General features: G+C 41.0%; 2 protein-coding genes across 4 annotated transcripts in view; both read left to right on the plus strand.

The window, feature by feature from the left end:
- LOC111159099 (zinc finger protein 197) overlaps positions 1–8,003 on the plus strand; it is a 14,295-nt gene extending 6,292 nt beyond the window's left edge. The window contains exon 5 of the mRNA XM_022521498.1: positions 5,686–8,003. Coding sequence (XP_022377206.1) covers positions 5,686–8,003 — 2,318 coding nt within the window. The remainder of the gene's footprint in view (positions 1–5,685) is intronic.
- Positions 8,004–12,375: 4,372 nt separating this feature from the next.
- On the plus strand, positions 12,376–27,356 carry LOC111159100 (zinc finger protein 35). 3 transcript variants are annotated; one of them, XR_002641397.1, is made up of 5 exons: positions 12,376–12,436; positions 14,382–14,700; positions 15,676–15,820; positions 20,903–24,235; positions 27,328–27,356. XR_002641397.1 is itself a non-coding variant. In XM_022521499.1 (4 exons), the coding sequence occupies exons 2-4, from the start codon at positions 14,509–14,511 to the stop codon at positions 22,147–22,149; spliced, it is 1,584 nt and encodes a 527-aa protein (XP_022377207.1). In that variant the 5' UTR covers positions 12,376–12,436; positions 14,382–14,508; the 3' UTR covers positions 22,150–24,480. The 3 variants fall into 3 exon arrangements, 2 of the variants coding, with proteins under 2 accessions (XP_022377207.1, XP_022377208.1); XM_022521499.1 differs by lacking the exon at positions 27,328–27,356 and having other exon boundaries at positions 20,903–24,480; XM_022521500.1 differs by lacking the exons at positions 12,376–12,436; positions 27,328–27,356 and adding an exon at positions 12,555–12,666 and having other exon boundaries at positions 14,385–14,700; positions 20,903–24,480.
- The last annotated feature ends 44,733 nt before the right edge of the window (positions 27,357–72,089 follow it).

Consider the following 72,089-nt stretch of genomic DNA (forward strand, 5'->3'; position numbering starts at 1 on the left):
AGCAGTAGTAAGCAGTAAGTGAGAAATAAGATAAAGCTACATTAAGTCGGGTACACAACCTCCAACCTCATTAGCTGGGGAAGCCTGGTGGAGACAGCCTGGCTGGAATCCAGATTGAGAGGCTTGGGTGGAGCATCATCCCTTCAGGCGAGACTTCCAACTGATCATCCCCATAAGGGCCATACTTAAAGAGCAGATATGATGGGGTCTGAAGTTAAAACATCTGTACCCCTATGTGCGGTTTGGAGTGAGCTACGTTTCTATGTTACCATGTTTTTCTATTTTCAAGAAGCCAGGGCTGTTCGTGTTTGCTTCCCCTCCCAGGTTACATACTTGGGAAGTTAGCCCCGCCTGTAGGAGGAGGGGATGTGAGGCTAGATTTATAATTCTTGGCATCCAGAAGGGCTAGTTCTGACCTGGCGGCCAGATAATATATTTTAAATAATGAGGCTTCCAAGGTTCTTCACGTAACCTGAGTCTCACAAACAAGGTTCTGTAGCTTGCCTGCATACATGCAGTCTAAGTGGTTGGTTATGCAAGACAAATTGTAGAAACATCCATCAATATAAAACACTGGGTCATAAGGTAACTACGTTTAATCATATGAGGAGCTGACAGACTGTTCCAAAGTTACTGCACCATTTTACACTTTCACTGGTAGTATGTAAATGTTCCAGTTTCTCCAGATCCTTTTTTTTTAAAGATTCTACTTGAGAGAGAGAGAGCGAGAGCACAAGAAGTGGAAGGGTCAGAGGGAGAAGCAGGCTCCCTGCTGAGCGGGGAGCATTATGCAGGGCTCCATCCTCGGACTCCAGGATCATGACCTGAGCTGAAGGCAGATACTTAACTGACAGAGCCACCCAGGCACCACAGAGTTTCTCCAAATCTTCCCCAGCATTTACAGTCTTTAATAGTTTATGATCTTTCTGATTATAGCTATCCTAGTGGATAACTCATTGTGGTTTTCATTTGCATTTCCCTGATGACTAAAGATGTTGTGCAACTTTTCATGTGTTTATTGGCTGTATGTCTTTGAAGAAATGTCTTTTCAGATTCTTGCCTATATTTTAATTGGGTTGTCTTTTTATTCTTGAGTTGTAGGATTTTATGTATTTTAGATACAAATACCTTATCAGATATGGGACTTTCAAGTATTTTCTCCCATTCTGTGTCTTTTCACTTTCTCAGTGATAATCCTTTGAAGCACAAAAGTTACTAATTTTGATGAATTTCAATTTATCTTTTCTTTTGTTGCTTGTGGTTTGCTGTCCTGTATCCAAGAAACTATTGCCTAATTCAAGGTCATGGAGATTTGTATATGTGTTTTCTTCTAAGAGTTTTATAGTTTCAGTCTTGTGTTTAGTTCTTTGATCCCTTTTGAGTTAATTTTTGTGTGTGATGTAAGAGTCCAACTTCATTCTTTCCATGTCTCAGCCCTAATCCATTATCTCAGCAGCATTTCTCCCCCCGCCCCCCGCCGCCCCATTGAATTGTTTTGGTACCCTTTTGAAAATCAGTTAGCCATAAATGTGGAGGCTTGTTTCTGGACTCTCAGTTCTGTTCCTTTGATTATATGTCTATCCTTATGTCAGTGAAACCCTGTCTTCTTCTTGTTGCTTCGAAGTACATTTTAAAATCAGGAAGTGTGAGCCTTTCAGTTCTGTTATTCTTTTTCAGTGTTGTTTTAGCTCTTCTAGGCTTGTTGAGTTTCCATATCAATTTTAGGATTAGCTTGTCAATTTTTACGATAGGGATGATTGTACTGAATTTGTATATCCGTGTGGGGATTATTGCTGTTTTAACAGTATTAAATCTTCCAAATACGAACAACGGATTTGTTTTCATTTATTTAGTCTTTAACTTCGTGCAACAATGTTTTGTAGTTTTCAGAGTATAAGTTTTGTACTTCTTTTTAAAATTTATTCCTAGGTCTTTTATTCTTTTTTATGCTGTTATTTCTTAATTTCCTTTTAGGATTGTTCAGTGCTATTGTGTAGAAATCCCATTGTTTTTTGTTTATTGATCTTGTATCCTGCAACCTTGCTGTATTTACTTAGTTTTAACAGTTTTTTTGGTAGATTCTTTAGGATTTTCTCCATATAAGGTCTTGTCATCTGCAAATAGAGGTAGTTTTACTTCTCTGTTTTCAATCTGGATGATTTCTTTCTTTCTGTTGCCTAACTACCCTCGCCGAATCCTGCAGTCTATGTTGCATAGTGGCAAGAACAGAAATCTTTTTCTTGTTAAGGGTTCTTAGAGAGAAAGCATCAATTGTTCACCATTAAGTTTGATGTTAGCTTTGGATTTTTTGGTAGATCTTCTTTATCACACTGAAGAAGTTCTCCTATTCCTACTTGATGTCAAGTGCTTTATTCATGAAGGGGTACTGGATTTTACCAGATGCTTTTTCTGTATCTGTTGAGATGATTATGTGATTTTTGTCTTTTATTACATTGATATGGTATATTACATTAATTGATTTTTCAGTATTATACCATATTGCATTCCTGTAATAAATCTCACTTGATCATGGTGCATAATTTTTTTTTTCATGTGTTGGCCGTATTATGTGGGCTAGTATCTTGTTGAGGATTTTTATATCTATATTCATAAGATCTATTTGTCTGTAGATTTCTTTCTTTTTTAAAAAAATTTTTATTGATGTCTTTGGTTTTGGTATCAGAGAAATACTGGTCTCACAGAGTGAGTTGTAAAGTGTTCCTAAGTGTTCTCTTGAAGAGTTTTTGAAAAATTGGTATTCTTTTAATGTTTGGTAAAATTCATCAGTGAAGTACTTTGGGCCTGGGCTCTTCTTTGCAGGGGGTTTTTTGATTACTGACTCAGTTTAGAGATCTATTCAGATTTTCTGTTTCTTCTTGAGTCAGTTTTAGTAATTTGTGTCCTTCAAGGAATTGCCCATTTCATCTTAAATTGTGCAGTTTATTTGCACAGAATCATTTCTAGCATTCCCTTAGAATCCTTTTTATTTCTGTAGTATTTGGTAATGTCTAGAGGGGGTGACTTTTGGGCTTATTTTTAAGGGTGTAGGGTATTGGGCTTGTAGTGAATTGGGAAGAGGAAGAACAATTGAGGAAAAGAAGAAAGCATGGACAGTGATAGAGAAGCAAGCAGAAACATGACATGTATGGGTATCCACGTGTAGTTCTCTTTGGCTAGAGTCTAGGGCATAAAGAGTAATGGCAAGAAGTGAAACCAGAAGGATAGGCAGAGAGCAGCTGAGGGCATCTCTTAGGCTGTGCTGGTTACTTGTGCTTTATCCTCTAGGCAATGAAGAATTGTGTATTTTGAGCAGGTGAGTGACATGATCAAATTTACCTATTGGAAAGATAATTGGCAGCGGAATGGACATGGATTAAAGAAAAAGGGAAGGTTGGAAGTAGGGAAGCCTCTTTGTTTCTTGCAGGCTTCATCAAAGATTGAAGAAAGTAACCAGCTTCCTCTTATCAGTCTGACATTTTCCCACCAAGTCTGCTAAAGCTCACTGGGCCTACACATTGTCTGATTTCTATGCAAAAATTTCTGTACCAAAATTGGTTAAAATAGTTTAACCAGCTAATGACTGTGTGTCCAAGAGCTGCTGATTTCTCTATTTTTAAGAATTTTATTTTATTTATTTATTTATTTATTTATTTATTTGACAGAGAGATCACAAGCAGGCAGAGAGGCAGGCAGAGAGAGAGGAGGAAGCAGGCTCCCTGCTGAGCAGAGAGCCCGATGCGGTGCTCGATCCCAGGACTCTGAGATCATGACCTGAGCCAAAGGCAGTGGCCTAACCCACTGAGCCACCCAGGCGCCCCTATTTAATTTTTTTAAAGATTTATTTATTTGAGAGAGACAGGAAAAGGGAAAGAGAGCACAAGCAGGGAGAAGGAGCTGAGGGAGAGGGAGAAGCAGACTCCCCACTGAGCAGGGAGACCAATGTGGGACTTGGTCCCAGAACCCTGGGATCATGACCTGAGCCAAAGGCAGACATTTAAACTGAGCCACCCAGGCATTTTTTTTCCTTTCAAGGCATTTAGAATATGTATTTTAAGGTAGTTCTTTCTGTTTTTGTTTTTTGTTTTAAGTAAACTCTGTGCCCAATGTGAGTCTCGAACTCACAACCCTAAGATCAAGAGTTGCATGCTCTATGACTGAGCCAGCCAGGTGCCCCAAGAATTGCTAATTTTTTAACCATTTTTCATCTCAATTAACCACTTGGAGCACTTCCACTTCTTAAAAGCATTTCTACTTCTTTAAAACACTTCTACTTGCTTAAACAGAACTTTCCTGAAACCAGCATCCAGGTTAAACTGTGAAGCCACTCCTTCATCCAATCACTGTGAATGAGGAAACTGGAATACCAATATTGAATAGGACACATGCCTATCCCTATAGTCAGGTGAAGCAGTGTGATTGGCAGTCTTGCCTGAATCCTGGAGAAAGGGACATCCTGGAGAACCTGACCTAAGAATGTAGTTCAAGTTGACATTTATTAGGTTTTTTCTATCCTCACCCTCTCATAAATTAAATTTATAATAGAATAAAATAGCTATTTCTTTCCTATGTGTTTTCTTTCTATTTGTCTAGAAGAACAGTGTTGTTATCCACTAATAGAAGATAATACCATTATTATTCACATTATTTTACTTACTGGATAATTTGGGGAACAAGTACATAATTTCTCCTTATATTTGAATGGTGAAAGTAAGTTGCCAAAACATTTCAAAAAGATTAACTTTTCATTTTACAATATTTGAGAATGTGGAGTAGAAAGGGACTGGCAGTTTACTAGTTCAGCCACATCATTTTATAGATGTATTATGTTTTTAAAATGTCTCTTTCAATTTTTTTTACATTCTGTATTTCTTTATGTATATTTTAAGATTTCATTTATTTATTAGAGAACAAGCAGGGGAATGGAGAGGGACAAGCAGACTCCATCCTGAGTGCAGAGCCCATTGTGGGGCTTAATCTCATGAACCTGAGATCATGAGCTGAGCTGAAATCAAGAGTCAGATGCTTAACCAACTGAGCCACCCAGGCAGCCCTCTTCCTTTTTGTATTTAATTGAATCTAACCCAGTCCTGATGTTTTCCATTTCTCAATTTTAAAAGGAATAGTGGGAGTATAGATGAATTCTAAGCATTAAGTTGCTTTTTAGTGGATTTTTTCCCTATAGGTTACTTGCTTTCAAGTAATTAAAAAATGTTTGTGCACTTGACTCTTCAAAAATTAAAGATTGTTTTAGGGTCCTGAGGTATATTTTCTCTCCATTAGAGTTTCCACCATCATAGCAGGAAGAAAATAAAGAGACAGTCCTTTATAAGCCAGATGATTCTCCCTGTTCCATCCAGCTTCCTGAGCTTCATGGTCTGAACAACCTACACATGATCCCGTGTTCTCTCTCTGGTTCTTCCTTACATCTGTTTACTCAATATCATTTATATTTTTCCATCTGCTCCATGATGACAGAGAGCTTAGAAGTGTCTGAGTGAGTTCTGTGTTAAAACACAATCTTGTCAGTGTAGTATTCTGCTTTGTGGTTTCATTTAATGAAAAGTATCTTCTTTTTGTATTCATATAAAAATGTACCCTACTGGCTTGTTTTAAAGTCATTTGAAGATCTTGTTCTCACTAACACAGGGACATGGTAACATTTGCATTTTTAATTCCTTTTACCAGAATGGGAGACCATGACTGAGAATGAGGAGGTGACACCAAAGCCAAGCATTTCTCAAAGAGCTGATTCTCAGAAAGGAACATCCAAAAGACTTCAGGGAGGTGTTCCTCAGACCCTTGATTTTGAGGAAGCTTGTGAATGGCAAGTTTTGGCAAGTCATTGGGGAACTAAAACAGGGGAAAGAGATACCCTAAAGAAAGTTTCCATCTGTGAAAGAGATAAGAAGAAAAGGACTCTACCAGAAAAACAAGGCCAGAAGTGGAAGGAATTTGGAGAAAGCTTGACTTCAGGTTCTGCTCTTTCTGAAAATTTAATAGGTACTGAAGGAAAGAAGTTTTATAAATGTGATATATGTTGTAAACATTTTAGTAAAATCTCCCATCTCATAAACCATCGGAGAATCCACACTGGTGAAAAACCTCATAAATGTAAGGAGTGTGGAAAAGGCTTTATTCAGCGTTCAAGCCTTCTAATGCATTTACGGAACCATTCTGGGGAGAAACCTTATAAATGTAATGAATGTGGGAAAGCCTTCTCTCAGAGTGCTTACCTTCTAAACCATCAGAGAATCCACACTGGGGAGAAGCCTTATAAATGCAAGGAGTGTGGAAAGGGCTTCTATAGGCATTCAGGCCTTATTATACATCTAAGGCGCCATTCTGGGGAGAGACCTTATAAATGTAATGAGTGTGGGAAAGTTTTCTCTCAGAATGCTTACCTCATTGACCATCAGAGGCTCCACAAAGGGGAAGAACCTTATAAATGTAACAAGTGTCAGAAAGCTTTCATTCTGAAGAAGAGCCTCATTCTGCACCAGAGAATCCACTCTGGGGAAAAACCCTATAAATGCGATGAATGTGGAAAAACCTTTGCTCAGACCACTTACCTTGTTGACCATCAGCGGCTCCACAGTGCAGAGAACCCATACAAGTGTAAAGAATGTGGAAAAGTTTTCATTCGAAGCAAAAGCCTCCTCTTACACCAGAGAGTTCACACAGAAAAGAAGACTTTTGGTTGCAGAAAATGTGGGAAAATTTTCAATTCAAAATCAAACCTCATTGACCATAAGAGGATGCATAGCAGAGAGAAGCCATATAAATGTACTGAATGTGGGAAAGCCTTTACTCAGAGTGCTTACCTTTTTGACCATCAGAGACTCCACAATGGAGAGAAACCTTACGAATGTAATGAGTGTGGGAAAGTTTTTATTCTAAAGAAGAGCCTCATTTTACATCAGAGGTTCCATACTGGAGAGAATCTCTATGAATGTAAAGACTGTGGGAAGGTCTTTGGTTCTAACAGAAACCTGATTGACCATGAGAGACTACACAATGGGGAAAAGCCCTATGAATGTCGAGAGTGTGGGAAGACTTTTATCATGAGCAAAAGCTTCATGGTCCATCAGAAACTACATACACAGGAGAAATCCTACAAATGTGAGGATTGTGGGAAGGCTTTTAGTTATAATTCAAGCCTGCTTGTACATCGGAGAATCCACACTGGAGAAAAGCCCTTTGAATGCAGTGAATGTGGAAGAGCTTTCAGTTCTAACAGAAACCTCATTGAACATAAGAGAATCCACAGTGGTGAAAAACCCTATGAGTGTAATGAGTGTGGTAAATGCTTCATTTTGAAGAAAAGCCTCATTGGACATCAGCGGATTCATACAAGGGAAAACTCTTATAAATGCAGTGACTGTGGGAAAGTCTTCAGTTACCGCTCAAACCTTATAGCGCATCAGAGAATCCACACTGGTGAGAAGCCCTATGCATGTAATGAGTGCGGGAAAGGCTTTACTTACAACAGAAACCTTATTGAACATCAGAGAATTCACAGTGGGGAAAAAACCTATGAATGTCATATATGTAGAAAAGTTCTTACCTCTAGTAGAAATCTTATGGTTCATCAAAGAATCCATACTGGAGAGAAGCCTTATAAATGTAATGAGTGTGGAAAAGACTTCAGTCAGAATAAAAACCTTGTTGTACATCAGAGGATGCACACTGGGGAAAAACCATATGAATGTGAGAAGTGTAGAAAATCTTTTACTTCTAAGAGGAATTTAGTTGGCCACCAGAGAATCCATACAGGAGAGAAACCATATGGGTGTAATGATTGTAGTAAAGTTTTTAGGCAGAGAAAAAACCTTACTGTACATCAGAAAATTCATACAGATGGAAAACTTTGTGAATGTGATGATTCTGAAAAAGAATTCTCTCAGACTTCAAACCTTTATCTTCAACAAGAAATCCATACTGTGAAGGAATTCTCTTGGTTCCAAAATGCCAATGAGTCAAAGAGAGAGATTCAGAAAATCTAATGTCATTTGTAAAATAGGATAGAATCCCTGCCTACTTACGTAACTGTTAGACAAATGCCAGTATATGGTCCTTGCAAGGAAAAAATTCATGATTGACCCTTTTATAGACAAGCAGTTTTCATGTGAAAGAAAGTTAATCTAGACTTTCAAGACTACAAAAAACATAAACCAAATTCTAGTTAAAGAATGCTATGTCTTAGACCATTTGTTATGACTCTGGAAAGGGACCTTAGAGCACTTGAAGACTGAAGAAGCTTATGAGATGTAATGATGTAGTTGTAAATGATAACAAAAATATCTTTGTATTAAAAAGTGGACATTGTTTCTGAAACGGTGTATATTGTACATTTTAAAAATATCATCACTGCTACAAAAAGTCTCTGTTGACTATATGACCAAGGCATGTCAGACATGGAGTTGAGTGGGCAAGAGTCTGCAGTTTGAGGACAACTTAAGAGTATTAGATTTGGAATTAGAAGACTGAGGTTTAGGTCCTGGCTCTTTCTCTTACTAGCTATGTAATGTTAAGTCAGCCTCTAGGCCTCAGTATCTCTGTCAGTCAAATGTTGACCTACCTCAGTGGGTTTGAGGATTAAGTGAAAAGCTATTTGTGAACAAACTTTGTGAAATAATTTAGTTGTCAATGAAGTTGAGTAAAAGAGGTATGGTCAAAATCTAGAACATGGCACAATGTAATGTTTGCTCATCATGTCAATATTAGGGCTCTGGGAACTTCAAAAATATTCATATTTATAGTAAGAGGAAGTATGGTAAATAGCCAACTTTAGTATAAGAAGACTTTTTTTAAAAAATAGTTTTCAGAATTTTGATGGGATTAATGGATAATATGCCTAGTTTGTTTTGATGGTGAAATATTGGCTTTTATGGAAAAACATTATTATGTCCAGCTGTTAACACTGATGCCAAGGAATACTATTTTTCAACCTTCAAATTTGAAGCCTGGCAGATATAGAATGTCAAAATGGAAGGACAGTCCTATGTTGCTTTCTTTGTTTATAGGGAAAAATCCTCAACTCCAACCCCTGAGTTAATGATTCCTGCCATTTCATTCTCAATTTTAATGTACATTTCACCATTGCTGACATATGAAAGCTTGTTACTCAAAGATTCTGTTCCAGTACTCAACTTACTACATAAGTTTCACACAGAACCAATTCCTTAAAGCACTGATTAGATCAATTCAGAATCCATCCTCTGGTCAGGCCCATTACTGCCTGTGAACAAATCATTCATTCAGTCTTTTCTCTTTTGTACATTTGTAGATTTAATTCATCTTATATTCTTGAGTAGCTAGTTTTTATTGTAATTCTCAAAACTCCCAGTTCTGTAGCTGGACTATAAATACCTTAATATCCAGATTGTGTTTCTAATAGTTGCATTGAGCTGATGTGTTGATAAGTGTTACTAATTCAGGCGGAGTTCCTTGAGGGCTTCCTTGAAGCATTCCTTAATGAATGCTTCTTCATTAGACTCAAAGGTAAACAAGAGTGAAAAATGGAAGGGCCCAAGATTTAAAGTCTTAAAACCTAGGTAAAAGTGAGCTTCTGCCACTTTCCTTGGGCAGATGTCTTTATTATTTGGAGCCTTGATTTCCTCATCTGTATAACAGGGAGGAGAGTATCTACCTCACAAGGTTCTTACGAGGTAATATATATGGAGATGCTTTGTATCACTGCTACAGAAGAATCACTACAGATTATGTAATTATAAAGGGAAAGATGTACTCTAACAGGGAAACTGGCATTCACCTCTTATCCATCACTAAGAACAAGACCACATTATGTGCCTCCTCATGTGATGCAATAAGCCAAAAGTGTAACCTGAATTTATTAAGCTTCTTAGACCTAATTGCTAGTTAACAGGAAATACAGGAAGCAGACAAACAAGATAAATGACACCACAAGAAACAAATTTAGAACAGGGTACATTGTATAAGAAAACTGTACTGGATTCTTCAAAAATATGAAAAAGGAAGAGGTGATAATTGTCGAAGCTGGATGAATATTGGGAGTTTATTGTACTGATCTCTGCTTTTATATATGTAATAAAATTTCCAGAATGAAATGTATAAGAAGTGGGGGTGAGAGGTTATTTTTAAAAAGATGTTAAAGAACCATAAGACGCTAAGTGCCAGAGAGAGACTCACACAAATGCCCAGTTGATTTTTGACAAAGGCACAATAGTAATTCGGTAGAAGAGGGATATCTTTTCCAACAAAGGCTACTGGTGGAATTTGATATCCATAGACATATATCATCCATCCATTTATCCATCCATAGTCAGGATCTAGGACTAATCAAAGAACTCTTAGACTGACATCAAAAGCAGGCTCCATAAAAGGAAAAATGGTAAGTTGGACCTCATCACAATTAAAATAATTTGCTCTGAAAAAGAAAAAAACTTTTAAGAGTGATAAGACATTACAGATTTGGGGAAATATTTGTAAATCATATATATATCCAACAGGACTTGTATCTAGACTATATAAAGAAATCTCAAAACTCAACAATGATAGATTCATTCAATTAAATAATGGGCAAGATACATGTAAAAACATTTATCCAAAATATAGATAGGAAATAACCAAATGAAAAGATATTTACCATCATTAGCCAGTAGAGAAATACAAGTTAAAAATGACTGCACCCCAACAGAATAGTTTTAAAAAAGAAAAACATACATAGCATTATTAAATCTTGGCAAGGACGCAGAGAAACTGGGTCTTGTCTGTTGCTGAGGATGTTAAATGATACACTCTGGGAAACAGTTTGGCAGTTGCTTGCAAAACCGAATATGCACTATGATATGACCCAGTTTGTGTACTCTTGAGCATTTACCCCCCAGAGAAATGAAAACTTAACTCAGATGTAACACATGTACATCACTGTTCACAGCAGTTTTATTTCTAATAGTCAAAATCTGTAAGATCTAAAATCTGTAAGATCTAATAGAATCTGTAAGTAACACAAATAGCTTCAACAAGTGGCCAAAACTTCGTGTTTTTTTGAGGTTTTATTTATTTATTTGACAGAGACACCGAGAGAGGGAGCACAAGCAGGAGAGTGGGAGAGGGATAACCAGGCTTCCAGCTGAGCAGGCGGCTGGATGCGAGGCTCCATCCCAGGACCCCAGGATCATGACCTGAGCTGAAGGCAGCCACTTAACAATTGAGCCACCTAGGCGCCCCTTCAGAACAGTATTCTATTTATACCATGAATACTTACTACTCTGTAATAAAATGGAATGACCCATTGCTGCAATGACAAGTGAATTTAAAGAAAATTATGCTGAGTTTGAAAAAATCCCATCTCTAAAGGTTGTATTCTGTATGGTTCTATTTATATAATATTATAAAATGACAAAACTATATAGAGGTGAAAGATTAATGGTTGCCAGAGGTTGGGGATGGTGGGAGGGAATAGGAGGGAGAGAGAGGGGTAGCACTTAGGAAGGTCTTTGTAATGTTGGAACAGTAGTGTATCTTGATTCTGGTAGTGGTTACACAAATACACGTGGTAAAATGATGTAGAAGTCTACACAAACATTGTACCAGTGTCAATTTCCTGATTTTATATTAATAATTATTTAAGTTGTACTTGTTGAGGGAAACTGGGGGAAGGGTATTATCTTTCTAACTTCCTGGGTGTCTTTAAAAATAAAAGGTAAAACAAGACCTTAAAAAAGCCATAACCAAACGCACTGTGTGAAACCGATTTGAAAGCATAATGATGAAATATACATTTTAGGATAGTTGGGGAGATTTGAATATGATTGGATATTAGATAATATTAGGAAATTGTTCATTTTCTTACCATTATGTAATGGTGGTATTATAACGTTTGGAGAATATTATTATTAAAGGATGCATTTTGGTGTTTGGAATGAAGTGGTTTGATGCTTACAACTTTCAAAATATTTTTCAGTATATATATAGAGAGAAGGAAAACGTAGCCACATGTTGAGTCCAGATGCAGGATACAGGTATTCATGGTACCATTCTTTCAACTTTTCTGTACCGTTTGTATTTCAAAATAAAACGTTTGAGGCAAAATTATCAGAGTTTTCTAGAGACAAATGCTTTCTGGCTTCAGGCTCCTGCGTATGCGCCTCGCGTAAGCACTGCCGAGTCAGGGGATGTACCCTCCGCTGAAGCTCAGGGTCACAATACACCTGCACCCTCCTAAACACTTGCTCCCATCCCTGGTCCGAGGCCGTATTGGACACCCACAGAGAAGACAGCACCTCCGAGATTCCTAGAGAGGCCGGCCTGGCGACTTGGGAAGCCGGAAGCCCGTCTCGAGGCACTTCCTGTCCGGTCATTGTTCTCGCGCCGCCAGGCGCAGCTGGTCGGATCCTGCCGGACTTTTGCTACAAAGCCTGTGAGCTCTGGCCGGCTCTCTTCCGTGAACACGGTCAGTGGGGTTGGCCAGGGTGGGCACGGACGTCGCAGGTGCGGGAGGGGCCATCCCGGGGGCGGACTGCCGCGACCTCACTTTGGGGGCCCAGGGTTGTCTGTCCCTAGGGCGGCTCCGCGTCCCAACACTTTAGAAACACGGCTGCCGCCTGCTGGGGGTCTGGACACGGACCTTGGACACGGACAGCACCAGGGGCCAGGCTCACCACGGAAACAGGGCTGTTTGAGGTATGAAGGGGGGAGGAGGTGGGTTGCCACATCTGGAAATAGGGAAAAGACACTGAAAGGGAAGCCCTTGATAGGGTACTGCTATCTGGTGTGGAGGTAAGAGTGCTCGAAGGAGGCAGTCCGACTGTAAGCCGGTGAGATGAGTGAAGGGCCTCGTACATGGTAGAATTTACTAGTCATGGAAAGAATAAGCCTCCAGGATTGAGAATTGTTCCAGAAGTGAAAGTATTATTTCCTTATGTAAGAAATTCCGTGTGTCCGGTAAATTTCCAGTAAGTTGACATAGGAGAAAGCATGGGATTACTTCAATAATAGCAAAAGTGGACTTAATAAAATTTGGCACCCCCCCCCCCCCCCATAAAACTGAAGGGGAATAGAAAAATTTTAATTTCTTCATTGTAAAGTAAACTAGTAAGCTCGTTTTATTCACCGGTTAAACAACAAAAACAACAACAAAGATCTGCTGGCTTGGCTCTGATACAAGGGTGTTGGTGGTGTGATTTGTTGTGATCTTTTTAGAAAGCAATTTAGCACTGGATATCAACCATGAAATCCTTAAACCAGTAATCTCTCTATCCTGAAGGTATAATTCAGCAGAAGAAAAAAGTTTGCACAGAAAAAAATTTTACATTTTTAAGACTATAAACTGGAAACAAAACTTCTTTCACTAAAGTAATGGCTCATAAATAGGGTTGGTTAAGTTATAATATAGCTATAATTGGGAATACTATGCCAGAATGAGGTAGTTCTGCATGTAATTATACTGAAAAATCTATCTAAGACTGTGGAATAGTATGCGAAATATAGAAATTGAGTTTAAATGCAGAAAAATGCACAAGTGTGATCTAATCTCTGGGGGAAAATAGGCAGTATATGTAAAGGTATACATTATCTGAATGGAAATGGAGAGAAAACATTGATGACTGATAACTACAGTTTGTATGTGTGTAGGGCATGTATTTACTTGCACATATTTCTTGATACTTTTTGGATGAGAATGACAGATTAGGAGAATTAATACTATAGGTTATTGTATAGCTACTGAAAATAACCATGAAGAATGATAATATAAAGCTCCTTTTTTTTTTTTAATCTTAAGAGTAATATGAGGCATTTGGAAGAAATGGAAAAAGTAAACATCAAACAAGAAGAAGCTCAAACTACCTGTAAATACAGTCACCTAGAGATGACCACCCTTAAATGGTGTCTAGACTCTCAGTCTTTTTCTTGAGATTCTTTAGTTTATGCTATTGTGTATTTTAAAAAAACAAAAGAAAACAAAAAAACCATGTGATAATTGTGAAAATATATATCCCCATAGTTAAAAACAAAAAGTTTAATAATTCATAGTTGTCAGTGGTTTAAAGTTTTCTCTTAAAAGAAATATCTTAGATTCAGTGCTCCAGCTTTTTGAGGGTGGAGTAGGGCTGATATTTCTTAGTCATTTCCTGTATTTTTCAGGTTTTACAATAAAAATACATTAACTGTATAATCAGGAAAAAAATCAACAAACATTATATAAAGCTGTTTGTAATGTGACTACTGTGGGAATAAATTGCGTGTTTGCAGTTGAACTCTCGCCATCCTATGAAGGAGGACTAGAGCTGACTCTTGCTGTAGTGGCTGCTGCCTAAGCACTGGTGAATTGGCCAATAGGCTTAACGGTATCCAGACAAATCTCTGCTTGATACTAACAATGTTTTCTGGTTTTTCAGTAGACAGCCTTCATCTTGGCCCTGGGAAGAAATTCAGAAAGAAGTTTTTGAAACTTAAAGATTAGATGGGGCTTGACCTCTGCTGGGCAGCCCCCAGCTATAAGAGTTCCTGTCCTGAGCAAAGAAGATGAGTGCACAACCAAGAGAGGCCATGGCCTTAGCTCCCTGGGGCTCATTGACAGTGAAAAAGGAGGAGGAAGAGGAAGAAAACTTCATGGGTCAGGCATCCAGCCAACAAGTACACTCTGAGAACATAAAAATCTGGGCTTCTGGGGAAAGTCCTCAGACAGGCCTTGATATATCAGAACAGGAAAAAAAGGTAAATAGTGGTCTGGGAGGAGAGACCTGAAGACCTCAAGTGGTTTCAGAGGGGACTACGTCCCTCTGCTTCCACATCTAGAGTATTATTTCCTGGCTAGGTCTCTGGCCTTTAGCCTTTGGAATATAATAGAAACAGTTTCTTCTGATTGATGGGACATTTAGTGCTTCCTGTAAACCAGTGGTTCTCAAACCTTGCTATACAGAATTAATTGGGGAGCTTTTCAGAAAATTGTGATGCTCATGCCATACTTGGTTCCAATTAAATGAGAATCTTGCTGTGTGACTCAGACATCTGTGTTTTTTAAAAACTCTTCAGGTGACTCCAGTCAGAATCTGATAGCTCTAACTTATGCTTCTCAAAATTTAATATGATTTAATATCTCAAAGTTTAATCACCAGGAGGTCTTGTTAAAATGCAGGTTCTGATTCAGAAGGTCTGGGTTAAGATTCTGTACTTTTCACAAATTCCCAGGTGATGGTGATCTGTGGGTTGCATTTCATGTATTTCATGTAGCGAGGCTATACACTGTACTGTGTTCTGTAATGTTTTCAAACTTTGCTCCTTAACATCACTAGCCGGAAATCTCTTTCCCAAAGATCATAATCTTGCTTCTCTGATCTTTAGCCCTCAGAAAACTCTACCCTGGAAAATCTCCTCATATGCTCTTTTCATGCACTTTCTGGCAAGCTAGTTTTGGATGCAAGAGTGGGCAATGCAGTGAAATCAAAGTGATAGAGAAGAACATTGCAGGCTTGATTCTCTGACTCATGCTGGGGATCAGAGAAGACCCTGACTTTATTTTCCTTTGTTTTTGTTCGTTTGTTTGTTTTTGTTTTCAAGTTAAAAATCTTTTTAAAAATGTGTTTTTTATGGTCTCCAGGAATAGGTACTTATGTTTCATTTTCAGAACTAATCAGATCACCTCCCACTGACAATCCCCTCATAAACTGACCTATGCTTTCTTGTCTTTAGGGTCCAAACATGTACTGGGACATGGCTGTCATCCTGAAAGCAACACAGGAGGCACCTGCTACCTCAGCCATTGGCAGCTACTCATTACCAGGGACTCTGGCCAAGAGTGAGATACTGGAGACTCATGGGATCATGACCTCTCTAGGTAAGGTTCAACCCCCGGATTCGGAATCTGACCACTGGGGTTTCTCAAAAATCTATTAAGAGACTGGTGGTCTGGTCTCCTAACTTGAGAAGCATGGAGTATTGAGGTATCAGAACTATCAGGGAGAGCTGGATAGAGGAATGCCAAAAGATGCATATGCATTTGTCACAGGAGATGGCTTATTTTGCACACAGTCTTAACACATCAGACAAACTCAGGTGGACTCCCAAATTCTCCTTTAATCACATTTACTGATTAGCAAGTTTTATATCTATTTACACACGGAGACACATCCTCTTCATATGCTTTGTGTTTATCATTGGTTGGTGCTAACTAAGATAGGAATTGTCCGTTTTTGTGGTGATTTTGAGGAAATGTCCTGGAAATGTTCTGTTTTTATAAATCTTTATGCAGATTCCAGAGGATTTTGAGCAGGTGTGTCAGCTATGCTGATGTTCAAAGCTCGGTCTTCATGGATGGTACAGATGGCTGGCTTATCACCTGGTTCTGTCTCTAAGCTGGGATTCAGGCTATGTCTGACTGGCAATGGCAGAAGCTTACCTGTGGAGGAGTGATGTGTAACTGTGGGTCAAGAATATGGTATCCATGGGCCCTGTGTTGTAGAAGTAATCTCTGGATGACTGCCAAGGCCCTTCTGGCACTCACATTCAATAAATCTACCTGGTGCAGAGCTACACCTGAATATTTTGAACCCACTCTGCTCTCTAACCCATTCCTCAGACTGACCACTTTCTTAAATCAGTATTGTGCAGAAGGTTAGGATTATTACCTTTCATTTTCTTGTCTCCTCTTTAATCATTCCCCCTAACTGTCAGCAGCTTCTGTTGCCTACTTTCTGCTCTCTATTCCATTCTCTCTGGTACATTTTGTGTATTATCACTTCTTTTCTGTTTGCTTGCTTTGGTGGTCATTCACTGTGTTAACTCTAGCACTGACACCCATCCCCCAGTCACTGTTTTCCTTCTTTGCCTTCTACCTCAAGACCCTGTTCCAAGCCCAAATTTACCTTTCTGTGTGCTGCCAGCTGCTTGCATAGCAGCAGGTAACAGCAGTGACAAGAGCTCTAGGAATTAAGAGAAAGATCTGAATGCAGTTGCTGCCCTGCATTTGATAATTCTGTGACCTTGAACAAATCGTTTCTCTCTCGACCTCCATTTTCTGTTCTGTCAGCTGGAGTGTATTCATTCAGTAAAACAGGATTTTGTGGGGGCCTGCTTACTATGTGCTGGGTAGTGTGATAGGTGAATAAGGGTGAATAAAACAGTCTTGTCCTTTTTTTTTTTTTTTAAGCTCCCACACAGGTGAAGGAGAATAGTTTCATCTTGATGATAAAATGTATAATACACATGAATACGTTTTGGAAATTTTGATGTGTTACTGGTGGTTAACATTTGAAAGAGTTTTATCTGCAGTTTCCTATGTATTAATTACTATTGAATTTATTAAAGTTTTGCATTTAAAACCAAGTTTTTAAACATTTAAACATAATTTATTTTTATTCTACATATATACCTAGAAAAATTTTTATAAAAATGAGAATATTTGTACTTTTTCTTTGATTCATGTTTCGTTAACCTGAGGTTTTACAGTTTTTTAAAACTTTTTAAAGCATTTTGTTCTACCTACGTATCAATTTCTTTATATAAAAATTTCCTCATTTTCATTCTCAAATAAAAATATATAAAATGTATTAAGTTTCAAATTTAATATACAATTCTTTAAACATTTCAAACACCTAAGTAGGCAGACTTTCTAATCTTATGTATAAAATCTTGATAAACACATGGCTTTTGTAAATCTAATTAATGACTTACAAATTTAGTAAATTAAATTACCTTTCCTACTGTATAATACATTCACCAGGTAAGATGGCAGACTTGTATGGCATTTCAGATCTCTTTTTAAAAAAATGAAAGGAAAGAATTGATTTCAAAAGTTACTACTTTGCCTATCCTCTAGTTGATTATAAGTACATTTTTAGTTTATTTCTTTACTAGGGTTACAATAATCCTTCAAGATCCAAAAAAGGAAAAATACCATCTCAAATAAGCGAGAGGTGTAGATTCTACACTATTGGCTAATTAATAACCCAAGGGGATATGAGCTTGAGTACACAGAATGAGCCTTCTTTCCTTTTCTTATACCCTGGGCATTGTCCAAGATCCTCGCTCTTCATCCCTGTGATGCAACTGTTAAATAACCACTACATGGAGACCTTTGTAGGCCACAGTTGTACCTGCTTCTGTAATAATTTTGACAGCATGATGCAAATAAAAGGAATTGTTTCTGTTATTGGTTCTAATTAGTCCATAATTCCCACCAGTCTTCTCTTTCATGTCTTTCTAGTGTTCTCAATCTCATGGTAAAACAGGTAGGAATGAGGTCAGGGGATGGAACTGAGGTCATAGACTAAAGAATTCTTGGACTTTGCTCTTGTTGGAGAGAAGCTTGATGGGGGATGGGTTAAGTGATGATACGGGCCTAAAGGAAAGAAGAAGGAAATGGAAAAGAAGGGGGGGGAAATGTTAGAAACGAGAAAAATTAGGTGAGATGTATGGGAAAAAGAAAAGTAGAGAACATAAAAGAGAAGAAAGTAATGAGCAAAAGAAAAGCAGAAGACACATGAAACCATTACAAGGAAAAAATCAGAATATTTCACACACACTAATTTTTAAAATAAAAACCAAGAGAGGAGAAATGAAGAGGCAGTAAGGGAAAGAGTGGGGAAAAAAATAAGATAAGAAAGAAGATACGGAGACAGATGGTGACTATACTTAGGGTGGTGAGCATGGAATGTATGTATGGAGTTGTTGAATTAATATGTTGTACACTTGAAACTAACATAAGACTGTATGTTAATTATACTTAAGTTAAAAAAATAAAGGAAAAAATGAGGTGAGGGCAGTTAAACTACAGGGAGAAAAATAGAATAGATGTGAGAAAGATACCAGAAGAGTAGGAATAGAAATAACTGGAAAAATAGTAGCATTTTAGTATTTGTTGTCGGCACATTCAGTGCTCTGCTGTATGCAGCCCTCACGTATTGCCTTTTTCCAGCATCACCCATCTTTATCTGAATGATTGTGATGGGAGTGTCATGTAACTGTTGTCATAACCAGGCATAGTGGGCTGTTTCCCTGCCCGCCCTTGATGCTTTGTATCCCGATATCCCTCTCACTCATCTCCTAAGTTGGAGAATTGCCTGGTCTGTGCTGGTGGATGTTTTGTAGATGTTAGATTCTCCCCTCTACAGCTGCTGCATGACCTGCAGCTCACAGCTTTCCTGCTTACTTTTAAGCTGACACCAGTAGGAATATCTCCCCTCTGGAGGCTTGCCTCCCACTGCTGATTGCCCTTGTTTCTTCTTATCTGGGTAGTGCTCTTGAGCTTGGTATAATTCAAATACTGTTGAAAGGTTCATTCTTCCAACACTAAGCTCCATGGGTGCACATTCTTAGATCAAGGGTAGTAGGGGTAGAGAGGAGACAAATGTAAAGAATTATGATGTTACTGACTGCAGGCCCCCTTTTCTGACACCATTAGGGTTCTGAGGCAACTAGAGCAGTCCTGGTCAAGAGTTTTAAAACTTAGGATGTTTTGGTGTTTTCGTGATATTGGCATAATGGAACAGGCTGTATAATGTCTCCAACTTAACTCAGAAAGATTAGCTTTTCTTGACACAAAGCGAAGCTGTTAGCTCAACACAAGGGTTCAGCTGTTTACTCTGTTCACATTCTTTAGTCCCTTCTAGGGTTGCCATCTATCACCATAACAACTCCTATGCCCTAAGGTTCATCTTTGCTCCTGGGCCCTGACATATGGACCCATAGCACAGCTCAGAGTCACTGCAGACCCTCACAGAGCCACATTCTATGCTCCAAGGCTATTCTCAGGCATTGCTATAGACTAACTAAGTTAATGTTTTCAGGGTTTATGGGATAGATATTGTCCCTACTTTGGAGATGAGGAAACGGGCACAGAGAAGTTAAATTACTAACCCAAAGTCATGCAGCTGGTAAGTGGCAGAGCAGGTATTTGAAACCAAGCAGTCTGGTTCCACAATCCATGTTCTTTTTTTTTTTTTTTAAAGATTTTATTTATTTATTTGAGAGAGAGGCAGTGAGAGAGATCATGAGAGGGGAGAAGGTCAGAGGGAGAAGCAGACTCTCTGTGGAGTTGGGAGCCTGGTGCGGGACTCGATTCCAGGACCCTGGGATCATGACCTGAGCCAAAGGCAGTTGCTTAACCAACTGAGCCACCCAGGCACCCCACAATCCCCATTCTTAACCTCTGTGCTGCATAGCCTTTCAATGTTTCAGGTCTCTTAGCTGTTCTGGTCCTTCTGGCATGCAGTGTGACCCTTGTGTCCATTCTTATTCTTTCTTTGATATCCAGCTTCCTCATTCACAAAAGTTTAGGTTGCATAGATCTTCATTTCCAGGGATGGAATGTCCCTAATTAACTGGTTGGTTGTAAGCAAATCCACATTAAGTGGCTAAGGTAAGGAAGCAAGCCTGGGTAGAGATTGGTGTCCTTCATATCTGGTCTTACTTGTAAGATCCTTCATCATACAGGGGCACCTTGGTGGCTCCGTGGGTTAAAGCCTCTGCCTTCGGCTCAGGTCATGATCCCAGGGTCCTGGGATCAACTCCCGCGTCAGGCTCTCTGCTTGGCAGGGAGCCTGCTTCTTCCTCTCCCTCTGCCTGCCTCTCTGCCTACTTGTGACCTCTCTCTCTCTCTCTCTGTGTCAAATAAATAAAAAATATCTTTAAAAAAAAAAAAATCCTTCATCATACAATCAGGAGAGCTGTCTGAAGATGGCTTTCCTGGCATGAGGCAGTAGGTTGGATGTCGACCGGAAGTGCTGGAAAGACCATGAATCAGTGGATTCTGCTGTGGGTGTGGGAGGGAGAGGTGATGTGGGGGGAATTCTTTCCTTTGATGAAGACATTTTATGTACACTGAAGTCACGTACTTCCTACTATTTATCACTTGATGATGCTGTTCTTTTTCTTGGCCAGAATGTCAGCTGACATTTGTACTTTCTATTTATTGTTTCAGGTGCTGAAACCAAGAACCCACAGTTATTGGTTCCAAAAACTGAGATATGTGATGAAGCAGAAAAACCATTCATAAAGTCAGGAAGAATCCAGAAAGTTAATCCTCAAGGATCTGAGTTAGGAGAAGCCTGTGAAAAAGGGAACCTGTTAAAGAGGCAGAGAATTAAGAGGGAAAAGAAAGATTTCAGACATGTGACAGTGAAGGACTGTCATGTACCTGAAAGCTTCAAAGTAGATGAAGATCAGAAATGTCAGAAATCTGGGGAAAGATACAGCCTTAGTTGTAGCTCTTTAAAAAATCAGAAGAGCCAGCCTGGACAGAAACCTTTTACATGTAGTGTGTGTGGGAAAGGCTTTAGTCAGAGTGCAAACCTCGTAGTGCATCAGCGTATCCACACAGGGGAGAAGCCCTTCGAATGTCATGAGTGTGGGAAAGCCTTCATTCAGAGTGCAAACCTTGTTGTGCATCAGCGAATCCACACTGGACAGAAACCGTATGTTTGTTCAAAATGTGGGAAAGCCTTCACTCAGAGTTCAAATCTGACCGTACATCAAAAAATCCACTCCTTAGAAAAAACCTTTAAGTGCAGTGAATGTGAAAAAGCCTTCAGTTATAGCTCACAACTTGCTCGGCACCAGAAAGTTCACATTACAGAAAAATGCTATGAATGTAATGAGTGTGGGAAAACATTTACTCGGAGCTCAAACCTCATTGTCCACCAGAGGATCCACACTGGGGAGAAGCCCTTTGCCTGTAATGATTGTGGCAAAGCCTTCACCCAGAGTGCAAATCTTATTGTACATCAACGAAGCCATACTGGTGAAAAGCCATATGAGTGTAAAGAGTGTGGAAAAGCCTTTAGTTGTTTTTCACACCTTATTGTGCACCAGAGAATTCACACTGCGGAGAAACCTTATGATTGCAGTGAGTGTGGGAAAGCCTTCAGTCAGCTGTCTTGCCTTATTGTGCATCAGAGGATTCACAGTGGAGATCTTCCTTATGTGTGTAATGAGTGTGGGAAGGCCTTCACGTGTAGCTCATACCTGCTTATTCATCAGAGAATTCATAATGGGGAAAAACCTTACACATGCAATGAGTGTGGCAAGGCCTTCCGGCAGAGGTCAAGCCTCACTGTGCACCAGAGAACCCACACTGGGGAGAAGCCTTATGAGTGTGCCAAGTGTGGTGCAGCTTTCATTTCTAACTCACACCTCATGCGACACCACAGAACCCATCTTGTTGAGTAATAAGTACTTGTTACTCCAGGCATTGATCATAATCCACTACACCCTGATTGGACACGTCTTTGCTGTTTTGTTCCTCTGTAAAAATGAGACCCACCATGTTCTTAAAAGTAACAGTTTTCAAGAATGTATCACAGAAGCATTTCAGAGGCTGACTTAAAAAACATGGAAGCTAAGCACCTAAAGGCAAGGACTCTTTAACTGTACCAGCATTGGTCATGTTTGAAACGGAACATGGCTTTCTTAGAAATGGGTCATACAAACTTAAGTGATAAAGATCCTATTTGAGGAAAGGTATTTTAACTTAATCTTGTTTTTTAAAACTCTTAGTTTCTTGAGCAATGGGCAGGTTATTGCTATAAGGCTGCGTGGTGGGATTCTGAACTTTGAGTCTTGTATTTTAGTATTTTGGGTTAGGAAGCAGTGATTAGTTAAGGAGACTGCATGGGGTAGCAATTCACCAACAACTCACCTGTGAACATTTATAAGCTTTCCATTCCTTAGGCAATTTAAACATTAAAAGAAAGAAAACCAAAACATTAACTATCTGTTGCTCCTAAAATGGATAGAAGTAGGAAAACAGCTATTTCTCTTAATTGTGTATACCTCATGAACCTTATGGTAAAGCTCTAGGGACATCTCATGAGTCTTCCATTCTGCCGTCTGTGTGGCCAAGCACTTGAGGATTGATGGAGACAAAACACCGGGGCCACAAATACTGCCAGGCAGTATTCATTTGCTAACATCAACAACTCTCCCAAGTGACCCTGACTTCATTGCATTCTATCATAGTGAGATACCTCTAATATCTAATAGTCCCCTTCCCAGATAGAGTCAAAGAATAAAGCTTGCAGAGAGGCATGCCCATATTACCTATGCTTGTTCTGCTCAGACCCAGCCAGGGGTCTCAGTTTGAGTGTCATTCTCACTTTTTGGCTGGTCTTCGGAAGAAATAATGGAGTCCTCCTAATTTTGAGAGGACCAAAGAGGGAAATACAGGAAGAGGGAGGAGGCAGAGTGGGACTCCTAAGGTCTTTACTTTTTTGAGAAGTTCAAAGGTATTGGAATATGAAAACTTAGAAAGATGAAGAAACTGGCTAAGGTAAGATAAACTTTTGTTACCATTGAGCCTTTATTCCTGGAAAAAATGATTTATAAAACTATGCAATAGGTAGAGCTATATAATATTGCCTTGTATTTAATATAGAACTTAATTCTTTGTTTATATACCTTCATGTATAGAATCAAAATCCCCCAATTCTTCTCTTATTCTTTCACATAGATCCTTAGAACACTGAAGGAAGTGTTTGCCCCATTTAGCTGAAAGTGGTCAAACAACAAACAGCTTACATTCAAATCCAGGATTTAAATCGGGTTCTCTGTTCTGTGCTGTGTCTAACCACCTGTAATTCCCACTCAGATCTGCCGAGAGCCTGAGAAGGAGGTATATGGTCTCTTTCAGGTGAGGAAGCTGAGGTGACAGGTTTTCGGATGTGCCTTAGGCAGTGTGACTAGTAAGCAGCAAATCTGAAACCGGAATTTGAGTTTTCCCAAGTTCTGGGTCTGCCTCTTCACCCTGCTGGGCAAGAGCATATAAAAAAGCCCTACCTGGTGATAAGCTATCTGGTGCAACTCTCATGTAGAAGTCCCACCATTGGGACTCTTGCTGGCGCATTTGTTTTATATTTTACAGAGCACTTTCATGTACAGAAGGCATAAACAAGAAAGCTTATTTCCTCTTTCTCCCCTTCAACCGTGGTCTTTCATTCAAGCATGTGCACCACCTTTTCCAAGTTTGCACTCTAAAATCGTACACAATTCTAAGAAATTAATAGGATTCAAAAGTGAGAATCAAAAAGGCTCATGCACTCACTGACCTTGAAAGTAACTGTTCCTGTCCCCGACCTGGGAGTGGAGAGATCCAAAGATAATACCATGTATCTGCTGAGGAACGAGCTTGGGTTTTTTCCCCCCTGCAGGATTAGGAAGCCCAGAAGAGAGGGAGAGCAGGTCTGAAGATTGGGAATAAATCTGTGACATGGAGCTGTCAAAAGACCAAAAGTGCACTTTCCTGAAAGATAACAACCAGGTTAGGATCCTTAGGACAGTTAAATTGTTTTAGCTTCACATTGTATGTTCATCCTCCTATTTGAATGCTTGTCATGGATGATTGTGATTTCCTGAAAGATTGTTGTTCATAGGCAGTTCAAAAAGGCCATGCAGGTGATTGTGATGTAAAGCTAGATTTGGGCATCACTGACCCAGCCTTGTAGTGTTAACAGTGGTATTTGCTTGGCTGCATGTTAGAATCACCTAGTGTACTTAAAATTATTTTTTCATTCTCAGGATCAAGTTTTTGTTTTGTTGTCCCCCCCCCCCCCAATTCTGGAGGGGAACCCAGTGTGTAACCAAGATAAGGGACACTTCAGTCAAATAAATTCTGCAGGCCACAAATGCATGTGATCAAAGGTGGAGTGGGGAAGTTCTAGTATAAAGATGTAGATGTGCAGAGTGCTTTGTGTGGTTTCAGCAAAACAGGATGCTAACGATCTTGGCTGCATTGGATGTCCTGTACCTTGGCTGTAAGGATTGTGTGCCCTAACTTTATTTGTATTTGGTGAATATACCAAATATATATATGAGCAAACCAAGTTTTACACAACATACTTTCATATTCCCCATTCAACAAAATTACTTTTTACATTTCTACTGTATTTCATTTCCAGGTCTTTATTTCCACAAACCTGCACCCAGGTTCAGGACCTCCAATCCTACACAAATCATGTGAGCCTAGTGGATTACCAGGCCAGATCCTTACTCAGCTAACAAATCGTACTTCCAATTCATTTCTAGCCCTCAAAATAAATTACTGCCCTCCTCTTTTGGTATGGTTTTGGGTAGATGAGAAGTGACTACTCTTAGTTGTCACTGTTGGCTTAGGTTTTTCTTTTCCTAGAGGTCAACTCCTTTCTCCCTTGGCTGTTATTTCTAGAAGCGAGTGGGAACTCAAGCCCTGTTTCTTAAGTTGCTGAGAGCTATCAGAACGAGGACAATTGATGGGTATTAAGAGTAGAGCCAAGAAGTCTCAAGTGGGTGCAACAGTTATGTATTAAGGGGAGCACAGTGATGTGAAAGTGATAATAAAATCTTGTACTTTGGGGGGCATGGGAGAGGATCATCATTGACATACATACACTCACACCCCTCAATTGCCCATGGATTCCTCCAAGCTCAGGACGAAGTTTTTGGGCAAAGCTAATCTATGTTCTGGGTCCCTTCCCTCCCTTGCCGCGGCAGTTTGGTGTCCTTTCACATCTGTCACTTTGCTTGCTCCATCCAGTGTTCTCAATCTTTCTGGGCTCACAGTCCCTTTGAGGATCTAATGGAAGTTGTAAAGCCTCTTCCAAAGAAATGCGGATAGCACATTCAGTTTTTTGCTCATTTGTGGGAGCATATAGTTTCACTGAGGCCAGTTCTTGAATCCTCTAGGGCCTAAAGTCACACCTGGGGATTGTACTACATAATTGCCAGTGGCATTAAAAAAAAAAAAAGTCTAGAAGCTCTGACTGTTGCCCCAAAACAACCTTCTATATCTTGCTTTTCCTGGATTCCTTCCTTAAGCAAATTACAGCATTATCCAGCACCCAAACTGGAAATCCAGGACATATTTCTGGCTTTCTGTGTATCATTCTTTTGCTACAACAGTACTTTTCACTCTGTGGCAAACATGGTGCTAGTTCCTGGAGTCCAAAGGCAAATAAGGCCTACCAAATCCTTCTGATGTTTCATAGGAAGCCTCTCTGGACCTTTTAACATGATTTACTAAGGTCTTCACAGTTTCTTTCCAACCTTATCTTTCCAGTTTCCATGTACTTTTTACTGTAGACTGGAGGCATGGGCTTGCTTTTTTCTCTGTGCCTTTGATCACACTGTTTCCGGTGCTTATTACCACCACCTCTTATCCACCCCCCTATCTACTGAGCCTAGCTTTAGATTTCTTTTAAGATTTGATTCCAATCTCATCTTTGGGAGCCCTCTGACTGCCATTTAGCAAGTATATATTTAGAAGTATGGAAGAGCATATGGTATGTATCTACTTTATGCTTTAAAGTGAAAAAAATGGATTAATAATTGTGTATATAGTACAGTTCTCATATAATGTTTCATATACTCTGTACTGTTAAAACATAGCAGATAAGTTATATGAAGGAAATATAAGAAAATGTAAGTGGTTAAATGATATTTACAGCCATACAGATAGATGGTAAACTGCAGAATTTAGGCTCAAACCCAATCGTATAGATTATAGAATTATGGGTGATTAAAAGTCATTTTTTTAAGTAATTTCCACATTTTCTATAAGGAACAAGAATTTTATAATCAGGAAGAGAATAAATTATTATATTTACATATTTGGTTTTATTGTATTAACTATAAACAGTATTTTAAATCTGTATTTTAAGATGTGGGCTATACCCTGCCATTTCTTTCTCCTTCCCTTTCCACCTCTCTGCCTCTGACAATGTCAAGTCTGATTCTTGAACTCTATTCTGTAACCATAGTTAGTCCTTTATGCATTGTTTATTGACGTGTTCTAAAAATTGAAAATAAACAGCATGGATGTTATTATGACCATATAAATATTGCATATCTAAGTAGCTTGCTATGACTACACACACACACACACACACACACACACACACACACACACACTGCATTTTGTTTTTACTGTAGTTTTTAGTTGTCTTTCTTTTCCCCTTGTACTGATAGCTTTTAGCATACTCTGAGTGATTTTCAGATTCTCCATTCAATTAGATACTCTGTTGAGTCCTCTTTTCTCTCTTCAAGTGATCTCTAGCTTCCTGCGGTGTTCTGTCCTTGACGTTTTCCTGCCCACTGTTCCGTTGTTATACAGAACTTCATTGTGTCCTGAATTTTACATGTTTCTCTTTTTTCGTTAACTCCATCATTTCACTGCAGCACACCTTCAAGTCACTTGCCAAGAAAGAGTATATGAAAGACAAAATTACTGAGGACTTATATATAAAAAAACATCTTTCTCTGTCCTCAATTGTGATTGGTACTTTGGCTCTGTAATTTTACCTTGAAAAATTTCCCCAGAACTTGTAGATGCCTGGTTCCAATCTGATTTTTTTAAAATTTTATATATTTATTTGTCAGAGAGAGCACAAACGGGGAGCAGCAGGCAGAGGGAGAAGAAGCACGCTCCCGGCTGAGCAAGGAGCCTGATGTGGGACTTGATCCCAGGACTTTGGAATCATGACCTGAGCTGAAGGTAGCCACGTAACCAACTGAGTCCCTCCAGTCTGATTCTTATTTCTTTTACAGTAAATACTACTTGCATTACTGTGATCCGTTCCCAAACGCCCATGCCTGGAAGCTTTTAAAGTCACCTCTTTATTCTTGGTGCACTCGATTTCCCAGTATACTCAGTGGAATTTTTCAATCTAGTGACTCAAGTTACTTTTATTCTTGGAAATTTTCTTGTGTTATGTGATAATTCCCCCTTCCATTCCCCCCCCCCCGTTTTTACTCTTTCTGGAATTCCTGTCAATCAAATATTGAAGCTTGTGGATTGATCCTCAACTGTTTTCTGTGTTATTACCATGTCCTTGTTTTGTGCTATTTTCAGGGAGAATACCTTCATTATTTTTCAACCTGTTTAGTGAATTTCTGATTTTGGCAATAATTTCTAAAAAGCCCCCCCCGCACTCCGTTTGTTCCCTTTTTATATTATATTATTCTCATTTTAGAGATACCTTTTTTTAGAGGTTTCTCTGTCACCTGATATCTCACCCCTTCATGCCCTTGCCCCTGGGTCCTTTTTTTTTTTTCTCTTGTTTACTCTCATTGGAGACTTTCCTTGAATATTTTGTGATTCTTACAGACAGATACAAATAAATCTCTGTGTATATATCAAAGGTCCAATTGAGATCTCTCTGGGAGTGGGATTTACTCAGTTAAGAGGCATCCTTCTAGAGTACTTGGTAGGGAGCAAACTCCCTGGAAACCTCCAATGCCAGAATGCAGAGATCTTTTGTATGGGGCTCATATGCTTCTTTAGCCGGAAATCCTCTGCTGTTTTTATCTGGGGTTTGGATGACATAATGCTTCTCAAGGAGTGGGAGAGAAGAAAATCAAGTGTTATTATAGACTTTTGGTTAATGCAGTTATTTTTAGCCACACTTGTCCCTCCCACCCTTAATATACCTGGGGTTTCCAAATGCCAAGTTGCTTTGGGATTTGGCAGGGTATGTCAGTGCATTTTTCCATCCTATAGAGATTCGTTCTCCTCATCACATTATTATTTATACATTTTAAGTCATTATAATTCATTATCATTTTAGGGGAAGTTAAAACATTTAAAAAAATGTTGATATGCTTGGATATAGTACTACCACCTAGCTATCCTAAAAATGAATATTTTGCCAGTGTTACTGTTTTACAAGAAGAAGAAGAAGAAGAAGAAGAAGAAGAAAAAGAAGAAGAAAGCAACCCAAGTGATTAGTGATAGGAGAATGATTAAATTATGATATGCTTGAATATTATGCAACCACTAAAATCATAATTTAAAGGATATTTAGTAATATAAAATATTCCCAATATTAAATGGACAATGCTAAGTACAAAATTAAATGGTGGGTTCAGATAGCCCAGTTTTCTTAAATATGCATGCATAGAAAAGACTAAAGACAGCAATACATGGCATGGTTAATGATTAAATTTTGCTGCTTTGTCTGTATTTTCTTTCTTTCTTTTTTTTTTTTTTAAAGATTTATTTATTTATTTATTTGACAGAGATCACAAGTAGGCAGAGAGACAGGCAGAGAGAGAGAGAGGAGGAAGCAGGCTTCCCGCCGAGCAGAGAGCCCGATGCGAGGATCGATCCTGGGACCCCGGGATCATGACCTGAGCTGAAGGCAGAGGCTTTAACCCACTGAGCCACCCAGGCGCCCCATCTGTATTTTCTACAATATACCTCAATTACTTTTATGATCAGGAGGAGGAAAGCTAATTAAAAAAAAAAAAAAAAGATCCATGGTCATACAGAGTGATGAGAAAATTTCGGGGAGTTTGATAGTTGAGAGCTGCAGAATAAGGAACTGGGGAATAAAGAGACAGTTACCAAGGACCTAATGGTGGACAGAGTTCAGTCAGGGAATATGTATAACCACACTGATTGTGACATATAGCTGTGGCTGGAGTGTGGAGGCTAGGCTGGTGAGGGGAGAAAAGAATCCTGGAGACCATACAGATAGCTTTTGTCAGACTACAAGGGAGATTCTGACTCAGGCGGTGTTGGGGCCATAATAAAAGGCACAGATGGAATGAGCAGGCCTTAGAGGCATGAAAGATCAAGCAGCAAATCCCCAAACCGGAAATCAGCCTCCACACTCTGGTGAAACATGACTTGTGACCCACCATTCCTGGCCTAGACCTGAGAAGCCCTGGCTTCCTTGTGACTCTCTGGGGCCACCCTTTGTTCACAGTGGGAAATGCATTTGCAATTTCAATCAAAATACCAAAAATAAGTACTCTTTATCAACTTACGCTGCAAGGGGTAAGTTGCCCCTGTAGGGCAGGGGTTTGGGAGAAGCAACTAAAGTCCTAGTAGCAAGGTTGTAACCACCCCATTATTGAGGGATTTCTGTGTGGGAGGCTAAATGCCAAATATTCTTTATCTGATTTAGTCTTCACCTGAGGAGGGAAGTTCTTTTATAATCCCTACTTTCAAGAGTGTTGTTCACAGTCAATGTTAGAATAACTCTGGGTCAAAGCCTTTGCCCCTTTCTTCCAGGCTACTTTCTCAATGTCCCTCCAAAGACCCTTCTCATCAAAATTTGCAAAAGGAAACAACAGAGAGTAAGTCTTCCTTCTAGCCTAGAGCACTCCAGGTTAGGAATACTCTGGAAATTACTGTTGGAAATTTCTTGATCTTCCAGAGAGAGTCCTTGCATTTACAGTCTTATGTATCTCCCTTTAAACACACTCATAAACTGGAGCTTAGGATATGGACTGTCTACACCTTGATTTGTTTTGTTTTTAATTTGTGTGTCTTGGAGATGGTTCTATATTAGCCTATAAGATCTACGTCATTCTTTCTTTTTTCTTTGCTATGCGATAGTGAATTGTATGGATGTACCACGATTCATGTAGCGTATCCTGTTGGTAGAGCACATAGGTTCTTTTCTATTTTTTGTTTTACAAACAATGCCATGCTGAATAGTCTGGCACACCATCTTGTGTGTGTGACTTTGCAGGGTAAGTTGATAAAGGGTAGTTATTTCTGGTATTTTGATTGAAATTGCAAATGCATTTCCCAGTATGTGTGTAAAAATTCCCATTTCCATGAGTCTTCTCTAAAACTATTGTTTTCTGGTCTGACAAGTAAAATCTTCTCTCATGTTTTATTTTGTGTTCAGTTATGAGTGAAACTGGATATCGTGTCAGGTGTTTACAAAGTCTTGTGTTTCTTTTTTCTGTCATTTGCTTGTTCATGCTCTTTAGAAGTTTTTTGTTGAGTTGTTGATCCTTGTAAGAATTGGTTTGTATGAGTACAGCATCCTTTTTTTTTTAAATTTTTAAATTTATTTTCAGTGTAACAGTATTCATTGTTTTTGCACCACACCCAGTGCTTCATGCAATCCGTGCCCTCTCCAATACCCACCACCTGGTTCCCCCAGCCTCCCACACCCCGCCCCTTCAAAACCCTCAGATTGTTTTTCAGAGTCCATAGTCTCTCATGGTTCACCTCCCCTTTCAATTTCCCTCAACTCCCTTCTCTCTAACTCCCCTTGTCCCCCATGCTATTTGTTATGCTCCACAAATAAGTGAAACTATATGATAATTGACTCTCTCTGCTTGACTTCTTTCACTCAGCATAATCTCTTCCAGTCCCATCCATGTTGCTACAAAAGTTGGGTATTCATCCTTTCTGATGGAGGCATAATACTCCATAGTGTATATGGACCACATCTTCCTTCTCCATTCGTCCGTTGAAGGGCATCTTGTTTTTTTCCACAGTTTGGCGACCACGGCCATTGCTGCTATAAACACTGGGGTACAGATGGCCCTTCTTTTCACTCCATCTGTATCTTTGGGGTAAATACCCAGTAGTGCAATGGCAGGGTCATAGGGAAGCTCTAATTTTAATTTCTTGAGGAATCTCCACACTGTTCTCCAAAGTGGCTACAGCATCCTTTCTTGATTAAAACTTCACAGTGTAGGGATATACATACCTCAGTATCATAAAAGGCATCTATGAAAAACCCGCAGTGAGTATCATTCTCAGTGGAGAAAAACAGAGCATTTCCCCTAAGGTCAGGAACACAGCAGGGATGTCCACTCATAACTGCTGTTCAACATAGTACTAGAAGTTCTAGCCTCAGCATCACACAACAAAAAGAAAGAAAAAGACATCCAGATCACCAAAGAAGTAGTAAAACTCTCACTCTTTGCAGATAATACGATTATTTATGTGGAAAAACCAAAAGACTCTACCCCAAAATTGCTGGAATTCATACAGGAATTCAGCAAAATGGCAGGATATAAAATCAATGCACAGAAATCAGTTGCATTTCTCTACACCGACAATGAGACAGGAGAAAGAGAAATTAAAGAATTAATCCCATTTATGATTGCATCCAGAATCATAAGATGCCTAGGAATAAATCTAACCAAAGAGCAAAAGATCTGTACTCAGAAAACTATAGAATAGTCATGAAAGAAATTGGAAAAGACACAGAGAAATGGAAAAATGTTCCATGCTCATGGATTGAAAGAATAAATATTGTTAAAGTGTCTATGCTACCTAAAGCAATCTGCACATTCAATGTAATCCCTATGAAAATACCATCAACTTTTTTCACAGAACTGGAACAAATAATTCTAAAATTTGTATGGAACCAGAAAAGACCCCAGATAGCCAAAGGAATGTTGAGAAAAAGAAAGCCAAATATGGTGGCATCACAATTCTGGACTTCAAACTCTATTACAAAGTTGCAATCATCAAGACAGTATGATACACAAAAATAGACACATAGATCAATGCAACAGAATAGAGAACTGAGAAGAGTGCTCTCAACTCAATGATTAACCAGTCTTTGACAAATCAAGAAAGAACATCCAATGGAGAAAAAAGACAGTCTCTTCAACAAATGGTGTGGGGAAAATTGGACAGCCAAATGCAGAGTGAAACTGGACCATTTTCTTATACCATACACAAAAGTAGACTCAAAATGGATGAAAAACCTCAATGTGAGACAGTTAGTCATCAAAATCCTTGAAGAGAACACAGGCACCAACCTCTTTGATCTTGGCCATTCAGTCTCTTGCTAAGCACATCTCCAAAGGCAAGAGAAACAGACAAAATGAACTTTTGGGACTTCGTCAAGATAAAAAGCTTCTGTACAACAAAGGAAACAGTCATCAAAACTAAAAGACAACCAACAGAATGAGAGAAGATATTTGCAAATGACAGATAAAGGGCTAGTATCCAATATCTATAAATAACTTTCAAACTCAACACCCAAAGAACAAATAACCCAGTCAAGAAATGGACAAAAGACATGAACAGACATTTCTCCAAAGAAGACATCCAAATGGCCAACAGACATATGAAAAAGTGCTCAACGTCACTCAGCATCAGGGAAATATGAATAAAAAACCACAATGAGATACCACCTTATGTCAGAATGGCAAAAGTTAACAAAACAGGAAGCAACAAATGTTGGAGAGGATGTGGAGAAAGGGGAACCCTCTTACACTATTGGTAGGAATGCAAGCTGGTACAGCCAATTTGGAAAACTGTATGGAGGTTCCTCAAAACATTGAAAATAGAGCCACTCTACAACCCACCAATTACACTACTGGGTATTTACCCCAAAGATACAAATGTAGTGATCTGAAGGGGCACATGCATCCCAGTGTTTAAAGCAGCAATGTCCATAATAGTCAAACTATGGAAAGAACTCAGATGTCCATTGACCGATGAATGGGTAAAGAAGATATGAATATTACACACACACACACGTACACACACATATATGTATATACGTATGCATATAATGTATATATATTACACAACCATAAAAAATGAAATTTTGCCATTTACAAGGACATGGATAGAATTAGAGGGTTTAATGCTAAACGAAGTCAATCAGAGAAGGACAATTATCACATCATCCATTGATATGTGGAATTTAAGGAACAAGAAAAAAGACCATAGGGGAAGAGAGGGGAAAATGCAACAATACAAAAGCAGAGAGGGAGACAAACCATAAGAGACTCTTAATCTTAGGAAACAAACTGAGGGTTGCTGGATGGTAGGATGGGGGATGGGTAGCTAGGTGGTGGACATTGGGCAGGGTGTGTGTTGTGGTGAGTTCTGTGTGTTGTGTAAGACTGATGAATCACAGATGGGGCCCCTGAAACAAATAATACATTATATGTTAATAATAATTTTTTAAAAAAGAATTGGTTTGTTTGGATTCTGTTTTATAGAAATTACTTACCTGCCATATGTGTTGCAAATATTCCCCAGTTTATACTTTTAAAATTTTTAATGTTTGGATATTTCAGTTTTAAAGTCAAATCTGAGACTTCCCCCTCTTCAAAGTGTACATTCTCCCATGATAGCGCCTATTTCTTCGAGTTAGGTCCATTTGAAATTAATTTTTGGAGTAACAACTGTATTGGGTCCTAGTTCCACTGCCGACCCCTTTTTCTCAGGCCCAGCAAGAGGAACCAAGCTGCAGAACCACAAGGATGAAGACCCTTCTTGGCTTCCTTGAACTGCTGGGTGAAACCCTGCAGCCAGATACTTCCTTCCCAGTGGGGGTGGGGGTACACTCCAGCAATCCAACCTGAGGTCAGCCAAGGTCTGTAATGGGCCCATTGGTGCCACCCCCTTGCACTCTGGTTAATGGAGGGTAGGGATAACAGGGGAGGGGGCGACATGGGATAGAAATGCTGGGGTTGGGGGAGGAGAGGCCACATTCATGGGCAAGGGAGAGGGAGGACCAAGTACTGTGCAGGCAGGGGCATGTTGGAAGTGGAAGTGAAGTGGGGACTGCAGCCTGAGGTCAGTGAGGGGACAGAGTAGTCTGCAACTGAGGTGGGGGATGGAGGGAGTGTTGGGGGTGGGGCCAGGGCTAGCTGGAGGAGAATCCCAATAGGCGGGAAGAGTGAAGACGTGGAGGGGGTGGTGGGTAAGTAAAGAGGTCTGTGGGGTGGTGTGAAGGGTTGGGGAGTAGGGGGTTAGAAAAGAAGCTCAGCCCAGAGCAAGGGAAGCTTCCTTTAAGACTTGAGCCTGCCCAAGCTGATTCCTCTGGCCTTGGATCGTTGGGGCAGGAACCACTTTGTACAACTGGGGGAAAGATGATTCTCTTGAACTTCCGAGTAGGTAAGAGGGCATTCTAGACTGGCAGTGTCTCTCACTTACCTGCCACCCTAACCACTCCAAACGTCAGTCATCTCTTCACTCCCTCCAAGCTGAGTGTGAGGCTGGGATAAATGAAGGATTTGAAAAGACATTGTGTGTCTTCTTTGGAGAAGTGTCTGTTCATGTCTTCTGCCCATTTTTTGACATGATTATCAGTTTTTTGAGTGTTGAGTTTGAGGAGTTCTTTATACACCTCGGATATCAGCCCTTTGTCTGTAGTATCATTTGCGAATATCTTCTCTCATTCCGTGGGTTGCCTCTTTGTTTTGTTGACTGTTTTCTTTGCTGTGCAGAAGATTTAGATCTTGATGAAGTCCCAAAAGTTCATTTTCGCTTTTGTTTCCTTTGTCTTTGGAGATATGTCTTGAAAGAAGTTGAGGTGGCTGATGTCAAAGAAGTTACTGACTATGTTCTCATCTAGGATTTTGATAAATTCCAGCCTCACACTGAGGTCTTTCATCCACTTTGAGCTTATCTTTGTGTATGGTGTGAGGGAATGGTCGAGTTTCATTCTTCTACACATAGCTACCCAGTTTTCCCAGCACCATTTATTGAAGAGACTGTCTTTTAACCACTGGGTATTTTTTTCCTGCTGTGTCAAAGATTACTTGACTATAGAATTGCAGGTCCATATCTGGGCTCTCTACTCTGTTTCACTGGTCTATCTGTCTTTTTTTGTGCCAGTACCATGCTGTCTTGGTGATCACAGCTTTGTAGTAAAGCTTGAAATCAGGCAACATGATGCCCCCAGGCATTTTGGTCAGGATGGCATTGAACGTATAGATTGCTGGGGAGGAGGGCAAGATGGTGGACAATAGGAGATGCTGTTTCAACTGGTCCCCTAAAGTGAGCTGATTATCTACCAGAACACTCTGAACACCCATGAAATAAGCCTGAGATGTAGGATTATACACTTCTGGATCTGTACGGGGGGAGAAGATGCCAGTGGACAGGTAAAGTGGAGTGGGAATATCGGACTGATATTGGAAGATAAAAAAAAGGGAGAGGGTGCCACCAGAAGTGACCCATTGGAAAGTAATACCCCGATACAAGAGTGCCCTATGATTGGGGACCAGCATTAACTTGGAGTCTGGTTAAAAGCACTCAAAAAGAACAAAATATCTTAAGGGGAAATTGGTGGAATCAGGCAGTTAGGGTCATGGGCTTAAACCCACAGACCCAGGATGACCATCACCAGTGCCGTGCCAGAGAGAGTGTAGGGAAGTATCCAGGCCATGGTCCCTGAACCACTGGCATGTGTGAGAGATCTGGGTAGTGGCATGCATGAGAGAATCTGGTGTGGATGCCAGCTGGTGCTCTCTAGGACCACAGTCTTTTACACTCTGCACATGCGCTGGGTGACCAGGTTCTGAGTTGCGCTCCGTGTCCTCCTTTTAGTGAGGTCCGTGAGGGCGCTAGCTGGTGCTCTCTAGGACTGGCGAGAGTCTGAACACTCCCAACCCGGGCCAACGTGAAAATACCATCACGCTATCTGTGTTTGGCATCTCTCTGGTGGTTTGGACCTGCCCAGACAGCTGCGGCAAAAGCAGCTGCTGGCAGCGAGATCCCTGAACCAATATTGGGGTGCAGAGACAAGCCGGAGCTTCTGCAACCCCTGAGACTGTGGCTGGGGATGTGGTCTGCCAGTGGGAGGTGGCAGAGGGGAGTCTATGCGCTCTGGACCACCCAAAGGGGAACAGACTGAGGCTTCTCTTTGAGGTGGAGGACTGGGTGCAGTTTGCTTTCCTCTAAAACTCTGAAGAACTGCCAAAATCCACCAAAGGAAGGAAAACAAACAAACAAACAACCTCCAGAGAACAAAAGCTTGAAAAACTGGTTTCCTCACAGCCCAACCCCTTGACAGGGGACAGGAGGACTCAACTCTAGCAAGACTGCCTGAAAAACCACGCGACAGGCCCTTCCCCCAGAAAGCCAGCCAAAAACAAGAGGACAACAAACACACGGTCCTGGTCCTCGTATAACTGTAAAACCCCAATATCAGGGGAAAAGAAGATATTAAGCTCCCAGTTTTGCCCTAAAGCCTACATACTTCTAGATAGAACTTTTATTTTTAATTCGTTCCCACTATTCTCGTTCTTTTTAATTTTTTCATATTTTTTAACCTATTTACCATAACAATGAGAGGTTCAGTACAACAAATTCCATAATAACCTTTTAATTTGAACTTTTTGGATACATATACCTGTGTTTTTCTTTTGGTTTTCTATTTTTTAAATATTCATACAGAGATAATCTTCAAGGTAATCCTCTTTCCCCAGTCAATACCCGCTAAATATAAACCAGTTTTAATCCCCCTTTATCTCAAGAAAGTTGAGTCCTTTAACAAAGATATCAAGATACACCCAAGAAGAATCAAAATACCTTCCTCGCCCACACTGAGAAGTTATACCCACCCTCCCATCTTTTTCTTCTGTCAGTGTTTCTGGTATTTGTTTTTGTTCTGGTAGTATATAAATCTTATACTTGGGGTTCAGTTTGCCTGGGTTTTTTTTTTTTTTTTTTCTTGTCCTTTACTTTTGTTGGTCTTTTTTTTGTTTGTTTTTGTTTGTATAATTTGGAAATCTTACCTTTGGGGTCCATTCAGCCTGGGTCTTCCCCCACCCTATTTTTTTTTCTCCTGTCCCTCTCTTTCTTTCTCTTTTTTCTTACTCTTTTTTCTCTCTTTTTGGTGGGGACTCCTGATTTCTCAGAAGCATTCCAGGGTACAGCTAGCCTGGATCATGGTTGATACATTCAGCTACACATCCCCTCAGACTTCTCTCACCAAAATAACTAGAGGGAGGGAGGAGACAAGATGGTGGGGAAGTAGGAGGAGGCGCTGTTTCAACCTGTACCCTAAAATGAGCTGATTACCTACCAAAGAACTCCGATCACCCATGAAATCAGCCTGAGATCAGAATTATACACGTCTGGATCTCTACAGGGGCAGAAGACGCCAGTGGGCAGGTAAAGCAGAGTGGGAACGTCGGACTGATATCAGAAGATAAAAGGGGGAGGGAGCCACCAGAGGTGACCGATTGGAAAGTACTACCCCAATATGAGAGTGCCCTGCGACTGGGGACCAGCATTAACTTGGAGTCTGGTTGAAAGCACTCAAAAAGAGAGGATCGTGGGGGGAAATTGTGGGAATCAGGGCAGTTAGGGACAGAGGCTTAAGTCCCTGGACCCAGGACAGCCTCCCCTGGCACTGAGCCAGAGAGAATGTGGCGGAGAAACCAGGTCTTGGTCCCTGAGCTGCCAGCGCGCCCGAGAACTTATGGGGTCTGGCTCCCATGAGGGGCTGGGAGCCTCGCCAGATGGCAGAACACCGCGCTGTGCTCTCAGAGCCAGAGACGCGGACACTCCACACCCTCCCCTGAGAGAGGTGTGCGCAAGCCTGGTGCTCTCGAACCTGGAAAGACCAGGCACTCCCAGCCCGGGCCAGCAGGAAAATCTCAGTGTGCGATCGCTGCTTGGAACCTCTCTGGCGGTCTGGAGTGCCCAGAGAGCCGCCGCTGCGGTGGTTTTGGGTACAAGCAGGAGATCCTGCGTCTCCAGGGACCAAGACTAGGAACCTGCTCTGCCAGCGGCCAAGGGGAACCTTTATGTGCTCTGGAGACCCAGAGGGGAATAGACTGAGGCTTCTTTCTGAGAGGGAGATTGGGGTGCAGTTTGCTTTCCTCTAAACCTCCAAACACCATCAAAAGCTGTCAAGAAGAGAGAACAAATGAACAAACATAAAAACCTCCAAGAACAAAAGCCTGAAAAACCAGTTTCCTCAGAGCCCACCCCCTTGAGGGGGGCTGGAGGACTTAACTCAGGGAACATCATTGACTGAAAACCATCGTGGCAGGCCCCTCCCCCAGAAAACCAAGCAAGAAAGAAAAAAAAAAAAAGACGACAAGAGAACAACCACACTACTTCATAGATACAACTTTTATTTTTAACTTGTTCCCACTATTCTAGTTCATTTTTTAAATATATAGATAATTTTTTAACCTATTTACCATCACAGTGAGATATCCAGTACATCAAATTCCATAATTACCTTCTAACCTGAACTTTTTGATACATACACCTGTTTTTCTTTTGCTTTTCTATTTTTTTTAAATTTTAGTTTGGTTTAGTCTAGTTTATTCTTTTTTTATTTTTATTCTCTAATATTCATATAGAGTTAAACTTCAAGGTAATCCCCTTTCCCCAATCAATGCTACCCCTGTAGGTAAACCAGTTTTTAATCCCCCTTTATCTTAGGAAAGTTGAGTCCTTTAACAAAGATATCAAGATACATCCAGGAAGAATCAAAATAACCTTCCTCGCCCACACTGAGAATTTATAACCACTCTCCAAACTTTTTCTTCCGCCAGTGTTTCTGTGTATTTGTGTTTGTCCTGATATTATATAAATCTTTTTTTTAATTTTTTATTAATTTTTTTTTTTATTTTCAGCATAACAGTATTCCTTGTTTTTGCAACACACCCAGTGCTCCATGCAATCCATGCCCTCTCTAATACCCACCACCTGGTTCCCCCCGCCCCTTCAAAACCCTCAGATTGTTTTTCAGAGTCCATAGTCTCTCACGGTTCACCTCCCCTTCCAATTTCCCTCAAATCCCTTCTCCTCTCTAACTCCCCTTGTCCTCCATACTATTTGTTATGCTCCACAAATAAGTGAAACCATAGGATAATTGACTCTCTCTGCTTGACTTACTTCACTCAGCATAATCTCTTCCAGTCCCGTCCATGTTGCTACAAAAGTTGGGTATTTATCCTTTCTGATGGAGGCATAATTCTCCATATTGTATATGGACCACATCTTCCTTATCCATTCGTCCGTTGAAGGGCATCTTGGTTCTTTCCACAGTTTGGCAACCGTGGCCATTGCTGCTATAAACATTGGGGTACAGATGGCCCTTCTTTTCACTACATCTGTATTTTTGGGGTAAATAGCCAGTAGTGCAATTGCAGGGTCATAGGGAAGTTCTATTTTTAATTTCTTGAGGAATCTCCACACTGTTCTCCAAAGAGGCTGCACCAACTTGAATTCCCACCAACAGTGTAAGAGGGTTCCCCTTTCTCCACATCCCCTCCAACACATGTTGTATCCTGTCTTGCTAATTTTGGCCATTCTAACTGGTGTAAGGTGGTATCTCAATGTGGTTTTAATTTGAATCTCCCTGATGGCTAGTGATGATGAACATCTTCTCATGTATCTGATGGCCATTTGTATGTCTTCAATGGAGAAGTGTCTGTTCATATCTTCTGCCCATTTTTTGATATGATTATCTGTTTTGTGTGTGTTGAGTTTGAGGAGTTCTTTATAGATCCTGGATATCAATGTTTTGTCTGTACTGTCATTTGCAAATATCTTCTCCCATTCCGTGGGTTGCCTCTTTGTTTTGTTGACTGTTTCCTTTGCTGTGCAGAAGCTTTTGATTTTGATGAAGTCCCAAAAGTTTATTTTGGCTTTTGTTTCCTTTGCCTTTGGAGACATATCTTGAAAGAAGTTGCTGTGGCTGATATCGAAGAGGTTACTGCCTATGTTCTCCTCTAGGATTCTGATGGATTCCTGTCTCACGTTGAGGTCTTTTATCCATTTTGAGTTTATCTTTGTGTACGGTGTAAGAGAATGGTCGAGTTTCATTCTTCTACATATAGCTGTCCAGTTTTCCCAGCACCATTTATTGAAGAGACTGTCTTTTTTCCACTGTATAATTTTTCTTGTTTTGTCGAAGATTAACTGACCATAGAATTGAGGGTCCATAACTGGACTCTCTTCTCTGTTCCACTGGTCTATGTGTCTGTTTTTATGCCAGTACCATGCTGTCTTGGTGATCACAGCTTTGGAGTAAAGCTTGAAATCAGGTAACGTGATGCCCCCATTTTTATTTTTGTTTTTCAACATTTCCTTAGCGATTCGGGGTCTCCTCTGGTTCTATACAAATTTCTGGATTATTTGCTCCAGCTCTTTGAAAAATACCGGTGGAATTTTGATCGGAATGGCATTAAAAGTATAGATTGCTCTAGGCAGTATAGACATTTTAACAATGTTTATTCTTCCAATCCAAGAGCATGGAATGGTCTTCCATCTATTTGTGTCTTCTTCAATTTCTTTCATGAGTGTTCTGTAGTTCCTCGAGTATAGTTCCTTTACCTCTTTGGTTAGGTTGCTTCCCAGGTATCCTATGGTTCTTGGTGCTATAGTAAATGGAATCGATTCTCTAATTTCCCTTTCTCTGTTTTCATTGTTAGTGTATAAGAAAGCCACTGATTTCAGTACATTGACTTTGTATCCTGCCACGTTACTGAATTGCTGTATGAGTTCTAGACGTTTCGGGGTGGAGTCTTTTGGGTTTTCCATATAAAGAATCATGTCATCTGCGAAGAGAGAGAGTTTGACTTCTTCATTGCCAATCTGGATACCTTTTATTTCTCTTTGCTGTCTGATTGCTGTTGCTAGGATTTCTAATACTATGTTGAACAAGAGTGGTGAGAGTGGGCATCCTTGTGGTGTTCCTGATCTCAATGGGAAGGCTGCAAGCTTTTTTCCATTGAAGATGATATTTGCTGTGCGTTTTTCATAGATAGATTTGATGAAGTTCAGGAATGTTCTCTCTATCCCTATACTTTGAAGCATTTTAATCAGGAACGGATCCTGGATTTTGTCAAATGCTTTTTCTGCATCAATTGAGAGGACCATGTGGTTCTTCTCTCTTCTCTTATTGATTTGTTCTATCACATTGATTGATTTGCGAATGTTGAACCATCCTTGTAGCCCAGGAATGAATCCCACCTGGTCAAGGTGGATAATCTTTTTAATGTGCTGTTGGGTCCTGTTTGCTAGGATCTTGTTGAGAATCTTAGCATCCATATTCATCAGTGATATTGGTCTGAAATTCTCCTTTTTGGTAGGGTCTTTCCTGGTTTGGGGATCAGGGTAATGCTGGCTTCATAGAAAGAGTCTGGAAGTTTTCCTTCTGCTTCAATTTTTTGAAACAGCTTCAGGAGAAATGGTGTTATTTCTTCTTTGAAAGTTTGGTAGAATTCCCCAGGGAATCCGTCAGGTCCTGGGCTCTTGTTTTTTGGGAGGTTTTTGATCACTGCTTCAATCTCGTTACTAGATATCGGTCTATTTAGGTAGTCGATTTCTTCCTGGTTTAATTTTGGGAGTTTATAGTTTTCCAGGAATGCATCCATTTAATCTAGGTTGCTTAGCTTATTGGCATTTAACCGTTGATAATAACTTCTGATGATTGTTTCTACTTCCTTGGTGTTAGTTGTGATCTCTCCCTTTTCATTCATAATTTTATGAATTTGGGCTTTCTCTCTTTTCTTTTGGATTAGGGTGGCCAATGATTTATCCATCTTATTGATTCTTTCAAAAAACCAGCTTCTAGTTTCATTGATACGTTCTACTGTATCTCTGGTTTATGCCTCATTGATCTCAACTCTAATATTGATGATTTCCCTTCTTCTGTGTGGAGTTGGTTGGATTTGTTGTTGATTCTCCAGTTCTTTAAGGTGTAGAGAGAACTGCTGTGTTCTGGATTTTTCCATGTTTTTTTTTTTTTTAAAGATTTTATTTAATTATTTGAGAGAGAGAGAGCATGAGAGAGAGCATGAGAGGAGAGAGGTCAGTGGGAGAAGCAGACTCCCTGCTGAGCAGGGAGCCCGATGTGGGACTCGATCCTGGGACTCCAGAATCATGACCTGAGCTGAAGGCAGTTGCCTAAGCAACTGAGCCACCCAGGCGCCCCGATTTTTCCATGTTTTTGAGGGAGGCTTGGATGGCTATGTATTTCCCCCTAGGACCGCCTTTGCTGTATCCCGTAGGTTTTGGACCGAAGTGTCTTCATTCTCATTGGTTTCCATGAATTGTTTCAGTTCTTCTTTGATCTCCTGGTTGATCCAAGCATTCTTAAGCAAGGTGGTCTTTAGCTTCCAGGTGTTTGAGTTCCTTCTGAGCTTTTCCTTGTGATTGAGCTCCAGTTTCAAAGCATTGTGATCTGAGAATATGCAGGGAATAAGCTCAGTCTTTTGGTATCAGTTGAGTCCTGATTTGTGACCCAGTATATGGTCTATTCTTGAGAAGCTTCCATGTGCACTTGAGAAGAATGTGTATTCTGTTGTTTTAGGGTGGAATGTTCTGTATATATCTATGAGGTCCATCTGGTCCAATGTGTCATTCAATGCTCTTGTTTCTTTATTGATTTTCTGCTTGGATGATCTGTCTATTACTGAGAGAGGCGTGTTAAGATCTCCTAGTATTAATGTATTCATATCAATATGACTCTTTATCTTGATTAACAGTTTTCTTATGTAATTGGCTGCTCCCATATTGGGGGCATAGATATTTACAATTGTTAGGTCATCTTGGTGGATAGTCCCTTTAAGAATTATGTAGTGTCCTTCTGTATCTCTGACTACAGTCTTTAGTTTAAAATCTAATTTATCTGATATGAGAATCGCTACCCTAGCCTTCTTTTGAGGCCCATTGGCATGAAAGATGCTTCTCCATCCCTTCACTTTCAGTCTGGGTGTATCTTTAGGTTCAAAATGGTTCTCTTGTAGACAACATATGGATGGGTCCTGTCATTTTATCCAATCTGCAACCCTGTGCTGTTTTATGGGTGCATGTAGGGCATTCACATTGAGAGTGATTATTGATAGATACGTTTTTATTGACATCGTGTTACCTTTGAAGTCTTTCTTTCTGTAGATTGTCTCTATATTTCTGTTCAGTGATATTTTTAGGATTTTTTCTCTTTTATAGAACCCCCCTTAATATTTCCTGAAGTGTTGGCTTGGTGGTTGCATAGTCTTTTAAGCCTTGCCGGTCTTGAAAACTCTTTATATCTCCATCCATTTTGAATGTCAGTCTTCTTGGGTAAAGTATTTTTGGCTGCATATTCTTCTCATTTAGTGCCCTGAATATATCTTGCCAGCCCTTTCTGGCTTGCCAGGTCTCTGTGGACAGGTCTGACGTTATTCTGATGGGCTTTCCTCTGTAAGTAAGGAGCCTCTTTGTCCTAGCGGCTTTCAAGAGATTATACCTACAATTATGATTCTTTAATTAGACTATCAGGTGCCTTGATGTTTTTTTGGAATCTATAATCTTGGGTGGAGACCGTTCGGCCTCTAGTACATGAACGCTGGTTCCATTCGCGAGATTGGGAAAATTTTCATGAAGAACTTGTTCCACTATATCTTCTAGACTTCTTTCTTTCTCTTCCCCTTCAGGGATTCCAATAATTCTGACGTTGGAACGTTTCATGGCGTCATTTATTTCCCTGATTCTGTTTTCATGGTTTCTAAGCTGTTTGTTCCAGGCTTCCTTTTGATCCTTTCTCTCTATCTGTTTTTCCTCCAGATCACTACTTCTATCTTCTGTCTCAGTTACCCTAGCTTTGAGAGAATTTAGATTAGATTGGAACTCATTGAGAACATTGTGAACCTCATCCCTGGTAGCTTTTAGCTCTGCCCTAACATTGTGAACATCCTGTTTGGTCGCTTTCAGCTCAGCCCTAATCAATTCCTTTTGGTCATCCATGGCTTTCTCCAACCTGGCTATTGCCTGGATAATTGTTAGCCTGAATTCTCTTTCCGACATATTGTCTATGTTGATAGCCATTAGCTCTGTTGCAGAAGGTCCATCCTCTGTATTTTTCCTCTGTTGGGCATTCCTCCTCCTAGTCATTTCGGTGAGAGATGACTGAATAGATGTAGCTGGTTGTATCGACCGTGGTGCAGTCTGGGTGCACCCTGGAACACTTCTGAGCAATCAGTATTCCCCACCCAAATGAGAGAAAAAAGAAAAGAAAAAGAAAAAAAGAAGAGAGAGAGAGAGACAGGAAAGAAAGGGAAGATGAAAGAGAAGGTTCAGCCCAAATGGGCCCCAAGGTAAGATTTATGAGGTATACAAACAAAAACAGACAAACAAAAAGACTGATAAAAGTATATGACAAGAGAAAAAAAATATATGCAAATAAAGGAAGAACCTTGTCGAAAAGAACCCCAAGTGTAAGATTTATATACTATCAGGACAAACACAAAAACACAGAAACACTGGTGGAAGAAAAAGATGGGAGAGTGGTTATAAATTCTTAGTGTGGGCAAGGAAAGTTGTTTTGGTTCTTCCTGGATGTATCTTGATATCTTTGTTAAAGGACTCACCTTTCCTAGGCTAAAGGGGGATTAAAAATTGGTTTACCTATAGGGGTAGTATTGATTGGGGAAAGGGGATTACTTTGAAGTTTAACTATATGAATATTAGAAAATAAAAATAAAAAAGGAATAAACTAGACTAAACTAAAATTTAAAAATATTCAAAAAATAGAAATGCAAAAGAAAAACACAGGTGTACGTATCAAAAGTTCAGGTTAGAAGGTTATTATGGAATTTGATGTACTGGACATCTCGCTGTGATGGTAAATAGGTAAAAAATTATCTATATAAAAAAAAATGAGCCAGGATAGTGGGAACAAATTAAAAATAAAAGTTGTCCTATGAAGTAGTGGTGGTGTTTCTCTTGTAGTCTTTTTTTTTTTTTCTTTCCTGATTCTTTTCTGGGGGAGGGGCCTGCCCCGTGGGTTTTCAGTCAATGATGTTCCCTGAGTTAAGTCTTCCAGTCCCCCTCAAGGGGGTGGGCTCTGAGGAAACCGTTTTTTTTTCAGGCTTTTGTTCTCTGGAGGTTTTTATGTTTGTTCACCTTTTTTTTTTTTTTTTCTCTCGACTTGACCGCTTTTGATAGTTTTTGTAGATTTAGAGGAAAGCAAACTGCACCCTGACCTCCCTCTCAGAGAGAAGCCTCAGTCTGTTCTTCTGTGGGTGTTGCAGAGCCCATATAAATCCCCCCTTGGCTGCTGGCAGAGCAGGTTCCGAGTCTCAGTCCCTGGGGACGCAGGATCTTCTGCTTCTACCCAAAACCAAAGCAGCCGCAGCTGTTTGGGCAGCTCCAGACCACCAGAGATGTTCCAAGCAGTGATCACACACTGAGATTTTCCCGCTGGCCTGGGCTGGGAGTGCCTGGTCTTTCTGGGCCTAAGAGCGCCCGGCTTGCGCGCACCTCTTTCAGGGGAAGCTGTGGGTCACACGCGCATCTCAGGCTCTGAGAACGGGGCGCATGTCCGAAAGCACCAGGCTGGGCCTTCGCGCACCTCTCTCAGGGGAGAGTTTGGGGCGCGTGTCTTAGGCTCTGAAACAATGGCGCGTGTCAAAGAGCGCCGGCTGGGCCTTTGTACCTCTCTCAGGGGAGGATGAGGGGCCAGCGCATCTCAGGCTCTGTAGCAGGGCTCGCGCATTCTGCCGTCCGGTGTGGCTCCCATCCCCTCACAGGGGCCAGAACCCACGCAATCTTGGGCGCGCTGGCGGCTCAGGGACCAAGACCTGGTTTCTGAGGAGTTCTTTATAGATCCTGGATATCAGACTTTCGTCTGTAATATCAATTGCGAATATGTTCTCCCATTCTGTGGGTTGCTTCTTTGTTTTGTTGACTGTTTCCTTTGCTGTGCTGAAGATTTTGATCTTGATGAAGTCCCAAAAGTTCATTTTTGCTTTTCTTTCCTTTACCTTTGGATACATATCTTGAAAGAAGTTGCTGTGGCCGATGTTGAAGAGGTTACTGCCTAAGTTCTCCAGGGTTCTGACGGATTCCTGCCCCACGTTAACACATTTTATCCATTTTGAGTTTATCTTTGTGTATGGTATAAGAGAACGGTTGAGTTTCATTCTTGTACACATAGCTGTGCACATTTTCTCAGCACCATTTATTGAAGGGACTGTCTTTTTTCTACTGGATATTTTTTCCTGCTTTGTCAAAGATGATTTGACCATAGAGTTGAGGGTCCATATCAGGGCTCTCTACTCTGTTCCATTGGTGTATGTGTCTGTTTTTGTGCCAGTACCATGCTTTCCTGGTGATCACAGCTTTGTAATAAATTCGAAATCAGGCAACGTGATGCCCCCAATTTTGTTTTTCTTTTTCAACATTTTCTTAGCCATTCAGGGTCTCTTCTGATTCCATACAAATTTTAGGATTGTTTGCTCCAGCTCTTTGAAAAATGCCAGTGGAATTTTGATAGGAATGGCTTTGGAAGTATAGATTGCTCTAAGCAGTATAGAAATTTTAATAATGTTTATTCTTCTGATCCATGTTTTTGTGTCTTCTTCAAATTCTTTCATGAGTGTTCTGCAGTTCCTCAAGTACAGATCCTTTACCTCTTTGGTTAGGTTGGTTCCCAGTATCTTATGGTTCTTGGTGCTATAGTAAATGGAATCGATTCTCTAATTTCCCTTTCTGTATTTTCATTGTTAGTGTATAAGAAAGCAACTGATTTCTGTACATTGACTTTGTATCCTGCCACATTACTGAATTGCTGTATGAGTTCTAGTAGTTTGGGGGTGGAGTCTTTTGGGTTTTCCATATAAAATATCATGTCACCTGTAAAGAGAGTGTTTGATTCCTTCATTGTACATGCACTTCACCTATTCCACACGTAACACATATCTCCAATGCACACCACCCATAGAAACACAAAGGCACCACTATACCGCAAACACACTACACACAGCTATAGACAATCATGTCACCCATTCCCCTCACACACACTCCATAGGCAACAAAGAAATCACCACACATACAGCACCCACACACCCTGCATACACTGCCTACATGCCACAATTCTGCCACTCACCCACACCTCACAATAACCACACATGTACCACAGGAATTCATCATATTAATCTCACACACACACCAGACATACACCAAATGCATAAATGGAAACCACACCAAACACATACACACATCCATACTTTACACAATTCAATGCATACTGCACAAGCAGCATAAATGAAACACATACACTACATATGCACAGGTCGCATAGCAACAGACACCACATATATATGAGAAATTCACAACAGTTATCCCACTAAAAAGCACACTGAACATACACAACACAAACACCATACACACACCATGATTCACCAGTCACAACATGCATCTCCCAGAAGCATACCACACACAGACCACATGGAAAGGCAACAAGCCACACACACACACACACACACACACACACACACACACCACAGATACATCAAACTCAGCAAACACAGTTCACCCAAAACTGCACTGCACATATAGCAGGAACAAAGTAACAAACACACCACGTACAACACATACCCCAAAGACATATTGCATATGCATATATATGCATATATAGCATATATACACACTACATACCACATGACCCTTATACACTAAATAAACATCAAATATACACCATACCTAACACATCTCCATTACATAGCAACCCCACATACAACACACAAGACACACACCAGATATGTATGACTTATGAACTGCACACACAAACAACACACTCTAGCACAGAGATACATTCACCTATTCAACACACCTATATATAACCACACATACACCTCAAATGTCAGAACACCTGTCAGACTCATAACACTGAATCAACACCACTACACACACACAGTCACACACACTCCACCAACACGACCACCAGTAACACACTCTCCTCATATAATGGACAAAGAAGCATAGACACACACACACACACACACACACCTGTTTACTTTTTGCTTGACTGGTTCAGCCTGCTAATACATATTTAGGTTGTCTCCCTCTGCAGGATTTTTTTTTTAAGATTTTATTTATTTATTTGACAGAGAGAGATCACAAGTAGGCAGAGAGGCAGGCAGAGAGAGAGGAAGGGAAGCAGGCTCCCTGCTGAGCAGTGAGCCCGACGCGGGACTCGATCCCAGGACCCTGGGATCATGACCTGAGCCGAAGGCAGCGGCTCAACACACTGAGCCACCCAGGTGCCCCAGCCTCTGCAGGATTTTTGACGTGCCTTCATTACAAAGAAAAGATAGCTTACCCCTGCTCAGAATGCTTCACAGCATGGCCTGTTCAGAAAGAGGCCTTGCCTGGTAGAGTGCCCATTCAAAACACTTGAGAGTCGCCATCCAAAGCACCCCTGCTCTCCCTGAGCCACTCCTACCTGTAACCACTGATCAGAAGGACAGGAAATGGAGCCAAGGCCAGAAGCTTTCTCTCTCTTTCAGCAAATAGAATTCAGACTTCTTGCTGACAAGACACTCAGGTGGAGAAATTGGAGGTTCCCTTTGCCCAGGCACAGCTGTTTCTTATTCCTGATATGGCGAGCTCACTAGGCAAGTGTACTTGCTAGTCATTTCCTTTCTGACATTATCACAGTCTCATCTTTGCTGAGGAACTCTGGCCCTCTGTATCCACTTCCACCCACCGGATCTCCTTGCACACTAGCTTCGGTCTTGAGGCCATTTGGATCCTGTATCCCATAGCATTATTCTATCCTTTAACCTGGGAGTCTGGCTGAACCCTTGGGCCTGTGCATTAGGTTGGGCCCCAGGATCCATTGCAATTTGGTCTCAGAAATACATGGACATTGGGAAGGAGAGGGGATTGTAAATATGGCAGCAGAGGCTGGGCCGGAGGTTTTGAGAGACACCTGGTCACATCTCTGTAGCAAAGGGAAACAAAGTTAAAACAATTGTCAGAGTTATTTCATTCCCATTGGAATGGACATTGGCCCTCCTGTAGCCCTTCTCCCAAGCTTACTGAAATTCCAACCTTTCCTTGGTTCACGTTTGTGGGATATGGAGCTGTCACTCACACAGCCAACACTCAGTGGTCGGTGGCAATTTTCCGTTGTGGTCCTGTGCTCAGTGAGAACAGTCAGGGTCGGATATGGCAAAAAATCTGGTGCTCCTTCTTGTGACTGCATGCTGCTTCACTGCATGGAGTAAGGACTGGAATGGGTGGTCAGATGGCTCTATTCTTTGACTCACTCTAATGCCTCCCTTTTGAAGACCAGATGGTGAGGGCAGGCAGAGTATTCTGCTGGTCCTGGTGAGGGCTCTTTCAGCACATATTCAGTGAATATTGGCTGAAGGCCCAGTTGCAGACACAAGAGCATCCATAGAGAGGAATTACCTGCTTCCCCTGAGCGACTGCTATCTCCAGGCACTGGCTTGAAGGGCAGGAGAAAGTTCCAAGGGCAGACTTTGTCCTTCTATTTCTAAAAGAAGAATGGAAGCCTCTTGTTGACCAACACTCTGGTGTAGCCAGTGGAGATTTCCCTTTGCACGAGACCAGAGGTGTTTTTTAGTCCTGAAAATCCCAGGTCTTTGGGAGATTAGGCTAGTGGTTCCATTCAGAACATTGTTGTTTTTGTGAGAGAGAGGGATGGGGAATGCGCATGAATTGGGGGAGGGGCAAAATGAGAGATTCTTCATGTAGTCTCCCCACAGAGCACACACCTGGACAAGTGGCTCCATCCCACAACTCATGAGATCATGACCTCAGCTGCAACCAAGAGTCAGATACTTAACCCACAGAGCCCACCAGGTGCACCTCTCCTTTTCTCCCTTTCTGTACCTAGAGGATCCCTACGGATCATTCTGTGTCTCTAAGAGCAATATGCTCCCTTGAAAGAGGAGACTTCCACAGAGTTCTCAGGGCTGTGCTTAATGTTGAATGCAAGGCCCCTCCAAATTGGATTTCAGAACACCTGGGACATCCAGAAACTTTAGGTGTATGAAGAGGCTTGGCAGAAAACGTTTGTGTGTAGGCCAAATGAGCGGTTTGGATGGGAGTTGGCTTCATTCCTGGGGCGAGGGGAAACAAACTTAGTTCTCTCCCTCTCTGGTTGATTTTTCCATTTGTTTCCTTTCCTGTGTGGATCCTCTTAATAGGCACTCCCATAACCTTCCATATTTTGAACTGTGTCTTGGCTCATATTCAGGTGTCTTGGAGCTCTCACTCACACAGAATCATCCCAGATTTTGACAAATTCTTGCTTTTTTCCTGTTGCAGTGACCATAATTGGTGTCTGATATCCCCGCAAAAACGATGGTCTTCCAACCCTGTGCAGGCACTGCAGAAGATACTGTGGTCAGTGCACTGATGATTACCTGTACAATCACCAAACACATGACCTCCCTTGCTGCATATAACACATACCAAGGCGCACCCTACAGGCTCCATGAAATCAATGTACACTGATGTATTCCATCACATGTCAACAGCACAAACTACACATACACACCATGCACAACCCATAGCCTGCCAACAACGCACCAATAGAACACACAGCACACATTCAACATACACCATACGCTACCAAGAGAGCACACCCATACTAGACATATACCATAAACACACCACTACTACATAGAACACACACATTTACACTGTACTCACACGTCACACAGAAAACACACAGAAGACACATACACCACACACAGCACACTTGCACCACACACACATGAATGCATATGACCATCCCGTCACCACACACAGTGCCCAGATGCAACATACACCACACCTGTGCCACACCCAAAACTCTCACAGGACACACGTAGCACATGCCTATCAGAGAAATATAGAAAACACTCCCCAAGTTCATGACACACCACAAGCACTCACACACAATGCGTGCAACACACAGAAGGCACACTACACACCTACTCTACACACACCCATCCAAAACCATACACAGCGGACATACACCATACACACACATTTCATTGACCTCATATCCAGCACAGTCACACACAAAACGCCCCATATAATCTACACATATATATCACCTGCACGGAACATCAATGTTACAGACAAACACATAGAGGCACACACACAGCCCATATCCTACCGAAACTCACATGCACGACAGACACGACACTCCAACCTCATGGATGACCCATTCCCCTCCTCTAGACCTCACAAATACATTACACTTACCCCTCACACATACAACACTTATGTCACATGCACACATGGCCAGACACACACACAAAGCCTACAGGCATGCGCTCCACCAATACTAAATACCCAGCACCCATGACACATGCACACAGGCACCACACCACTACACAGGCACAACACACACATGACCCCCAAAACGTCACAATGAGGCCAAACACGCATACCACCAAGAAATTCCAGAAACAGCACATACAATACCCAGAAGAGTCACACCACACCTACAACACCAACATGGGTAAGTCACCAAGAGATAGGTACCACCCATACACCACATACACATGTACCATGAAGACCCATGAACATCACACACAGCACTCATAGTGCACACACACACGCACACACCAGAAGGACAGCAAACATAGGGAACACTTCCCTCACAGCACATCACACCTCCAACACACACCATCCCTACAGCACAAGCACACACCACGCCATAGAAACTATGCCCAACAAAAATACAACACACACCCCACACAAAACCCCTTGTATAACACACACCCAACCGATTCATACCACTCATCATTGACCCAATTTTCGCATGTACATCACAAACAATATAGACACGACACAGACAACATTAGAACACATGCACCTACCCACATCATTGAGACCACACACACCACCCTATGCTCCCACCCTCTACACCTATTCCACACAAAACACATATCTCCAACACACACCACCCATAAAAACACAAAAGCACCACCTCACCGCAAACACACTACGCTCACTTATAGACAATCATGTCACCTATTCCCCTCACACACACTCCACAAGCAACAAAGAAATCACCTCACAGACAGCAGCCACACACCACACATATACTGCCTACATGCCACAATTCAACCCCTCACCCATGCCTCACACCACCACATATTTACCACAGGAATTTATCATATGAATCTCACACACACACTGGGCATAAGCTAAGAGGACGTAATTATCCATATGTTCGGGCAAGCCCTTTCTGAAAGGCTTCTATCTTTAGAAGTGGTTATTCGAAAGACAGTCTTACCAACATTGTGGTCACTAGACTCCAGGAGATGGCACGTTCCTTTACGCATCCACGCATACACTGGGAGACACTTGTAGAGGTTGACCATGGCACCCCGCACACATTTGTTTCTCAGAGATTAGCATATGGCCTTTTGCTTTGGCTTTGACACACACCTTGGAATGGCTTCTTTATTCTGCACAGTGGCAGCTATATGATGAACCACATTTCCCCACAGTGGTGTTTCCTGAGATAAGTTAACTGTCTGTTCCTTAAACATACAGACTGGCTTGACACTTACAATGACAACTTGGAAAAGTTCTGTGGAAAATTTCCCTGAGAATTGTTTCCCAGAGTTAAGGACATGGTCTCCTCCTTTGCCTTCCAGACCTCTATTTTGAGTCTGCTTCCACAGTCAGGAAACAAGATGTTAGTGTGCAGTTCCATTCATCTTGGATTGGTGCCTCAGATTTTAAGCATATGGCTCTTTCCTTGTGCTTCTGTACATACATTTGGAAATGCTAGCTTCAGGAAAGAAGATGTTAGCCAATTGATGGATCCTCCATAGGACCTTTTCTAGGGGACACGTTGATGGCACCTCCCTTAGGCATTCACACATACTATGATCAAGGTTTTAGCTGCTGGAAAGTTAACAATTGACAGAAGCTTCATCTACTGTGTTTCTTCTTAGATTGAAGCAGATAGACTTACTCTCCTTATGTTTCCACACATACCCTGAAAATGCTTGTATCTCCATGAAACAATATGTTTGTTGTAATTCCATGCTAGTCAGGCATATTTCTCAAGCTAAGTACATGGGCATTACCATGTGTGAATGCACACATACTTTTAAAGGACTAGGGTTCAAACTTCCTTGTGGCTGACCATAGGGGTCCACTAGGTGGGTGTGTGGAGGAATACCCCAAGAGCTGAGCAGTGGGCCAGCATCAGGGTGAGGCTCTAGCTTCGGCCTTCGACTGTCAGGGCAGATCATATCATTGTGGCATTGTTCACTAGTTGAGTTACCAAAACACTTTCACATTCTTGAGGAAATGCAGGGATCCAGGTGATACGTTCTTTCTTGCAGTTCACTAGATAAGTCACCAAAACGCTTTCACATTCTCGAAGGAATGCAGGGATCCAGGTGACACATTCTTTCTTGTGGTTCTTAGCTGATCACTCTGACATTGACCAAGTCTCCAGAATCTTTAGTGCTTTCCCAGATGTCAAGGACCTCTCCATTCCTCACAGATGCATCTCCCACAGGTGAGTGTATGTCATTTTCCATAGGTTCTTGCATGCCTTTTCTGAAATGCTTCTATCTTCAGGAAGTTGAAATAAGTTTACCCACACTGTGGTCCCTGGACTGAAGGAGATGGCACTTCCCTTTATGCTTCTATACATACATGTGCAGAGACTTCTTTAGGTTGACCGTGGCACCCCACAGAGGTTAGTGTTTATGAGAGCAGCATATGGCACACTGTCTTGGCTTTCACACACAACTTTGGAAAGACTTCTTTCTTCTGGGGAGTCGAAGCTGTATTATGAACTACATTTTCCCTCAGTGATATTTCCAGATATAAGTCAATGGCCAGTTCCTTAGGTTTGCCGCAGACCGGCTTGACACTTACGAGTACTGGAAACACACATCCGTTCAACATTTCCTACTCGCAGACTTGTTAGTCAGAGATAAGGACATGGCCCCTTCCTTTCCCTTCCTTATGCCTATTTTGAAACTTCTTCCACCATCATGAAGCAAGATGTTAGTATACAGCTCCATTTCCCCGGAATTGTGCCTCAGGTTTTAAGCCTATGACTCGACCCTTGTGCTTCTGCACATACAGTTGGAAACAGTTTCAGGAAAGATGATAGCAGAATGATGGATCCATGACAGGGCTTTTTCTAAGTTACACATTGACGGCACCTAACTCATGCTTTCCTTCATACTAGGGAAAAAGCTTCTAGCTACTGTAAAGCTACCAGTTGAACAAAGCTTCCTCTATGCTACTTCTTCTTAGAGTGAAATAGATATACGTACGCTCCTTATATACAGACACGTGCAGTGAGAACCTTTCTGTCTCCATGAAACGAGATGTTTGTTGCAAGTTCCATGCTAGACAGGCCTATTCCTCAGAACTAAACACATGGAACGTTGTCTATGAATCCATACATACCTGTGAAAGAGCTAGGGTTCCACTTCTTTGTAGCCAACCATAGGGTTCCCCTGGAAGGCTGTGTGGAGACATGTCCCAAGAGCTGAGCCAAGGACCAGTCAGGGTGAGGCTCTAGCTTCTGCTTTGACTGTTGGGTCTGGTCATACCGTTGTGGCATTGTTCACTAGTTGAGTCATTAAAACACTTTCACGTTCTAGAGGCAATGCAGGGATCCAGGTGACACGTTCTCTCATGCAGTTCTTAGCTGATCACTCCGACATTCACCAAGTCTCCAGAATCAATTGTGCTTTCCCAGATGTCAGGGACCGCTCCATGCCAGCATTAGTATTCCTGTTCCAAAAACGATAGGGTTCAAATTCATAGCCATTTGGAGTCCAACCCGAAGACTTGAGCTAAATTTTGGAGTAAGGATGAGGGTATGCCTCTTAGAAGTGTTGGACTCGGAGGCATGGTAAGAATGTTGTAGAGTTTCAGGTCTTTTTATAACACCCCACTCCCACATGACGCTCGGGGCACACGTGGCTTATGTGCCTTCTTGGTGAATGCCTGATTGTTATGGCAATATGCAATAGTCCAGGACCATATGTGCTTTCTGCCCTAGGTTTGGGGAAGGTGTGGGGCCCCATCCATTAGAGGCACAGGGCCTCATGCTGCAAGATGCTGGGTTTTTATCTTCCCTGTCAATGGAGTTCAAATTTCTCAGACCTTCATACTCATAGGTTTGCAAGCGCACCTTTGTTGCTACCCCAAAATGTTAGGTGAGTGTTTTCTGTTGCACGCAGCTGCCACAGGTTTTCAGTGTTCAGTGGGTGGCTATTTGCTTAGAGATTGCAAAATGCTCCTGTCCTACAGGAATGAGGATGTGAAGTCCACATCCTCAGACTTCATTTCCCTAAGTAAGTATTATGACACTGTGCCAGTGCTGTCACATGCACGTTGAAAATGCTTCTCTCTTCAAGAGTGACATTGTAAGCTGAGTGGATGATTCTTCTACGGGGTTGTATCTTAGAGATTCGTGGGTCACATTGTCATATGCTTCCCCCGATTCACTAGGAATCGCTCCTCTCTTCATGGACCAATGTATCCCTCGAAAGTTGCATTCGTCACAAACATGTTTCCCAGAGGTAAGTGGACTTCATTTTCCATATGTCCTCGCATGCCCTTTCTGAAAGGCTTCTATCTTCAGGAAAGTGTTGTTTCTTGAAATAATTTGACTGACACTGCGGTCACTGGACTGAAGGAGATGAAACTTCCCTGTACGCTTTCATACATACATTTGCAGACATCTCTTTAGGATGACTGTGGCACCCCGCAGAGGTTTGTTTCTCTGAGATCAGCATATGCCACCTTGTTTTGGCTTTGAACACACCTTTGAAAAGGTTTCTTTCATCTGGACAATGGAAGCTGTATGATGAACTACATTTTCCCACAGTGATGTTTCCAGAGATAACACAACGGCCTATTCCTTAGGCTTGTCACTGACCAGCTTGACACTTACAATGACTACTTGGAAACTCTCATCCACTCACTGTTTCCTACTCCCAGACATGTTGTAAGAGATAAGGACAGGCCCTTCCTTTCCCTTCCATACACCTATTTTGAAACTTCTTCCACCATACAAAACAAGATGTTAGTATACAGCTCCATTTGCCCTGGAATTGGGCTTCAGGATTTAAGTTTATGGCTACTTCCCTGTGCTTCTGTACATATGTTTGGAAACACTTCAGGAAAGATAATAGTCCATTGAAGGATTCTTGACAGGGCTTTTTCTAAGGGACATGTTGGCGGCACCTACCTTATGCTTCCCCACATACTAGGGAAAAGGCTTCTAGCTACTGGAAAGTTATCAGTTGATAAAAGCTTCCTCTACCATGCTTCTTCTTAGAGCAAAATAGATATACATACACTTCTTATATATAGACATGTGCCCTGAGAACATGTCTATCTCCCGGAAATGAGATGTTTGTTGCAAGTTTCATGCTAGACAGGCCTATTCTTCAGAGCTAAGCACATGGAACATTCCCTATGAATCCACACATGCTTTCAAAGGAATAGGGTTCCAACTTCTTTGAGGCTGTCTGTGGGGGTCCACTGGAAGGCTGTGTGGAGCCATGCCCAGAAAGCTGACAAGAAGGCCAGCATAAGGGTGAAGCTCTAGCTTCTGCTTTCAACTGTTGGGGCTTGTCAGGCCATTGTGGCATTGTTCGCTAGTTGAGTCACCAAAATGCTTTCACATTCTCCAGGCAATGCAGGGATCCATTTTGCACATTCTCTCACGCAGTTCTGAGCTGATCATTCTGACATTGACCAAGTCTTCAGAATCGTTAGTGCTTTCCCAGATGTCAGAGACCACTCCATGCCACCGTCAGTGTTTCTGTTTCGAAAATGGGAGGGTTCAAATTCATGGTGGTTTGGAGTCCTACCCGAAGCCTTGAGCTGAGTTTCCGAGTCAGGCTGAGGCTCTCCAACCTAGAAACGTTGGGCTTGGGGGCATAGTCAGAGTGCTGTTGAGTTTCAGGTCTTTTAGTAACACCCAGCTCCAACTCAAGGGGCATAGGTGGCTTGTGTGCCTTCTAGGTGGATTGCCGGATTGTTCTGACCCTGACCAGATGTACAGGACCATTTGTGCTTTCCGAGCCAGGTTTAGGGGCTGGTGTAGGGACCCATCTATTCCAAGCACAGGGCCTCGTGCTGCTAGATGCTGGGTTTTTATCTTCCCTGTCAATTGAGTTCAAATTCCTCAGGCCTTCATACCCACAGGCTTGCAAGCATAGCCTTGTTGTTACAGCAAAATATTAAGTGAGTATTGTCTGCTGTGCACAGTTGGTTTTCAGTTTCAGTGGAGGGTTATTTCCTTAGAGATTGCAAAATGCTTCTATCTTACAGGAATGAGGATGTGAGGGGCCACTTCCATTGTCCATGGACTTATCCTAGGACATTGTCCTAGGAAACATAAATTTCCTAGGAAAGCAGTACAACACTTTGCCAATGCTGTCCCACGCACTTTGAAAATGCTTCTCTCTTCAATAGTGAAGTTGTAAGTTGAATGGACATTTCTTCTATGGGGTTGTTTCTAAGCAGTTCATGGGACCCACTGTCCTGTGCTTCCACCGATGCACTTGGAATCACTCCTCTCTTCATGAAACAATGTATCCCTTCAATGTTGCATTCCTCACAGCTGCGTTTCCCAGAGGTAAGTGGACGTCATTTTCCATATGTTCTCACACACCCTTTCTGATAGGCTTCTATATTCAGGAAGAAGTAGTTATTCGAAAGACAGTCTTACCGACACTGTGGTCACTAGACTCCACGAGATGGCACTTCCCTTTATCCATCCACACATACACTGGGAGACACTTCTAGAGGTTGACCATGGTAACCTGCACAGGTTTGTTTCTTGGAGATCAACATATGGCACTTTGATTTGGCTTTCACACACAGCTTTGGAACAGCTTCTTTCTTTGAGACAGTGGCAGCTATGTGATGAACCACATTTCCCCACAGTGGTGTTTCCTGAGATAAGTTAACCATCTGTTCCTTAGGCATACACTCAGACCAGCTTGACACTTACAATGACAACTTGGAAAAACACATTCATTGATGTTCCCTTCCCTGAGACTTGTTTCCCAGAGTTAAGGACATGGCCCCTTCCAGATATCTATTTTGAAACTTCTTCCACAGTCACAAAACAAGATGTTAGTGTGCAGCTCCATTCACCCTGGAATTGTACCTCAGATTTTAAGCATATGGCTCTTTCTTTGTGCTTCCGCACATACATTTGGAAACACTAGCTTCAGGAAAGAAGATGTTAGCCGGATGACAGATCCTAAACAGGGCCTTTTCTAGGGAGCAAGTTGATGGCACCTACCTTGGGCTTTCCCACATCCTATGGAAAGTGGTTTTAGCTACTGGAAAGTTAACAATTGACAGAAGCTTCCTCTACTGTGTTTCTTCTTAGATTGAAGCAGATAGACGTATTCTCCTTATGTTTCCACATGTACTCTGAAAACGCTTTTATCTCCATGAAATGAGATGCTTGTTGTAAGTTCCATGCTAGAAAAGCGTATTTTTCAGAGCTAAGCACATGGAATGTTCCCTAGGAAACCACAATAATTTATAATTAATTCTTTTTTTTTTTCATTTTTTAAATTTATTTTCAACATAACAGTATTCATTGTTTTTGTACCACACCCAGTGCTCCATGCAATCTGTGCCCTCTCTAATACCCACCACCTGGTTCCCCCAACCTCCCACCCCCCCACCTCTTCAAACCCTTCAGATTGTTTTTCAGAGTCCATAGTCTCTCATTGTTCACCTCTCCTTCCAATTTCCCCCAACTCCCTTCTCCTGAAACCACAATAATTTAAATGGCCTAGAGTTCCACCTTTTTTGCAGCTGACCATAGGGGTCCACTGGAAGACTGTGTGGAGACATGCCCCAAGAGCTGAAACAGAAGGCCAGCATTAGAGTCAGGCTCTAGCTTCTGCTTTTGACTGTCTGGGCTGGTCATACCATTGTGGCATGTTTGCTAGTTGAGTCACCAAAACGCTTTCACATTCTCAAGGAAACACAGGGATCCAGGTGACATGTTCTCTTGCAGGGTTCTAGCTGATCACTCTGACATTGACCAATTCTCCAGAATTATTAGTTCTTTCCCAGATGACAGGGACCTCTCCATTCCTCACAGATGTGTTTCCTACAGGTCAGTGTACATCATTTTCCATAGGTTCTTGCATGCCCTTTCTGAAATGCTTCTATCTTCAGGAAGTTGATGTTGTTTGAAATAACTTTACCAACATGTGGTCCCTGACTGAAGGAGATGGCACTTCTCTTTATGCTTCCACATATATTTGCAGAGACGTCTTTAGGTTAACTGTGGCACCCTACAAAGGTTAGTGTCTATGAGAGTAGCATATGGCACATTGTCTTGGCTTTCACATACAACTTTGGAAAGGCTTCCTTCTTCTGGACAGTGGAAGCTGTATTATGAACTACATTTTCCCACAGTGGTGTTTCCACATATAAGTTAATGGCTTGTTCCTTGGGCTTGCCACAGACCAGCTTGACACTTACAATGACTACTTGGAACACACATCCATTGACCATTTCCTAATCCCAGACTTCTCTGTCAGAGATAAGGATATGGCCCCTTCTTTTCCCTTCCATATGCCTATTTTGAAACTTTTTCCATCATCACAAAACAAGATGTTAGTATACAGCTCCATTTTCCCTCTCAGCTCTGCCTCAGGTTTTTAGCCTATGGCTCATTCCTTTTCCTTCTGCACATACGTTTGGACACATTAGCTTTAGGAAAGTTTATAACAGAGCGATGGATTCTCGACAGGGTTTTTTGTAAGGGACATGTTGAGGGCACCTAACCTATGCTTTCCCTCATACTATGGAAAAGGCTTCTAGCTACTGGAAACCTATCACTTGACAAAAGCTTCCTCTATCGTGCTTCCTCTTAGAGCGAAATAGATATATGTACACTCATTGTATATAGACACGTGCCTTGAGAACATTTCTATCTCATGAAACGAGATGTTTGTTGCAAGTTCCATGCTGGACAGGTGTATTCCTCAGAGCTAAGCACATGGAATGTTCCCTAAGAATCCACACACACTTTAAAGGATTAGGGTTCCAACTTCTTTGAGGCCGTCCGTGGGGGTCCACTGGAAGGCTGTGAGGAGACATACCCCGAGTTCTGAGCAGAGGGCCAGCATCAGGGTGAGGCTCTAGCTTCTGCTTTTGACTGTCGTGGCTTGTCATACCGTTGTGGCATTGTTTGCTAGTTGAGTCACCCAAATGCTTTCATGTTCTTGAGGCAGTGCAGGGATTCAGGTGATACATTCTCTTGTGCAGTTTTTAGCTGATCACACTGACATTGACCAAGTCTCCAGAATCATTTGTATCTTCCATGATGTTAGGGACCTCTCAATGCCAGCATCAATGTTTCTGTTTTGAAATTGGGAGGGTTCAAATTCATGGCTGTTTGGAGATCTTCCTGTAGCCTTGAACTGAATTTCTGAGTCAGCCTGAGGCTTTCTGTCCTAGAAGCATTGGGCAGGGTCATGGTAAGAGTGTTGTTGAGTTTCAGGTCTTTTAGTAACACCCAGCTGCCACTAGAACACTCAAGGGGCACACGTGGCTTTTGTGCCTTCTGGGTGGGTGCCTGATTGTTCTGGCCCTGACCAGGTGTCCATTACCATTTGTGACTTCAGCCCCAGGGTTGGGGGCAGATTTAGGTCCCCATCCATTCCAGGCACAGGGCCTTGTGCTGCAAGATGCTGGGATTTATCTTACCTGTCAATCGAGTTCAAATTCCTTGGCCTACAACCCATAGCTTGCAAGTGCAGCCTCGTTGCTACAAGGAACTATTAAGTGAGTGTTATTTGCTGTGCACAGCTGGTTCTCAGAGTTCAGTGAATTGCTATTTCCTTTGATATAGCAAACTCAATTCGAAATTGGGATTGGAAAAACACATTCATTGACCCGTGCCAGAGAGAATGTGGTAAAGCCTCCAGGCCATGGTCCCTGAGGCGCTGGGCACACGTGAGAGAGTATGTGTGGATGCCAGCCTGCACTCTCTCAAACCACAGCTTTTTGCACTCTGCACACGCACTGCACGACCAGGACCTGAGGCATTCTCCACACTGAGAGAAGTCCATGCAGGTGCTAGCCTGTGGTCTCTAGGACCAGCTGAGAGTCTGAACACTCCCAGCCCTGAAGATGGAGCGTAAAAATCTCACCATGCTATCTCTGGTTGGGATAGCTCTGGCAGTCTGGACATGCCCAAACAATAGCCCAGCAAAGGCAACCACTGGAAGCAGGCTCCCTGGACCAATATTGCTAATGGTTTTGGTAACACAGGGGTAAAAAGACAAGCAGGAGCTCCTGCTACCCCTAAGATGGTGCCTGGGGATGTGCTCTGCGGGTGGGAGGTGACAGAGGGAGAGTCTGTGGGTTCCTGGACCACCCAGAGGGGAACAGATTGAGGCTTCTCTCTGAGACGGGGGTCTGGGTGTAGTTTGCTTTCCTCTAAACCTCCAAAGAACCACAAAAGGCTGCCAAAGGGGGAAAAAATTCCTCTAGAGAACAAAAGCCCAGCCCCTTGAAAGGGGGCAGGAGGACTCAACCCAAGCAAGACTGCCTGAAAAACAGCATGGCAGGCCCCACCCCAAGAAAGCCAGCCAAAAAAAAAAAAGAAAAGAGGACAACCCCACAGGGTCCCCATAAAACAGTAAAACCCCAATATCAGGGGAAAAGGAGATATTAAGCTCCTTGTAATGCTCTAAAACCTGTGTATTTCATAGATCCAACTTTTATTTTTAATTTGTTCCCACTATTCTCATTCTTCTTAATTTTTAGAAATTTTAACCTATTTACCATCACAACGAGAGGTTCAACACAAAAATTCCATGCTAATCTTTTAACTTGAACTTTTTTGATACATATACCTGTGTTTTTCTTTCTTTTTTTAAAAATACTTTTATGGAAATAAGCCTCAAGGTAATCCTCTTTCCCCAGTTAATACAACCTCTATATATAAATCAGTTTTGATACTCCTTTATCTTTGGAAAGTTGAGTCCTTTAACAAAGTTATAAAGATACACCTAGGAAGAATCAAATAACCTTCCCTGCCCACAGTGAGGATTTATAACCACCCTCTCATCTTTTTCTTCTATCAGTGTCTCTGTGTATTTGTTTTTGTTCTGGTATTACATAAATCTTATACTCGGGGTTCATTTTGGCTGGATTTTTTTTTCTTGTCACTTTTATCAGTCTTTTTGTTTGATCATTTTTGTTTGTATACCTTATAAATCTTATATTGGGGCCCATTCTCCCTGGGTCTTCTCTTTCATTTTTTGTCTGTCTCCCTCTTTCTCTTTTTTTTTTCTTTCTTTTTGGTGGGGTCTCGTAATTGCTCAGAAGCGTTCCAGGGTGCACCTTGCTTGGATCACGGTTCATACATTCAGCTCCACATCCCCTCACTCACCTCTCACCAAAATGACTAGGAGGAGGAATGCCCAACAGAGGAAAAATTCAGAGACAGTGCCCTCTCCGTCAGAGCTATTAGATATGGACATAAACAGTATGTCAGAAAGGGAATTCAGACTAACAATCATCCAGGCAATGGCTAGTTAGAGAAAACCATTAATGACAACATGGAATCAATTAAGGCAGAAGTGAAAGCCACCAGAGAAGAAGTTAAAATGCATTCAATGTGTTCCAACCTAATCTAAATTGTCTAACAGCTTGGGTAACTGAGGCCGAAGATAGAATTAGTGGTCAACAAGGCAAATTGTTAGAGAAAAAATCAGGAGGAGGCCTGGAACAAACAACTTAGAAGCCATGAAAACAGAATTAAGGAAATAAGTGATGCCATGAAATGTTCCAATGTCAGAATTATTGGAATCTCTGTGGGGGAGGAGAAAGAAAGAAGACTAGAAGATATAATTGAACAAATTCTCCATGAAAAATTTCCCAATCTGGGGAATGGAACCAGCAGATGTGTTGTAGAGGCAGAAAGGTCTTCCACCCAAGATCATAGAATCTAGAAAGACTTTGAGACACCTGATTGTGAAGCTGATGAATCATAATCTTAGACAGAGTTCTTGAGAGCAGCTGGGGGGAAGAGAGAAGAGAGTCCTTACACACAGAGGAAGACCCATCAGAATAATGTCAGACATGTCCACAGAAACATGACAAGCTAGAAAGGGCTGGCAAGATATACTCAGGACACTAAATGAGAAGAACGTGCAGCCAATAAAATTTTTCCAGCAAGGCTGACATTCAAAATGGATGGAGAGGGGGCACCTGGGTGGCTCAGAGGGTTAAACCTCTGCCTTCAGCTCAGGTCATGGTCTCAGGGTCCTGGGATCGAGCCCCGTGTCCGGCTCTCTGCTCAGCAGGGAGCCTGTTTCTCCCTCTCTCTCTGCCTGCCTCTCTGCCTACTTGTGATCTCTCTCTCTCTGTGTCAAATAAATAAATAAAATCTTAAAAAAAAAGAATTCAAAATGGATGGAGAGATAAAAATCTTCCAAGACTGGCAAGGTTTAAAGGAATATGTGACCACCAAGCTGGCAATATAAGAAATATTTAGGGGGGGGGGAGTCTAAAAAAGAAGGAAGAACCGAAGAGTGTCAAAAAACAGAAATTTATGGAGAGAATCTATAGAAACAAGGACTTCACAGGCAACATGATGTCAATAAAAATGTATCTCTCAATGATCACTCTTAATGTGATCGGCCTAAATGCTCCCATAAAACAGCACAGGCTTGCAGATTGGATATGCTGACAGAACCCATCCATATGCTGTCTACAAGAGACCCATGTTGAACCTAAGGATACATCCAGATGGAAAGTGAAGGGATGGAGAAGCATCTTTCATGCTAATGGGCCTCAAAAAAAAGACTGGGGTAGCGATTCTCATATCAGATAAATTAGATTTTAAACAAAAGATTGTAGTCAGAGATAAAGAAGGACACTACATCATTCTTAAAGGATCTATCCACCAAGAAGATCTAACAATTGTAAATATTTATGCCCCCAATATGGAAGCAGTCAACTACATGAGTCAACTGTTAATCAAGATAAAGAATCATATTGATATGAGTATATTAATAGTAGGGGATCTCAACAGGCCACTCTCGTAATAGTCAGATCACCCAAGCAGAAAATCAATAAAGAAACAAGGGCATTGAATGACATATTGAACAAGATGGACCTCATAGATAAATACAGAACATTCCACCCTAAAACAACAGAATACTCATTTTTATCCAGTGCACATGGAACTTTCTCCAGAATAGACCACATACTGGGTCACAAATCAGGACTTATCTGATACCAAAAGATTGAGATTATTCCCTACATATTCTCAGACAACAATGCTTTCAAACTGGAACTCAACTACAAGAAAAAGTTTGGAAGGATTTCAAACACCTGGAAGCAGAAGACTACCTTGCTTAAGGATGCTTGGATCAACCATGATATCAAAGAGGAACTTAAACAATTCATGGAAACAATGAGAATGAAGACACTTCAATCCAAAACTAATGGGATACATCAAAGACGGTCCTAAGGGGGAAATACATAGCCATCCAAGCGTCCCTCAAAGCAATAAGAAAAAACAAAACAAAACAAAAAAACAGAATAAACCAACTCTTTTCACAACTTAAAGAACTGGAGAATCAACAACAAATTAAGGCATTCTACACACAAGAAGGGAAATAATCAAGATTAGAGCAGAGATCAATGAGATAGAAACTAGAGATATGGTAGAACACATCAACAAAACTAATACTGGTTCTTTGAAAGAATCAATAAGATCAACAAACCATTGGCCAAACTAATACAAAGAAAAGAGAGAAGGCCCAAATTAATAAAATTTTGAATGAAAAGGGAGAGGTAACGACTAACACCAAGGAAATAGAAACAGTCATCAGAAATTATTATCAACAGTTATATGCCAACAAGTTATGCAACCTAGACGAAATGGATGCATTCCTGGAAACCTATAAACTTCCAAAACTGAATCAGGAAGAAATTGACAACCTGAACAGACCAATATTTAATAATGAGATGAAGCAATGATCAAGAACCTCCCAAAAACTAGAACTCAAGACCTGAAAGATTTCCTGGGAAATTTTACCAAATATTCAAAGAAGAAATAATACCTATGCTCCTGAAGCTGTTTCAAAAAAATTGAAGCAGAAGGAAAATTTCCAGACTCTTCTTACAAAGTCAGCATTACCCTGATCCCGAAACCGGGCAAAGACTCCACCAAAAAGGAGAATTTCAGACCAATATCCCTGATGAATATGGATGCTAAGATTCTCAACAAGATCCTAGCTAATAGGATCCAACAATACATTAAAAAGATTATCCACCATGACCAGGTGGGATTTATCCATGGAATACAGGGGTCATTCAGCATTCACAAATCAATCAATGTGATGGAGTAAATCAGTAAGAGAAGAGAGAAAAATCACATGGTCCTCTCAATTGATGCAGAAAAAGTATTTGACAAGATACATCATCTGTTCCTGATGATAATGATTCAAAGAATAGGGATAGAGGGAATATTCCTCAACTTCGTAAAATCTATGTATGAAAAATCCCAGTGAATATCATTCTCAATGGGGAAAAGGTGACAGCCTTCCCTTTGACATCAGGAACACGACAAGGAAGCCCCCTCTAGCCACTTTTGTTCAACACAGTACTAAAAGACTTAGCAACAGCAATCAGACAACAAAAAGAAATAAAATGTATTCAAATTGACAAGAAGTCAAACTCACTTTCTTCACAGATGACATGATACTTTATATGGAAATCACAAGACTCCACCCACAAACTATTAGAAGTCATACAGAATTTAGTAATGTGGCAGCATACAAAATAAATGCACAGAAACCAGTTGCTTTCTTTCACACTAACAATGAAAATATAGAAAGGGAAATGCAACAAGAACCCTAGAATAAACCCAACCATATAAGTAAAGGATCTGTCCTTGAGGAATTATAGAACACTCATGAAAGAAATTGAAGAAACACAAAAAGGTGGCAAAATCATTCCATGCTCATGGATCAGAAGAATTAACATTGTTAAAATGTCTAAACTGCCTAGTGCACTCTATACCTTCAATTTCATCCTGATCAAGACTCCATCAGCATTTTTCAGAGTACTGTTATAAAAAATCATAAAATTTGTTTGGAACCAGAAAAAAAAAAAAAACCCGAATTGTTAAGGAAATGTTGAAAAAGAAAAACAAAACTGGAGGCATCATGTTGCCTGATTTCAAGCTTTACTAGAAAGCTGTGATCACCAAGACAGCATTGTACTGGCACAAAAACAGACACATAGACCAGTGAAACAGAACAGAGAGCCCAGATATGGGCCCACAACTCTACGGTAAATTCATCTTCGACAAAGAAAAAAATATCCAGTGGAAAAAAAAACTGTCTCTTCAATAAATGGTGCTGGGAAAATTGGACAGCTATGTGTAGAAGAATAAAACTTGACCATTCTATTACACCACACACAAAGATAAACTCGAAAGGGATAAATGACCTCAATGTGAGGCAAGAATCTATCAAAATCAGAAAGAACATATAGGTAGTAACCTCTTTGACATTGGCCACAGCAACTTCTTTCAAGACATGTCTCAAAAGTCATGGAGTGAAAATGAGCTTTGGGGACAATATAAGATCAAAAACTTCTGCATAAGAAAGAAAACAGTCAGCAAAACAAAGAGGCAACCCATGGAATGGGAGAAGATATTGGCAAATGACACTACAGACAAAGGGCTGATATCCAATATCTGTAAACAATTCTTCAAACTCAACACTCAAAAAACAGATAATCATGAAAAAATGGGCAGAAGACATGAACAGATGCTTCACCAAAGAAGACACACAAGTGGCTAACAGACATGAAAAAATGTTTATCATCACTGGCAATCAGGGAGATTCAAATAAAAACCACATTGAGATACCACCCTACATCAGTTAGAATGGCCAACATTAACAAGACAGAAAACAACGTGTGTTGGAGAGGATGTGGAGAAAGGGGAACACTCTTACACTGTTGGTGGGAATGCAAGTTGGTGCAGCCAATTTGGAGAACAGTGTGGAGATTCCTTAAGAAATGAAAAATAGAGCTTCCCTATGACCCTGCAATTGCATTACTGGGTATTTACCCCAAAGATACAGATGTAGTGAAAAGAAGGGCCATCTGTACCCCAATGTTCATAGCAGCAAGGGCCACAGTCACCAAGCTGTTGAAAGAACCAAGATGCCCTTCAGTGGACGAATGGAGAAAGAAGATGTGGTCTATATAAACTATGGAGTATTATGCCTCCATCAGAAAGGATCAATACCCAACTTTTGTATCATCATGGATGAGACTGGAGGAGATTATGTTGAGTGAAATAAATCAAGCAGAGAGAGTCAATTATCATATGGTTTCACTTGTGGAGCATAAGGAATAACACAGAGGACATCAGGAGAAGGAGAGGAGAACTGTTTTGGGGGAAATTGGAGGGGGAGACGAACCATGAGAGACTGTGGACTCTGAGAAAAAAAGTGAGGGTTTTGGAGGGTAAGGGGGTAGGGTGATATGTGTGCCTGGTGGTGGGTATTAAGGAGGGCACATGGAGCACTGGGTGTGGTGCATAAACAATGAATCTTGAAAAACTGAAAAAATAAAATTAAATTTTAAGGTAAATGACAAATGATATGTTTAAAAATTATAATTTGAATTAGAAACCAGAGTGAGATTATGTTTATAATGTTTACTGATAAGATGTAGAACCAAATAAATGTATAATAGTTAATTTTGGTGAATTATTGGGCAATTAGTAACTAAAAACAATCTGGAGAACTTTTGTACAGGCTTTTATGGACCGTATATTTAAAAAGGAAATTGACATACTTATTTCACACACCCCCCAAAAAGATACTAGCCAATCGGTTCCAACAGCACATTAAAAGGAATATTCTCAGGTGAGTGTGTCTCTGTTGGTTGGGCGGCTGCCTTCAGCTCAGGTTGTGATCCCAGGTCCTGGGATTGAGTCTTGTGTCAGGCTCCTGGCTGGGTGGGGAGACTGTTTCTTCCACTGTCCCTACCCTCTGCTTGTACTCTCTCTTTCTCACAAAAATGGGTGAATGAAACATTTTTTAAAAAGCATTACTCACCACGACTAGGTAAGCTTTATTCAAGGGAAGAAAGAGGGGTTTTCGACATTCACAAATTAATCAACATAATAGAGCACATTACTAAAAGAAAATACAAGAACCATATTATCTTACAAATTGATGCAGAAAAAATATTTGACAAAATACAGCATCCTTTTTTTTCTTAAGGGTTCTTTTTTTTTTTTTTTCAGGTTTTTCCTTATCACCATGTATTTCGTTTGGTCACATATGCCATTGTGTTTTCTTCTCTCTCTCTCTTTTATTAATTGTGAAATTTTTTAAAAAAATTCCTTTTCAGCATAACAGAATTCATTGTTTATGCACCACATCCAATGCTCCATGCAATACGTGCCCTCCATAATACCCACCACCAGGCTCCCCCAACATCCCACCCCCACCCCCTCACAACCCTCCAATTGTTTTTCAGAGTCCATAGTCTCTCATGGTTCACCTCCCCCTCCAATATCCCTCAACTCACATCTCCTCTCTAACTCCCCTTGTCCTCCATGCTATTTGTTAGGCTCCACAAATAAGTGAAACCATATGATAATTGACTCTCTCTGCTTGACTTATTTCACTCAGCATAATCTCTTCCAGTCCCGTCCATGTTGCTACAAAAGTTGGGGATTCATCCTTTCTGATGGAGGCATAATACTCCATAGTGTATATGGACCACATCTTCCTTCTCCATTCGTCCGTTGAAGGGCATCTTGTTTTTTTCCACAGTTTGGCGACCATGGCCATTGCTGTTATAAACATTGGGGTACAGATGGCCCTTCTTTTCACTCCATCTGTATCTTTGGGGTAAATACCCAGTAGTGCAATTGCAGGGTCATTGGGAAGCTCTATTTTTAATTTCTTGAGGAATCTCCACAGTGTTCTCCAAAGTGGCTACACCAACTTGCATTCCCACCAACAGTGCAAGAGGGTTCCCCTTTCTCCACATCCCCTCCAACACATGTTGTTTCCTGTCTTGCTAATTTTGGCCATTCTAAGTGGTGTAAGGTGGTATCTCAATGTGGTTTTAATTTGAATCTCCCTGATGGCTAGTGATGATGAACATCTTTTCATGTATCTGATGGCCATTTGTATGTCTTCAATGGAGAAGTGTCTGTTCATATCTTCTGCCCATTTTTTGATATGATTGTCTGTTTTGTGTGTGTTGAGTTTGAGGAGTTCTTTATAGATCCTGGATATCAATCTTTTGTCTGTACTGTCATTTGCAAATATCTTCTCCCATTCCGTGGGTTGCCTCTTTGTTTTGTTGACTGTTTCCTTTGCTGTGCAGAAGCTTTTGATTTTGATGAAGTCCCAAAAGTTTATTTTGGCTTTTGTTTCCTTTGCCTTTGGAGACATATCTTGAAAGAAGTTGCTGTGGCTGATATCGAAGAGGTTACTGCCTATGTTCTCCTCTAGGATTCTGATGGATTCCTGTCTCACGTTGAGGTCTTTTATCCATTTTGAGTTTATCTTTGTGTACGGTGTAAGAGAATGGTCGAGTTTCATTCTTCTACATATAGCTGTCCAGTTTTCCCAGCACCATTTATTGAAGGGACTGTCTTTTTTCCACTGTATATTTTTTCCTGTTTTGTCGAAGATTATTTGACCGTAGAGTTGAGGGTCCATATCTGGGCTCTCTTCTCTGTTCCACTGGTCTGTGTGTCTGTTTTTATGCCAGTACCATGCTGTCTTGGTGATCACAGCTTTGGAGTAAAGCTTGAAATCAGGTAACGTGATGCCCCCATTTTTATTTTTGTTTTTCAACATTTCCTTAGCGATTCGTGGTCTCTTCTGATTCCATACAAATTTTAGGATTATTTGCTCCAGCTCTTTGAAAAATACCGGTGGAATTTTGATTGGAATGGCATTAAAAGTATAGATTGCTGTAGGCAGTATAGATATTTTAACAATGTTTATTCTTCCGATCTAGGAGCATGGAATGGTCTTCCATCTTTTTGTGTCTTCTTCAATTTCTTTCTTGAGTGTTCTGTAGTTCCTCGAGTACAGATCCTTTACCTCTTTGGTTAGGTTTATTCCCAGGTATCCTATGGTTCTTGGTGCTATAGTAAATGGAATCAATTCTCTAATTTCCCTTTCTGTGTTTTCATTGTTAGTGTATAAGAAAGCCACTGATCCTGCCACGTTACTGAATTGCTGTATGAGTTCTAGTAGTTTGGGGGTGGAGTCTTTTGGGTTTTCCATATAAAGAATCATGTCATCTGCGAAGAGAGAGAGTTTGACTTCTTCATTGCCAATCTGGATACCTTTTATTTCTCTTTGTTGTCTGATTGCTGTTGCTAGGACTTCTAATACTATATTGAACAAGAGTGGTGAGAGTGGGCATCCTTGTGGTGTTCCTGATCTCAACGGGAAGGCTGCAAGCTTTTCCCCATTGAGGATGATATTTGCTGTGGGTCTTTCATAGATAGATTTGATGAAGTTCAGGAATGTTCCCTCTATCCCTATACTTTGAAGTGTTTTAATCAGGAATGGATGCTGGCTTTTGTCAAATACGTTTTCTGCATCAATTGAGAGGACCATGTGGTTCTTCTCTCTTCTCTTATTGATTTGTTCTATCACATTGATTGATTTGTGAATGTTGAACCATCCTTGTAGCCAGGGATGAATCCCACCTGGTCATGGTGGATAACCCTTTTAATGTGCTGTTAGATCCTGATTGCTAGGATCTTGTTGAGAATCTTAGCATGCATATTCATCAGTGATATTGGTCTGAAATTCTCCTTTTTGGTAGGGTCTTTGCCTGGTTTGGGGATCAGGGTAATGCTGGCTTCATAGAAAGAGTCTGGAAGTTTTCCTTCTGCTTCAATTTTTTGAAACAGCTTCAGGAGAAATGGTGTTATTTCTTCTTTGAAAGTTTGGTAGAAATCCCCAGAGAATCCATCAGGTCCTGGGCTCTTGTTTTTTGGGAGGTTTTTGATCACTGCTTCAATCTCGTTACTAGATATCGGTCTATTCAGGTTGTCAATTTCTTCCTGGTTCAATTTTGGGAGTTTATAGTTTTCCAGGAATGCATCCATTTAATCTAGGTTGCTTAGCTTATTGGCATATAACTGTTGATAATAACTTCTGATGATTGTTTCTACTTCCTTGGTGTTAGTTGTGATCTCTCCCTTTTCATTCATAATTTTATGAATTTGGGCTTTCTCTCTTTTCTTTTGGATTAATGTGGCCAATGATTTATCCATCTTATTGATTCTTTCAAAAAAACCAGCTTCTAGTTTCATTGATACGTTCTACTGTATCTCTGGTTTCTACCTCATTGATCTCTGCTCTAATCCTGATGATTTCCCTTCTTATGTGTGGAGTTGGTTTGATTTGTTGTTGATTCTCCAGTTCTTTAAGGTGTAGACACAGCTGGTGTATTCTGGATTTTTCAATTTTTTTGAGGGAGGCTTGGATGGCTATGTATTTCCCCCTTAGGACCTCCTTTGCTCTATCCCATAGGTTATGGACCAAAGTGTCTTCATTCTCATTGGTTTCCATGAATTGTTTCAGTTCTTCTTTGATCTCCTGGTTGACCCAAGCATTCTTAAGCAAGGTGGTCTTTAGCTTCCAGGTGTTTGAGTTCCTTCTGAACTTTCCCCTGTGATTGAGCTCCAGTTTCAAAGCATTGTGATCTGAGAATATGCAGGGAATAAGCTCAGTCTTTTGGTATCGGTTAAGTCCTGATTTGTGACCCAGTATGTGGTCTATTCTGGAGAAGGATTCCTTGTGCACTTGAGAAGAATGTGTATTCTGTTGTTTTAGGGTGGAATGTT

The sequence above is a fragment of the Enhydra lutris genome, unplaced genomic scaffold, assembly GCF_002288905.1.
Source record: "Enhydra lutris kenyoni isolate GAN:26980312 unplaced genomic scaffold, ASM228890v2 scaffoldscaffold66, whole genome shotgun sequence".
NCBI lineage: Eukaryota > Metazoa > Chordata > Mammalia > Carnivora > Mustelidae > Enhydra > Enhydra lutris.

Coding starts and splice junctions, on each gene's coding strand:
- LOC111159100 (XM_022521499.1), top strand. CDS start 14,509: ATGAGTGCACAACCAAGAGAGGCCATGGCCTTAGCTCCCTGGGGCTCA. Junction 14,701..15,675: donor TATCAGAACAGGAAAAAAAG/GTAAATAGTGGT, acceptor TCTTGTCTTTAG/GGTCCAAACATGTACTGGGA. Junction 15,821..20,902: donor TGGGATCATGACCTCTCTAG/GTAAGGTTCAAC, acceptor TTATTGTTTCAG/GTGCTGAAACCAAGAACCCA.